At 42.1% G+C, this 64,875-nt stretch overlaps 1 protein-coding gene across 1 annotated transcript; it reads left to right on the top strand.

Moving 5' to 3' along the window:
- Positions 1–7,642: 7,642 nt before the first annotated feature.
- LOC115459546 (phosphatidylinositol 4-phosphate 5-kinase type-1 gamma-like) lies at positions 7,643–60,919 on the top strand (the record flags this gene model as incomplete). Its single annotated transcript, XM_030189360.1, is given in 14 exon segments — positions 7,643–7,783; positions 11,116–11,268; positions 14,661–14,960; positions 16,120–16,325; positions 17,874–17,957; positions 18,101–18,149; positions 19,150–19,234; positions 20,301–20,459; positions 21,393–21,531; positions 21,702–21,731; positions 21,978–22,079; positions 23,527–23,613; positions 23,615–23,639; positions 60,833–60,919. Coding segments are annotated over 14 exon segments (1,647 nt in total), but the record flags the coding sequence as incomplete, so codon positions are not given.
- Between the last annotated feature and the right edge of the window lie 3,956 nt (positions 60,920–64,875).

The following is a 64,875-nucleotide window of genomic DNA, read 5'->3' as shown; positions in this document are numbered from 1 at the left end:
AGCTCCTGCTGCTTCCCAGGAGGAGCAAGGAACATACCCACAGTAAAAGTGTCCATCCTGGACAACTTGCCAGTCGGGGGGGGGGGGGGGATTAAAGTTTTTCACAAAAGGTGGTCTCTTATCTCCGACTGGTGGGTTCTTCAAATAGTCCGTCTTGGATGTGCCCTCAATTGATATCTCAAACCTCCAAATTTCCCACCGAGGGCTCATTCATTCAGCTCTCAGCACAGGCAGGTACTTGCAGAGGAACTCTCAGCCCTTCTGAAAGCCCATGCAGTCCCATTCCACCAGGGGAAGAAGGGCGGGGATTCTATTCTAGGTACTTACATAAGTACATAAGTATTGCCATACTGGGAAAGACCAAAGGTCCATTGAGCCCAGCATCCTGTTTCCAACAGTGGCCAATCCAGGTCACAGATACCCAGCAAGATCCCAAAAAAGTACAAAACATTTTACTGCTTATCCCAGAAATAGTGGATTTTCCCAAGTCCATTTAATAATGGTCTATGGACTTTTCCTTTAGGAAGCCGTCCAAACCTTTTTTTAAACTCCGCTAAGCTAACCGCCTTTACCACATTCTCTGACAACGAATTCCAGAGTTTAATTACACGTTGAGTGAAGAAAAATTTTTCTCTGATTCGTTTTAAATTTACTACATTGTAGCTTCATCGCATGCCCCCTCTAGGATTTTTGGAAAGCGTGAACAAACGCTTCACATCTACCCGTTCAACTCCACTCATTATTTTATAGACCTCTATCATATCTCCCCTCAGCCGCCTTTTCTCCAAGGAAGAGCCCTAGCCGCTTTAGCCTTTCTTCATAGGGAAGTCGTCCCCTCCCCTTTATCATTTTCGTGGCCCTTCTCTGCACCTTTTCTAATTCCACTATATATTTTTTGAGATGTGGCGACCAGAATTGAACACAATATTCGAGGTGCGGTCGCACCATGGAGCGATACAAAGGCATTATAACATCCTAATTTTTGTTTTCCATTCCTTTCCTAATAATACCTAACATTCTATTTGCTTTCTTAGCCGCAGCAGCACAGTGAGCAGAAGGTTTCAACGTATCATCAACGACAACACCTAGATCCCTTTCTTGGTCTGTGACTCCTAACGTGGAACCTTGCATAACATAGCTATAATTCAGGTTCCTCTTTCCCACATGCATCACTTTGCACTTGCTCACATTAAACGTCACCTGCCATTTAGACGCCCAGTCTCGTAAGGTCCTCTTGTAATTTTTTCCAGTCCTCCCGCGATTAAACGACTTTGAATAACTTTGTGTCATCAGCAAATTTAATTACCTCACTAGTTACTCCCAGGTCATTTATAAATATGTTAAAAAGCAGCGGTCTCAGCACAGAGCCCAGGGGAACCCCACTAACTACCCTTCTCCATTGAGAATAATGACCATTTAACCCTACTCTGTTTTCTATCTTTTAACCAGTTTTTAATCCACAATAGAACAGTACCTCCTATCCCATGACTCTCCAATTTCCTCTGGAGTCTTTCATGAGGTACTTTACACAATATCAACCGGCTCCCCTTTATCCACATGTTTGTTCACCCCTTCAAAGAAATGTAGTAGATTGGTGAGGCGAGATTTCCCTTCACTAAATCCATGTTGACTTTGTCTCATTAATCCATGCTTTTAAATATGCTCTCTAATTTTGTTCTTAATAATAGTCTCTACCATTTTGCTCGGCACCAATGTCAAGACTCACCAGTCTATAATTTCCCGGATCTCCTCTGGAACCTTTTTAAAAAATCGGCGTTACATTGGCTACCCTCCAATCTTCCAGTACCACGCTCAATTTTAAGGATAAATTACATATTTCTAACAATAGCTCCGCAAGCTCATTTTTCAGTTCTATCAGTACTCTGGGATGAATACCATCTGGTCCAGGAGATTTGCTACTCTTCAGTTTGTAGAACTTCCTTGTGCAAAAGAAATCAGGAGGGATGCGTCCTATCCTAGATCTAAGGGCCATGAACAAATTCCTAGTCTGAAAAAAGTTCAGGATAATTTCCCTGGGTACCCTTCTCCCAATGATTCAGAAAGACAATTGACTATGCTTTCTGGACTTAAAGGATGTGTGAAGAAACAGTGTGTTTTAAGCCTGTAAAATGTATTAGATATTTTCCTGTTTTAATTATGTGCTGAAGTGTATTTCTCTTATTTGACCAGCAGGTGGTGTTTCTTTGCTATAAAGCTGTTCTAGGGAGCTGAATGTTCTTTTTCATTAACACAAGCAGGAAGCAAGCAGCAGTATACTTTTACAACTTGTTGACTGGGCTCTGATTAGCCTGGAGTTTGAAAAATTAACCAGAAGTACTGGCTTTGCTTCAGTCTTAGCCCAGGAGAAGATACAGACAGATCTCTTTACTAAGGCTCTGTGAACAGTTTTATATCCTGATCTTCTCAGGTACTGTTGAGACAGTATACAAATGTCTAGTTAATGTTATAATTGATCCATATTTCAGTTACCTGTTATTGTTCTGCTGATTACACAGTGTTTGTTCATTGTTCAATTTTTAAGTCAATAAATTTGCTCTCTGTCTGGACTGATAAAGAATCCTGGTGGTTTGTGTGGGGGGGTCTGTGATCGCTTCCTGGGAATTGTGGGTCCACTGGAAGTGTGGCCCCTAGTAACTTAGAAATCACGGGATAATTTGAGAGCAGGAGACTCACCCAGAGGCGGTTGTGACCCAGTCGGTGGGTGGAGGGTGCTAGTATAGAGTACAAGCAGCAGGTGCAGGCAGACCTGAGCTGTGCTGGGGATAGGCCCTCTAAGTGGCCGCGGAGTAACTCCAGGTGGGTGACTAGGCTTTTCGTGACAGGATGCATATACTCACATCCTGATACATCCAGCCCACCGGAAGTATCTTCGATTTCAGCTGGGAACACATCACTTTCAGTACCGCGTGTTGTCTTTTGGCCACATGTCAGCTCCTAGGGTTTTCACCAAATGTCTAGCGGTAGTTGCAGCATCACTATGCAGACTGGGATTCCATGTGTTCCTGTATCTTGACGATTGGCTGGTGAAGAGCACCTCGGAGGAGGGTGCTCAGGAGTCCATGCGGATGACTATCCGGTGCTCGAGCTACTAAGGTTTGTTTTAAATTACCCCATTTCCGCCCTGTCCAGCAATTGGAGTTCATAGGAACCTGCTTGATACTTAGATGATTTGAAACTACCTCCCGGAGATGAGAGCACACAATCTGTCACACTCTCGTCCAAGGTTCATACCTCTCAGCAAGTCACAGCTCGGCAGATGTTGATTGTTGGGCCACATGGCTTCCACAGTGTACGTGACACCCATGACATGTCTTCACATGAGATTAGCTCAATGGACTCTAGCTTCTCAGTGGTATCAAGCCACGGGGAGTCTAGAAGATGTCATCCAAGTATCGCCAGAGCTTGTACACTCCCTTCATTGGTGGACCATTCGATCCAGTTTGACTCTGGGATTTCCATTCCGAAATTCCTCAGCCACAAAAAGTTCTGACGACGAATGCATCTCTCTGGGGATGGGGAGCTCATGTAGATGGGCTTCACATTCAAGGAGTTTGATCCTCCCAGGAAACAAATCTTCAGATCAATCTCCTGGGCTCTGGGCGATCTGGAAAGCTCTAAAGGCTTTCAGAGATTGGCTATCTCACCAAATTGTTCTCATCCAAACAGAGAATCAGGTTGCAATGTATTACACCAACGAGCAGGGGGGGCATCGGATCATGCCCTCTGTGTCCGGAGGCCATCTGGATGTGGCATTGGGCTTGCCAACATGACATATTCCTTTGAGCCACTTATCTGGCGGGCAAGAACAACACCCTGGTAGACTGAGCAGAATAATGCAACCTCACAAGTGGTCTCTCAATATGAGCATAGTCCGCAAGATCTTCCGAGCATCTCCCCCCCACCCTCGGGTGAATCTTTTTGCCACTCAGCTCAACCATAATGTCTCTAAGTTCTGTTCAGGCTTCAGGCTCACAACAGACTAGCATCAGATGCCTTCCTCCTCAGTTGGGGGACAGGTCTTCTGTATGCGTCTCCTCCCATACCTCTAGTGGGAAAGACTGTTGAAACTCAAGCAAGACCATCTGCATCCCAACCTCCAGTCTCTGGCTCTCACAGCTTGGATGTTGAGAGCCTAGAATTTGCTTCCTTGAATATTTTGGAGGGTGTCTACCGGGTGTTGCTGGCTTCCAGGAAAGACTTCACTAAGAGGTGCTGTTCTTTCAAATGGAGGAGATTTGCCATCTGGTGTGAGAGCAAGGCCCTAGAATCTCCTTGCTTGCCCTACGCAGACCCTGCTTGAATACCTTCTACATCAGAGTCTGGTCTCAAGACCAACTCCATAAGGGTTCGCCTCGGTGCAATTAGTGCTTATCATCAACATGTAGAGGGTAAGCCCATCTCTGGACAGCCTCTAGTTTTTTGCTTGATTAGAGATTTGCTTTTGTCAAAGCCCACTGTCAAACATCCACCAGTGTCATGGGATCTCAGCATCATTCTCACCCAGTTGATGACAGCTCCTTTCGAGCCACTGAATTTGTGCCATCAGAAGTACTTGTAGGGTCAGTGAGCTTCAGGCCTTAGTAGTGGTTGCACCTTATACTAAGTTTTATCATAAGAGAGTAGTCCTCCGCAAGCACTCCAAGTTCCTGCCTAAGGTGGTGTCGGAGTTCTATCTGAACCAGTCGATTGTCTTTCCAACAATCTTTCCCTGACCTCACGCCCATCCTGGGGAAAGCAGCTTGCACACCTTGGGTTGCAAGAGAGCGTTGGCTTACTACATGGAGCAGAGAAGGCCCACATACAGTCTGCCCAGCTGTTTGTTTCTTTTGATCCCAACAGGATGGGTAGGGTTACCATTCGTCCGGATTTCCCCGGACATGTCCTCTTTTTGAGGGCGCCGTGGGGAGTCCGGGCGGATTTCCTGATTTGTTGGCTTTGTCCGGGTTTCTCCTCCTCCTGACTCGACTCCTCCCGTCATCCGACGCCGACGTGCAGCGTCCGTGCGTGTGCGCTAGCCAGCCCCGCCCGCCCGCCCCAGTCAGCTGATTAAAATGATCCGCCCTCCGTCCGTCCTCCTGCACGAGCACACAGGCAGGCGCGCAGTGCAGCACTTCAGTTCTAGTGCCTGCCGCCTGCACAGCCGCTGCCATATCGACGACGATGAGGTCAATTTTTTTTATCCTGATTCCGACTTGTCTCTCCTCCAAGGGCGGCCTCCCTGTCTGAGTCCGGGGTCAGAGCCACTTTCTTTCGGATGGTACTGGTCTGGAGCTGGTAGGTAACTTGGTAGGCTGCCATGTGGCCCATGCATGCTGCCTTGTGCAACACACGGATGTACACAGATGGAAGTATAAATAACGGAATAACTTTTCATAGGTATTGTAGGAATTTGTTATAAATCATAAACGGTGTGTTATTTGGAGGGGCTGGTTATAAGGACACCTTAGCATGTGTTATATTCATGCACTGCAGAGATTTTTGTTTCTCCTGGTAAAGACATCAAGGTATAAAAATCAGGTGGTCAACATTCAGAGTTTCTTTCTAATTATTTATTTACATATTTATGGCAGTTATATCCCACATTAAACAAGAATTAGGGTTGGGTTTTTTTTGTTGTGCCTAGATCTAATGCAAACTCATAGTAAAGCATCACAAATACATGCATTTGTGATTATATACTTATTAAAAGTCTCCTGTCCTAATAACAGCATCAAACGGGGTTCAAAATGAAAATTTCCTTACATCGACAGTTTTAAAAACACTCAATACATTTTTATATGGACAGCAAAGGCTGTACTGGAGATTTGTAAACTAGTCTAGGTGGGGGAAGGAAGGGGGGAGAAGTAGAAGAAAACTGGGGCCGGCCTGGGGGAAGGGAAGGGAACCTAGAAGCGTGTAAGGGGGGCGGGGGGGGGGGGAGAGAGCTGGCAAAAGGTGGATGGTGAATGTACGCTAATACGATTGAAGCGGCAGCTTCCCGAGACTTCCATTGAAGTCTTGTATAGGGGGGGGGGAAGGGGGGGGGGCAGGGGGGGGACAGGGGCGGAGAAGAGGTGTGTCAGGGGGCGGGGCACGTGTCCTCTTTTTTCTTAGGGCAAATATGGTAACCCTAAGGATGGGGGTCGCCAAAGGGAAATGCACCATTTCTAATTGGCTTGCAGATTGCATTTCCTTCACTTATGCCCAGGCTAATCTGGCCCTAGAGGGTCATGTCCCAGCTCATAATGTCAGAGCCATGGCTGCATCAGTAGCCCACTTGAGGTCAGCCTCCACTGAAGAAATTTGCAAGGCTGCGGCATGGTCTTCAGTCCGCACATTCACATCACACTACTGCCTTGAGCAGGATACCCGACGCAACAGTTGGTTTGGACAGACAGTATTGCAGAATCTGTTTGGCGTGTAGAATCTAACTCCACCCTCCTAGGCCCTTTTTATTCTGTTCCAGGCTGCGCACTTACTCAGACTATATATAGTTTCAGGTTAATCTGTGTTATGTCCTCGCCGTTGTGAGGCCCACTTGGCCAATATTTGTTGTTTTTGGTGAGCCTGGATGTTAGGGATTCCCCTTGTGAGAATTAATACTTGCTTGTCCTCGGAGAAAGCAAAGGTACTGTGTTCTCCAAGGACAGCAGGCTTTATATTCTCACAGTCCCATCTTCCTTGGAGTTGTCTCCTTTGTTATTTTTACTGTAGTATAACACTGAGGTGATCACATTCGCACGGTGGGCGGGAAGGCACTCGCGCATTCGCAGTGGAGCTTCTCATCTCCACAAAGCTTCATTAGACTTTAAATTCTGGACCAGGGTCGGCATCACCTACTTGTGAGAATATAAAGCCTGCTGTCCTCGGAGAACACCTGCTACAGGTTGCTACACGTCTAAATCCTGGTTTTGGAAAGCTGGGATATACATGTCTAAAACTCAGATGTTCATCTGGGGTTGGTCTGGGAGTGTTTTGGTTGGGACCAGGGCAAGGCAAAAAATAAACAAGTATTCCCCATTTCAGAATGGGAATGCATGTCTCTGACTAAACAGATCAACACTGGGGTTTGTTTGCTACACGGGACATCTAAGTTCCAGAAATGTGTTTTTTTGAACAGCACTCCACTGGAGGTATTGGGTCTGGTCACCCCCTTAATCCCCTAGTGGTTTCCTCCCCCCCCCTTCCCGAGAAAGCAAAACTTTCAAGGGATATATGGTTCTGTTGACAGCATTGGGAATGACAATGTGTTCGTTTCTAAAATGGCTGTCATATACACATGTATGTTGCTGTTTCAGAATATACATGTGTATGTGAAGATAGGTACATACCTATATACGTGTTTCGACCCCATTGATATTTTATATGTTTATGGTTCTAAAACAGATGCCCCCCCATGCATAACCCTGCACAAACGTCCATTCCTCAATACTAGCGGAACTTGTGATGTCCCAACCTGGATGTCTTTTTGATTTGTAAATTGTTTCTAAATGCTATTCTAGGTGTATGAATTATATAGGAGAAATTACCTGCAGAGTGGGAGGATGAATACACTCCAGTATTTGGGGGGGGGGGGGGGTATCAAGAGATCCTTTATTTTGGGTGAGTTAAGCAGGAAATTCTTTTGTACTTTGGCACTAAGACTTATGTATCCTTTCTGTACAGTGAAGGAAGTAACCTTACACCAGCCCATCATTACCCAGACTTCAGATTCAAAACCTATGCACCTGTGGCTTTCCGGTACTTTCGAGAGCTCTTTGGTATTCGTCCAGATGACTATTTGGTATGTTTCTGCCCTCTAAGATCTAGAAATATTGCAGGGTGCATAATTTAAATCTGTGAAGGAAAAGGAGCTCCAGACTTCATGGTGTGGATTATTATTGTAAGAAATGTAGCAGCCAAGAAGTACTGGGTAGAATTATTAAAATATATGCTTGCATTATAGCTGATGTCCAAGGAGACTTATGTGAATAAAGTCAACCTTTTGCAAGTGTTTTTGTTCATCAGATTTTTGTGATAGTGCTAGGAAAAGATCATGTTCAGGGAGGTCTAGAATAGGACAATACATTGTGAAAGGTCAATTAAGTTGGGGGATAAACACATAGCTAATGTAGCCATTCCATCCTCAAAGAGAAATCTGTGCATTTGAGAGGAAGAATACACCTGCCATTTTGATGATGGTCTAGGGAAGGGGGGGTAAAAAGCATTGCCTGAATCCAGTTTGGGAAAGGGTTGGTGATGCATTTGTACACGAGATGTTTGAATGGTTAATACTGAGATTTGAGTAATTGCTCGATTTTAGTTCTTGGTATATCCCAATCCTGTTCTTCACCTCGTTCTGCCCAGTACACACTACGATCACTTGCACTTGCCCTTTTAGGTGACACTAATTTTAGGGAGGGAAACAAGCCATCAAGGACAGCCCTTATGATGCATTGTGTATCGGGAAGAGATATGGGGAGAAAATGCTTTAATTACATTTTCCTGTGCTGATGCAATATCAATACAATGCTACCAGTCTGGCACAATTGTTGAATTGTGTGCTTCCTGTCATTTGGAAGGGGAAATGTAAAAAGAACTAGGAAACCAAGAACCTTTGATTTTTTTTGTAAACTTGTTACATTTCAGTGATTTAATGGGTGGAAAATAATATTTTGGAAGCTGCCCATCAGTCAGATGACTAGAATGCCTTCAGTTTTCCAGTATTCCTTCATCCCCTCCAACCCACACACTTGAGGTTTGGCTGTAATCTTATCTTGTGCAGTCTGCATAAATTAAAATCATGTCAACAGCTGCACATCTTTAATCATCTTTTATTTTTATCACATGTTATTCACCAGTAATTTAACTATGTTGCTACTATGCCAGCAGGCTAGTGTTAAATGTTGTCACGTAATTAGCATCTTGCACTGCTGGCCTCAAGCATTCCTAAGATTTTTCATAGGCAGTAGCCCTGTTAACTCACCATTATGCTTGATTCTTGCACATGTTTTGCATGATTGGAAAGCTGATCTTATTACTTTTCTCAGTGAAGTTACAGCAGTTGCTTGTGAGGCACAGCAGATCTGGAAATGTGTATTGAGATTGTGATTTTATAAACAAAATTGTTGTGCATGCTGAAGTCTCCTGCTAAGGAAAATAAGTGCAGAAGAATGGAGAGCTCTGGGAGGTGACATAGATAAGTAGACTGGAAGTAGATATGTGCACAGGCAAAAAGAAAATGTCAGTTTGTTAGGAAAATGTGGATTTTTTTCCTTGATTTTCTTAGAATTTTTGGTTCACTTTACACATTCATGTTCAAAATGAACACATGCAAGAGGGTGGGAGGAATTTGTTGTATGTGTGCCAGCTGTCTAGTCCTCTGGGTCATCGTGAAGGAATAACATGGTTGACTTGGAGTGGGATGGTATTTGCTCTTGTTCAGATATTGTTGTAGCTTTAGGTTTGGGTGGGTGTAGGGGTGGGAGGGTAATGTGTTCTTCAGATGTGCAGATTTGTTTTTTTTTTGTGACTTTAGTAAACTATAATTTAAAAAAAATGAACACATGCAAACTGTACAAGTGTTAATTCATAAGTTAAGACCTGTTAATTTTATATGCACTAATTTTTTTAAAGCTTGCTAACAAATCAAATGCAGTTCAATAAATGCACTTCATAACAGGAAAGCAATATTTAATGATGCCAGCTTTTGAAAGAATCCTTCCAAGACTGTGAACATTTTATTAGAGATTAAATGTGAAGGTATGGGAAACTTGAACAAATCCAACCTGCAAGTCTTCTGCTAAACTCACATACAGAACCTGCAGATTTCATTTTAAATTTATAGCCAGAGGCCCATTTTTATAGAAGCAAACTATAAAGCATGTCCTGTGAAAACAAAATCAATTGATTCTCCTCTTGACCACAGGTGTTACCATTTTTTAGACATTCTAAAATATTAGTACTTGGAAAAGTATTCTTCATCTCACCAGGATATGGTAGCACCACGTGGCCACGTTTCGCCCTCAGGCTGCGTCAGGGGTACAAACTATAAAAACAAAACACAAATGTGAAAACATATATAACCATTTAACAATGTCATAAGCATGATTCAACTAATAAAAGCAATTATTTAAAACGCAATTATTTAAAAAAGATTCAACATATATAAAACAATCCTTCAAAAGTTCTAAAAAGCATGTATGGGCCTACATGATATCATCTATAAAACAAATATTTATAATTATTAAAACAATTCAATGAAGAGGGGAAGAAATTTCTTATACATATGTATAAAGAAATTTTTCCCTTCAGTGAATTGTTTTGATTCTAACTGTATGATCTTAACATTTTTTTATCGAGAAGTATAAATGTGATGTGAGTAATTGTAGATTAAAAATTTTACATGATGTATGATTTTAATGATAATTATAAATATTTGTTTTTAGATGATATCATGTAGGTCCATACATGTTTTTTAGAACTTTTGAAGGATTGTTTTATATATGTTGAATCTTTTTAAATAATTGCGTTTTAAATAATTGCTTTTTATAGTTGAATCATGCTTATGACATTGTTAAATGGTTATATATGTTTTTACATTTGTGTTTTGTTTTTATAGTTTGTACCCCTGACGCAGCCTGAGGGCGAAACGTGGCCTCTGGTATTATTCCAAATAAATGCATTTGATTCCACTGCTTTGTTGTTTTTATCTACTGTTTTGTAAGCAGTTGTGTGCCTTTTTGTTTTTTTTATGGTAGCACCACTACAGAGCGTATGACTGAAAATAAGAGAGAGGAAAGAACAGTTATATAGGACCACACAAAAGGAAGTCCCTATCTTTGTCGTCTTAGCTATGCAGATACCAACAGTGAAAGCCAGCACCCACATAATTTCAGGTCAGGAGATGACCCAGATACTCAGTGCCGTTGCCTGGACATGGCCCAATATTGAATATCTGGACTTAATTCCTCCTATGGCTGTTGGCAGTTTAAAAAACCATTGACCATCACAGACTGAATTTCAGTCCCATTGCTTCTTACTAACTGATTCTTCCAATTGCTTTCCTTTAAGATTGTCCTTCACAATAATCTTACTTTTTGTGTTTTTCCCCCTCCTCCCTTGTCTCCCCTTTAGTATTCATTGTGCAATGAGCCCCTGATTGAACTCTCCAACCCTGGTGCCAGCGGCTCCCTCTTCTATGTAACCAGTGATGATGAGTTTATCATTAAAACAGTGATGCACAAAGAGGCAGAATTCCTGCAAAAACTGCTCCCAGGTTATTACATGGTACGTATGAGATAAAGCATATGCGGACCAGCTGGTCCCAGCTTATCATGGATTCTGGGACAATCTAGGAATATAACATTCCAACTCTCTGTGCTCTGATACTTGTGGTCTTATCTTTTCAACGGAGACCTTCAAGTAGCAGAATGTACTGCAGTGACAGTTTATAAGGACTGGGTCAGTCTGCCCCTGCAAACCTTACTGTTGCTTCAAACTCTTTTGAAATTGAAACATTTTTACAAAGGCTGATCGTCTCTCCATAAATGTATGGCAGCATGTTTAATAATGTGCCTCTGTGATAATTTATATTGAATTTACCTGTAATATTCAAATTGTGGTGGTTCCACCATGAGCCTGAATGTCCTCATATGGCACAGTGGCTTATAAGTTGCATTGGCTCCTCCACCTTCTGACCTATTTATCTTTTTGTAATTTGATGGAGAATGAACAATTTGAAGATTTATGGTTTTAAGAAGAAAAAAAAGATTTTTATCAGCCTGAAAGCTGTATTTCCTTTCAGCTGGTTTACAAAGGGGAGACTTGGCCATTGCAGTGTATAGTAAGCAGTAGCAAAAATTGACATTTAAAACAGTGAAATCCTAATGACCAGTTCCCGTGGCCACATGAAAGTCTGTGTTTCTATTAAGTGAATCAAGACTAACTCAAGTGCCCAGTGTTGAGCATAAGAAACCTGGAAAGCATAAGTGGGAGTGTCTCTGTGAATGTGCTAACCTCGTTGCTTTGCATTTTGAGTAAGATATGCTGAAGAGGGGACTAGCCATGAATAAGTTAAAACTGTCCGTTCAGGGCCATTTCTTCCTCTTCTGTTTGGAATTTTCGGACCATGGATCACTTTTTGTTTTTCCAGTGGGAAAACCACAAGACAAATAGAAATTACTTAGCAAACTCCTAAAGGGATTTTCTTTGTACTTCTGTGCTTTCCATGCACATTTAGATGAAAGCAGCTTCCTCAGAAAGCAGTTGCAGGAACCTTCAGACCAGTGGCATAAACAGAATTGATATTTGGCGGAACCCAAGGTTAACTTGGGTGGCCATAAAGCAGTGCAGTTGTTGACACTGACTCTATTCACCTGAGCTGCTGCCGCTGACTGGCTCCTACTTCAAACTAGAAGATGGGCTCCTCCTGAGTGCTGCAGCTTTTCTGTAGCAAGGGAGGATTGTTAAAGTACCTCATTTTATCTGTGATTGTCTTGGCTATGGGCTTTTTGACTCTCAGAGAAACTGGTGTTAGGGGAAGGAGCTGTAGTAAAAGGTGGATTTTTTTTTCTTTGAATCTTATTGATTAATATGCGTTGTGATAACTGTCCACATCATTTAGTTTGTCACAAAGTCCCTCAGGTACTGAAACTGGACAGTTTATGCATGAGAGAAATACAGGAAAATGGTATCTGTTCCTAGAGCTTCAGGGGTGAACTAATATTGCATGACTGAAGAAGTCTATCTTTTTTACTGGTTCAGGTAGAGCAGAACAATCAAAGTACCATTGGCCCCTAGAGAGTTTTATGGGAAGAGGAATTTTCTTCAGTTTCTGGAAAACATTGCTGGCCATTTTCTAGTCTATAACCACTAGCTGTACTACACTGCTTTTCTGTCTGATGTGGACACATGTCAGGAATTTCTAAAAATCATGAGCCAGTCCTTTCTTTCTTTGCATGTCCTGAGACTCCATAAGTTTTGCTTGTGACTCTTAAAACCACATGCATATTGTTTTCAGTTTCCTGTTAGCTATTGGTAATTCATATTGTACCAACTGGGGGCTTTTCGTGACTTCCTTAGTGAGGGAGGGAAGATTCTCAGTATGTTAAGCCTGAGGAGTCCTTTAACTTGGCTTAGTTACATCTGTCTGCTAACAATGCCAAAAGCTTTTTTGTGAGTGTGTGTGTGTGTCTGTGTCTGTGTTTTGCTGTCTGTTCTTAGTTGGCAAGACATATTTGGTACTAAATCTGGGACTGGAAAGGAAATCTGCTTGAAGGGATTGATCTAACTGGCTGTAATGGGGTGGCTTTTTGGAGCTGGAAATTCTTTTGGTTTCTGCTTTCTATTACATTCTGTATTGCCATGTGTCTTTTAGCATTCAAACACTACCTCATAATCTCCTTAAGGTTGGTGTCCAGGGTTTCACCTTTATGGTTTAAACAATTTTTATTGAGCAATATGAATAACATATAAATCTACTAATACAGGGTTATACATCTCAATGTGTTCGTATAATTTACTAATCTCACCAAATCTTTGTTGTTTGAAGGGCTTGAACTATGTTTTGTTTTTTTGTTTGGGGGGGGGGTGCTATAAGAATCAAACCAAATAACCACCCTTTCCCTTTAAATTCTCCCTTCCTTTCCCTTGCACCCATAAGAGCTTAAGGATAATAAGATACCTGCATAGAAAATCTCCCAAACTATTAAGTACAAAGCTCCGAGCTCTGGGTGCAAGCACTTGATTATAAGGGTCTTATATGGATACAAACTGTGTTTGACATTTAAATGAATGTCTCGCAGTTTGCAGTTCCAAAAGGAATAATATGTGGTTTGTTTTGCCAGTGCCAAATAGGAAGGTGACTGCCTGTGTCCAATACTGTAAAATACCTTTTGTCCCCACTATACAGTCTTTGGCAAACACAGTCCTTGCCTCTTTCCCTCTTATATTGACTATTTTATTTTTATTTATTTATTTATTTTAACCACTTTTACTCCTTATATCCTAAGCGGTTTCCATAAAAACATACATATTAAAATTTTCAAATATATACATAACAAATAATACTGCTGTCACAAAATCCCAACCACATGTTATAACTATCAAAAGCCTTCATAAAAAGCTGTGTTTTCAACATAGTCTTAAATTGCTGTATACTAGAGATAATACCGATAGTTTTCCCAATAAAATTCCCACCGGGTTAAGTGAATATTTTAACCCAGGATACGTGTCATAAAACTCAGTATAGATCTCCGGTAAGATTGAATACAGTGACATTCCCACAATGCATGGCAATAAGTGTAATTTAACAGACAATACTTAAGATATACTGGAGTATGATCACAGCTCGACTTAAATGCTTGAACCTGGAAAAACAAGGTTTAATATGTTTGAAAAAGTAAGGCAGAAAGTTCAGGTTCTTCTATACTTATGCCTTATCACTCTTATCCCTCAGTTCCTGAACATATATTGGAGTTTGAGAATCAAACTTGTATTGTGCTTCTCCATCACGGAGTCTGAATATTTTCCCTTGCACCTTACTCCCCTTCCCTCTCCTTTCTCCCCCCTGCTATTTTACATGCAGCTTAACCTTCATCTTTTTTGGGGGGGGGGAGGGGGGGCGGCGGCGGCGATGAGCGAGTGCATAAAATATTTTAAATCCTCCTCTTGCTCCATAGAACCTGAACCAAAACCCACGGACCTTATTACCCAAGTTTTACGGCTTGTACTGTGTGCAGTCAGGCGGTAAGAACATCCGGGTGGTCGTGATGAACAACATTTTGCCCAGAGTAGTTAAGATGCACCTTAAGTACGATATGAAAGGTTCAACCTACAAACGACGGGCATCCAAGAAAGAGCGGGAGAAGTCCAGCCCCACGTTCAAGGACTTAGATTTCATGCAGGACATGCCAGAGGGTTTAATGCTGGATGCAGACACCTTCAGTGCCCTGGTGAAAACTCTGCAGAGAGACTGTCTGGTGAGTTAGAAGCAGATGATGCCATTGGCGAGGTTCTCCTTATTTTATAGAAAACTCAATGTGCTTTTTGTATTTTTAAAGAATATGCAGAATTATTCCAGTGTAAAAATGAAAGAAGGTATTTTAAAATGTTCAACTGGCATTCCTTTGGGAGCATCCCCCATGTTAGTGAGTCATGGACACATTGCAGCCAGCACATCAGATGTGTACCATAGAGAGTATTATGAGCAATTGGGTTAAAGTCTGAAGGATTTAGTTGTATACAGGAAAGGGAATTGCTCCCTTGTCACAGTCCTTGGGGGTGGGATAGAGGAAGAGTTTAAACAAGAATGTTACCAATTTGATTTCCAGGATTCATGGCTAGTGATGAAAATTGCCTGTAGTACTGCAGACATACTGGGCCAGACCAAAGGTCCATCAGGCCCAGTACCCTGTTCCAACAATGGTCAGTCCAGCCTACAATTATTTGTGCAGCTTGAAATTTTTCATTTTATATTGTCTCCTGTGTCTTTTATGGGAATTTTTGTTTTGTTTGAGGATTTTTTTTCTCTTTTTTTTTGTTTTGTTTTTGTTACAGGAGGATTATTTCTTGCGGTAAGAGGGCACATGTGCATGCATTGTCAAAGAAAGGGTATGCCCTCTTTTTGTAAAGAGTGCACTATTAAAGATGCACAACCCCCCCCCCCCCCACCACCACCACAAATTTTCTTTTTTGGAGGGGGGGGGAGGGGATCACAGAATGACATGAGAAATGTTATTTCAAGTGAATGCACATCCCTAGTCACAAGCACCTGGCATTATTCCAAATAGTAGATACATGGTCATAAACTCTCATTAGTCCAATCTGTTATCTGCAAGATTACCACGTACTTTACACATAGTGGAATACCAGTAAATATGGTGATGTCGTCTCCCTGACCATTCTTTTGGCTCATCGGAGCTACATATACCATTCCTGAAGCAACAAGTCCAGATTCTACTTTCTGACTGATAAATGTTCATAGTCACCAGGAGTTTTGTAAGTGTCTATATTTCTTCTGTTCTTGCTATAACTGCTATGTGAAATGGAGACAGAATAATTTGGTCACTTTTTCCTGGAACACTCCATTCAGTGAAGCAGCATCGTTTCCAATTGCTTTTTCCACCCTGACCTTTGTAGGTATTAGAAAGTTTTAAAATCATGGACTACAGCCTGCTGCTTGGGGTGCATAACCTGGACCTGCTGGAGCGAGAGCGACAGAATGATGGCAACCAAAGCATGTCGGATGAGAAGCGACCCATCGGTCAAAAGGCCCTGTATTCTACTGCCATGGAATCCATCCAGGGAGGTGCTGCTCGAGGGGAATCTATAGATACTGATGACACGTAGGTCACAACAGTCAAAGATGTTAATTTGTTAAAGGGAATTATATGATTTAAGGACATGTTAAATGGGACAGATGTCTAGTAGTTTTGGAGGATGAAACTTGAAATATTGATGTTGATGTGATGTTACTTTTTTAAATGTTATTTTTAAGTTGTTACCCCTTCAGATGCCTTGTTAGATAACATGTAAGAAAGAAATAGGAATGTAGTTGGAAAAATTAGCAGTTTTTGTACTGCCACCAGTTTTTTCAGAATATGTGCCAGGGTCAGACTTGTTAAATTGGTGAAATCTGTTTACACCTACCCAAATACCATCCATGGATCCTTCAGTTCTCAGTATCTGAGTGAGAGGCATTAGATCATGCATTATGAAACATATAAACGGCGAGTGACCGACTCACTCGCAAATGCGCAGTAGAGACTTTCCTCTCTGTCCCTCCCCCGCGTCAATATGTGATGACGGGGGCAGGACAGAGAGGGAAACTGCGCAAAGCCGCCGAGGTCGCCACTACCGCTCCCCCCACACGGTGTTGCTGCCGCCAGCCCTCCACCCGGCCCAGGCCCTCTCTCCGCTACTGATTACTTACATCCATTCGCCGGAACGCAGCACGCACATCAGCTGAGCTGCCGTCCGCCTTCCTTTCCTGCCTGTGCCCCGCCCTCGCTGATGTTACGTCACACGAGGGCGGGACACAAGCAGAGAAGGAAGGCCGACGGCAGCTCAGCTGATCTGCCCTGCGTTCCGGCGAATGGATGTAAATTCAGTAGCGGAAAGAGGGCCTGGGCCGGGTGGAGGGCTGGCGGCGGTAGTGGCGACCACGCGTGGGGGGGCCAGCGTCGACCTCCGAAAACCCCAATACCAGCCCGTTTTAACGGGCTCAATGGCTAGTTTGACTATAACATGGTACCTTACTGCCATAACTTAGGAGTTCTGCTTAGACTGGGGGAGGGGGATTTTACACAAACTTTATTCTTTGCTTTCCTCCTATCCTTCACTGAATATACCTTATTTCTTTTCTCAACAGCCCCTATCCTTTTCAGGTAACCTGCTAGCCAGTTATGTTCCCTCCCACCTTGCTTCACAGTGTCTCCCAGTGCTGTTTACAGATCAGTTGCTACTTACTGGTACTGCACCAACTCTAAGTGAGTTTGAGATGCAAAGAGCTGCACTTGACATTGGTCTCTTGTCTTGCAAGACCAGCGTGGGGATTTGGATACTGTGTAGCTTAATTTCACCAAGATGTAAAAGATGTGGGAAATCCTCAGCTCTCCTGTGGTGGTGCTATACAAGACTGCAGAGTTGTGGGAGAAAATAGGACTAGGCTGTGGGGATGAGCTTAGGAAAAGATGCAGGATAGAGGATGCTTGTTCCTGGATTGTACTGGGAGGATTAGGGAGAGACTAGAATTAATAATACTGATTTGCTCTGGCACCTAGACATCTGTTTTGTTTCCTTCCTCTCAGTAATGAGTTTCCACCTCTGTTTACTCCATAATCTATCAAAATTGAAATCCTGTTGAATCTTACCTTCCCCCCCTTTCCCCCTAGAATGGGTGGCATCCCAGCAGTGAATGGTCGGGGAGAACGCCTCCTACTTTATATCGGAATCATTGATATCCTGCAGTCCTACAGGTAGATGATTTCTTTGGTTTTAATACCTGCTCACCTGTTTGAAGTTGGTTGAACATTTTCAGTTCACAGCACAGTTGGATGTGAAGAGTAAGTGGGTGTCTTAAGAATAAAATTAGTGTTTTTTGTTTGTTTTTTTTTGTTAGATTAATCAAGAAGTTGGAACACACGTGGAAGGCCTTGGTCCATGATGGGGTTAGTGCTGCTCTTTTGTAATGTGATTTTTTTTTTCCCTGTTAGTATTGCATTGGACTAAAGAAACAGTGAACAAAGTCCACTTGAGGAGTCTTTTCAAAATAGCGGTTATTAACTAGGTTACCCAGCTCATCACTACCAGGCATCCTTTTATTTTTTTTAGGAGGGGGGGGTTTTCACCTGACAATCTGGCTATGAAAATTTGCTTCTAAAAGAGACATACAGTGTTAGGTTTTTTAAATCCGTGAATTACCAGACTCCAAAATTATGATGATGATGATGATGTTACAAGAAAATTCCAAAACCCTATATAGTAGGTAGAAGTATTGGAAAGAATTAGTAATAACCAGCCTACATTTACATTTTTAAGGCTGAACTGTCCTCCCATGTCAAAGCAAGCTCTTTCATAACTGCTAACAATGCTGTCCTCCCCCTATCTGGTTCTCATCTTAGACAAGTTCAGGGTCTTAATATTCTTGTAGATCATGAAACTGCAGCTAGAGAGGAGGCAGATCTCACCAATTAATCACCCAGCTCTTTCCCATAGCATATATAAATCCAATTTTTTATTTAAATGTTGGTTCCCAGGCTCAATCAGCTGCTGCCACACTTCTTTCAGCACCTTACTGCTCTGTTGATTAGGAGCGTATGAAGATAGTCATGCCTTTATTTCAGCTTTCATTTTTTAAAAATAAGTTATATGGGTTTCTAATCAAATTTCAGATTCAAAGATACTTATTCAACTCCACTGGGTTTTGTTTTGTAGTGATAGAACCTCTTTGTTTTAAAGCTAGTGCCTGCAGTCAACTGCAGTGTAATCAGCCCTGCAACAGTGTGCTCCATTATCTTACTTCAAATTTTTCCAAGAATAGCTTTGATTCTGCTCCATTCTGAAATGGATAAAAAAAGCACCTAAAGAATGATATAAACCTGTTCATTGAAGGTTTTACTGTCATACCACAGCATAATAAATCATGGCTCGCTTTCTTGGTGTTTTTAGGACACGGTGTCTGTGCACAGGCCCAGCTTCTATGCTGAGCGATTCTTTAAATTCATGAGCAACACCGTATTCCGAAAAAATTCCTGTGAGTATGCAGTGTTTTTTGCAATTGGACAGAGATTTGAATTCTGTCTGTATCCTCTTCTTCCCCAGGTCCTTGAGCGTATCTGACACATCTTTTACCTTATGTTCTCTATGTAGTTGGTGTTACCTCACTTGGTGCTCAGATGCTGAAGTCTAGCATATCTTTTGATAGCGTAATTTTGATATCATAATAAAGCCCTGCCCTTCTTACCCCCCCCCCTTTTTTTTTTTCGCTTTAGACTGAATTGTAGCTATAAATGTTTACACCTACTGGCTAGCTCTGGTCTGTTCTCTTCCATGCACCCTTTGATGTCCCTGTCACGTTGCCTGCAATATTTTCTCATTAAATATTAAAGTTAGAGCTGTACCAAATAGCATATTCTACTATTCAGCCAAATACGAATAATGAAAAATATTTGGCTGAATACTAATAATGGGCATTGAGTTTTAACAGAACAAATAATAAAAGAAACAGTGTGAAAATCAGAGATCTTTCAGTAGGATTTATCACAGTTGAGCCCTAGATTATTCATATTTGAATTTAAATCGCTATTCAGCCAAATACAAATAATGTATTTGGGGCTGAATCGAATACGAATATTCGGTACAGCCCTAAATAGCAGCACTTTGCTTGTCTAATAACTTCTTTCTCAGGGTCAGATGTGGAAGAAACACTTTTTAAATGTTTTTTTTTTCTTATTTGTGGTTCATCAAATTACAGTGACTATTTAAAAAAAGATACATTTAACAAAAAATAAAAAAGTATTGAAAACCTCTGTCCTCTAGTCTTAACAAACGAGTATGTTTACAAGGGTGCGTTAGCGTTTCTAACGCGCTTATAAAATTAAGGCACGTTAAATGCTAACGCGCCTATACATTTCTACGGGCGCGTTAACAGTTTACGCACATTAAAACCATTAATGCACCTATAGCGCCCCTTAGTAAACATAGGCGTTATAGTGGCTGTTATGCAAATCAAGCAGTCTATAGTGTTAGAAAATCAGTGTCAAAGGAATCTACTAATTAAAAAAAAAATAAAAGGTATTGTCTCTGGCTTTCCATGGTAGCACTGAAATCATCACCATCTAAGAAAGGACGCAGTGCCCTGTTGGGTCCAAAGCATGCTGGACCGATGGCCGCATTTTCAGCAAGCCAGATTCCCAGTGAGGCAGAGGAGAAATATGACCTGCGTGGAGCTCGCAGTTATCCTACACTTGAGGATGAGGGTAAGAATACCCCAAATTATTAAACACTTGAGAAAAGTGTTATATGCGCTACAAGGAAAGTGTTTGGGGGGAGGGGGGAGTGAAGGAGAGATGTAATTTTTCCACAACTCAAGAGATGATGAGGAAGGAAAACCCTATTGATTATGGAATCATTTACTGTTTTCAGTACCAGAAACAAATTTATAACAGGAGTTAGCTTTTGTCTTTTAGTCCCCTTTGTGTTTCCTTCTACGGGAAATGAAGGGACTCTTCCTGCCATTGACTTTCTATTAACAGTTCTCACTGTTGTCCCAATAACACCTTCTGCACAGTTACTGCAAACCCCCCTTCCCCCTAAAATTTAAACACTGCGGTGAGCATTGGATATTTAAATGCTGACCGAGACATTTAAATTTATACCCGAATATCTAGCACCAGTCACTGCCTGGATAATTGGCACTAAATATCCAGCTATAGACTGAGTGCAAAAGCTTTCTGGGTATTGTAGATATTCAGCACCAGTAACTGGATAACTATCTAAATAAGTTAGGATTGCTGTTCTGCTGTGTAGTTAATCTGGTTGCCAGTGCTGAATCCTTGAAATGCACTACCCAAATACTGCTGGGGTGAAAATTAGGGTATGGCCCAGTGAGTGGCACTTATCCTGGTGAGAGCTGCTGAATATCAGGCCCACAGTCTATAAACCAGTTACTCTGTTCATTGCATGGCTTGAAACTGACCACAGGGGCCAAAAGTAATGAAAGCAACTTTTGAAAATGGACATACACAATATGCTTGTAATGTGGCATATCTTTGCGAGTTTTCTTTTAGTTGGAATTCTAATAGTGTTTTCAGTGCATTGGTGATTTGGTCCTGGCAGTGTATTAGCCCAATGTGGTAGAACTTTGATCTTCATAGAGGTGCTTATCTTTTTTCTCCTCGTGTATTGAGCAGGCAGGCTCGACCTTCTTCCCTGTACTCCTCCTTCTTTTGAGGAAGCCACCACCGCCTCCATAGCGACTACACTCTCATCAACCTCACTTTCTATTCCAGAGCGCTCTCCTTCTGAGAGCTCGGAGCAGCCGAGATACAGGTAAGATCTCACTCTTCCAGATCCTTTTAGGGAAGAAAACAAGAATGCATGGAAATGTTAGTAATGGGTTTGAATTAATGCTTCTCAGGCACAGCCTTGAAGGAATTCATTGTTGCTAAAGTACAGGATGAGCCCACTGAGATTAATCTGTTATTTTGTGATTTTTGTAGGAGACGCACCTATTCCTCTGGACATGTCAGGTATGACAGATACACTTTATTCTTTCTTAGGTTGTATCCTGGTGGAGGTAGTGGGCGAGGGTGGAGAGACACGTGAACTCTCCACCATGGTATATAGAATCTAGCAGGGGTGTAGCAGGCAGGGTGGCTTTAATATGCTGACCTTTTATTACATCTGGAGTTCTGGGTTTGAAACTCAGGTCAGGTAAATATAGTGTGTTAAAACAGATCTTAGGTTTGCATTGTTCATTTGTTTTGGCATCACAGGTCTCATGAGGAGATTCGGATCGAGGATGGACTTCAACAAATCACAGTGGAGCTGGAGACAAAATGCGAGGCTGAGCCCAGTATTTCTAAGGATGAGCAAGGGTATGCTTCCTTTAGATAGATCTGTGGCAGTCATCAATTGTAGCAGTGCTGCTAAAGGAATTCTCCATGGATAGCATGGATCTTGAGTCACGTCATGGTGATGGAGTTGAATAGCTGGATTTCTAGCATAGACATATCTAGAAGGGATTTCTGTGCTTGTGCTGGTATTCTCACCTACTGAACCCTTACTGAACATACTGTTATTTGTCAGTTTTATTGTTTCTTCGGTAGCAACAAGACCTTGTTCTGGACTCCTCAAGAAAACAAAGGAATCCAATATAGGCAATGCTTATAAAGCAGGCAAAATGAGCCATGGCAGGTGTAGTGAGGAAAATAAATTGTTTCTGCATTCCGATGAACATGTGAAGCTCATTCTTACATTGGATTGCAAGAGCCCTCCAGTGCTACTTGGATAGAACTAAATCATTGAATATACCAACCTGGCTTTTTGTTCCTAAGCGGCATCAATACCTAGTAACAAAAATATTAGCCAACTAGATAGCTGGTAGTATATTCTTTTGTTATTGCAATATGGACAGCTAACAAAGTGCTGATACCGAAGAGTCAGAGGCACACACAAGCAGATGCAGAGAGCAAAGTAGCCACCTGGTCCACCGTTCACACCTTTGAAAAATGCTGCTGTCTGGACTATTCATCAAATACAGATTCAGTATTTGGTGTTCAATTCTATTCTAAATGGTTCAGCTTTCCACTGCCACCAACATTGTGGGTTGCAGACCAACAAACTAGCTAAAATAGGAACACTATTTTCTGCAACCATCAGCTTGAGAGTCATTATTTATGTGGCTCAAAGGTCTACACTGCCCATGGAGAAAAATGAGTTGCATATCTATAACAGGTATTCTCTTTGGACAGATGAATCTTTCAGTCACACAGACTTGCCCTCCCAGCTCGCATTTGAAACAAGCTAGATGATGAACTGACAAGTTATGGTAAGTATAGTAAGGGCATAGTAGGCAGGAATACCCGCGCATGTGCAGAAATATGTTCTAGAGATTTCTGTGCTAGTAATCCAGCTGGTCAGCTCTGTCACAGTGACATCACCACTTGTTTAGCTAAAAGATCCATCTGTCCACAGAGAACTGTTACGCAACTCTGTTTTGTCCTTCCTTTTTACTTTCCTCTAGTTGCTGGCTGTGATTCAATCACAAGAGAATCCACAGTCCTGGAGCATTTCGTAAGGTGTAAAAGTCCTTCTATGACCACAGCTACCTTGACATTTTCCAACACCCCTACATGTATATGGAGTGTTCGGTTTGTGCACCTTGTTGATTTCCAGAAATAGCCATCTTCTTCCATAGACTTACTGAAGGATGGGGTTGCTTTCCCACTATAAACTGTACATGTGTGTGCTAGATACTCCTCTGTCTATTCTAAAACCTCTATTATTTTTAACATCACCCAATTTCATTTGATTGCTTTCTAGGGAAGCTTTGTTAAGCTGCACCATAACGTCGCCTGTCCTAGTTGTGCAGGAGACAGAAACAGCCAGCCAGGTCTCTGAAGAGGAGGAGTGTGCCAGTCACAGACATTTACTTTGTAAGCACTCAATGGATTTTTCTTTTCTTTTAGCTCATGATTGTGGCTTTATTAGGTCAGCAGGCTCTCAAGCCCTATCAATTCCACTTCCTTGCAGGCGGTCATATGAGAATTGCTGAGGAGGAGATAGTGTGTAAGCCAGGGCCCTTCTTTCAGGTCTTGCAGTGTCACCCGCAGAACACTGTAAAATGAGTCTAATGATTTTCAGAGATTTATAGTTACAAAGTACTAGTGAAGGTGACAACTTGCCTGTGGAATTTTGGCATTGCACAGGTTACTCCCTGTGCCTCACCAGGACCCTTGATATTTGGTTTTCTGTGTGGCACCTATATTGGCTTTTTTTCTTTTTTTTTTACCTTTTTGTTAGTGTTGTTCTAAAAGAACCAAACCAATCATGCAGCTCAGTGTTTATTGTAGATAAGAACAAAAGGAGTCTTGTTTTTAAACAAGAAAAAAATAAGTAGAACCCCCCCCCCCCCCCCTAAAGCTGTAGAGACGTTTTTCAGCATTTATTGATTACTGCACCACCGTTCTGATCACTACATAGTTACAGATGTAATAATGGCATATGTTGATGTTTGATTTTCGGGGTCTGGATGGACAGAGTCTGGGCAAAAAGATTTCTTGGCGTGCTCGTCCCTGTGTGAGAGGGAAGATTTTGGTAAAGGACGTGCATTCAAAATGAAGCTCATGTCCTCTTATTGAACACGCAGGGTAATTCTATAAAGGGAAAATACATGTGTATATTATACGCAAGATCACACAAAATGCTTGTACCTAGATTGCTTAAAAAAAAAGGCACATAAATTATAGTATTCTATAATTTACATATGTAATCGTGTTGTTCCCTGCCCATGTATATACTGAGATTCAAACTACATACTATCACTTTTAGGCACTGTTTTATAGAATAGTGGGTAGCCTGAATATTTGGTGGTTTGTCTGTATGTTCACACATACATACATTTATGCCAGTATTCTAGTCATTTACATGCATTTCTGGTGCCTAAATGTTGGTGCCCTATTTAATTACCTCCATTGTGTCAGCTGAGATAACCGAGGCACAGGGATATTTAATTATACAAGCCCACCAAAAGGAGCGGAAATGGCGGAGGAGTAGAAGAGAAAATGGAACAGGATCAGTGCAGTAAACAAGTAGACCTTTATGAAAATGACCCGACACAGCCATGTTTCGGCTAATGCCTTTGTTGGGGATCTTATCAGAACATAGATAAAAATATATATATGAGCAGCATGACTTGATAAACAAACATAAATTTTTATGCATCTTTTGCTTACTCATTATTTTATGTTTATTTACATAACATATCCACACTTGTCTGTGTGCAGCAGTTCCTGTGCTAAGCCCTAAAGTGGGCTTAAAATACTAAAAAAAGGCTTACCATGGGATGCGCTAAAGCGTCTTGCAGTAATATTTCCTTTACTATACACTAACTGTCCAGTATTTTATTTTTGGAGGGGTGTGTCAGGGCAGAAAACGGGCATGGAAGCGCTATTCAGGTAGCACGCTCATATTAGTGGATGCTAACTGAATAATACAGGGTTGATAGAGGAGCCCTTAGCTCCTTAAAAGTAGAAAGCAGTAAGTGTTCCCACTTTAATTATTTTCATTTGCCACATGCTAATGACAACATTAGTGCATGTCCTGAAAATAATAAAGTAGAAAAATCCCTTTATTAGGGATTTGCTCAGAAATAAACTTTAGCGCATTTAAAAGTCACACATTAGGACACGCTAAGCCCATTTCCTAGTGCATCTTAGTAAAAGGGCCCCTTTATCCCTTGTATGTTTGTAATTTTATTCACCTTCTTTTAAATATTTGTTGCTTTGATACATATGTTTTGCATGTTCAACCATGTACATATTAAATCACTTTATTTTATGTGATTTTTATTTAATTTTGTGTAATTATTATACATGCATTAAGATTTTTTAATTCTATGTTTTAATAAGATCCCTCTGACAAGGTATTAGCTGAAATACGACCATGTCAGAGATTGTTTTCAATAAAGCTCTGCTTGTTTATTCAATCCTGTTCCATTTTATCATATTCCCCTTGGTTGTCTCTGCATCTTTTGGTTGGTTCTGCTTTTGCAGAGTTTGTTTTTTCTTTCTTTTTCCTTTCTTTTTCTTTTTTTTTGGCCCATCTAATTCAGTAGTACCCAAACCTGTCCATGGGGGAACCCCTGCCAATCAGGTTTTCAGGATATCTACAGTGAATATTCATGGTTAGATTTGCATGCACTGTCTTCAGTACATGCAGATCTAAGTCATGAATATTCATTGTGGATATCCTGAAAATCTAACTGGCTGGGGTTCCCCCATGGACAGGTTTGGAAACCACTGATCTAATTATACAAGCCCTTCATTGCTTTATGTTGAAGTCTTTTTTTAATTGAAGATCAGAGAAAACAACAAACAACTATACAACGAAATGATAAATTCAATGTTAATTCAGTTCCTGACAACATAGAACACATTGCACTGTATTTCGATTAGCATCAGTGCCAACTGTACATTATCTTAGATTACCAAATCATATACTACCATATATACTCAACTATGTCGGGCCAATGGACAGAGGATCTTGCAGTCACACAAGTGGTGATATCATGGTCACAGAATCGATGTGGCCGTTCAGAGCTCAGAAAACTCTAAAACTCTTTTGTGTACATGAGTGGGTATTCCCGTTCTAATGTATGTACTGCACATTCCATCTAGCATTGGTTCTTATTTTTGCACAGTAGTGGCATGACCTGTCAGTTATTCTTTCACCATTGCCTCGGTTCATCACATTGAATTTGATATAGCTGACATCTTTTTCAAATTAGATATAAAGCCAGTTTAAGCACTGTGAATGCAGTAACCAGAAGATGTCATCAGATGTTTGGGCCAAGAACATGATGTTCAGAAATGTTTGGACTGTAAAAAAAAAATGCTGACAAGCCCTTGAAACTAAGGATTTAACTCCAGTTTTCACAGCAGCCTTCTGCTAGCACTACTACCAACCCTTAGAGAAGAACGAGTTTGAAGACTTCTAAGCGGGTGATAGGTTCTCAGGCTAACCTTAATCCCGCCTCTGTTACCAGACCACCTACCTGGCACACAGAGCAGCCTACCTCACGCTCCACTGCATCAAAGCATGGAGTCCAGGCTAGGCACACTGAATCTCGCTGTGCCTCCGTTAATTGCTTGTCCCGAGGCCATCAATGTCTGCATCCCATTGTGTGCATTATGATGCAGAAGCTCCGCCTACCAATGCACTGGGCCTGAGTTATAGAGGCATTCCCTGACACCAAGAGGCAGTGTTGGGATTCTCCTTTGTGGAGTGTGTCACCTCAAAGCTAGCACTGGATTTCGATGTCGCGAGCAGGGCAACAGCCTTCTGCACCGGCATCATCTAGACTAGGGGACACTCAAGGAAGTTGCATGGTGTACTAGCTGCATTTGATTGCTATTATAAAAAAAGCTCAGGCTAAGTTAGAAGAAGAAAAGGAATCATTATTTCTCACTAGCAACAGCACAAGAAATATTGTTGACTCTTGGCATTAGTAGTTTTACAGAACAGAGTCTAACAATAGAAAGAGAGAAAGAAAGGAAGGAAGATGAATGAATGAAAAAGATTCTTAGCTGTAAAGAGTTCTTACAAGGGGCGGAGAAGGACACCTCCCCTGGAAATAGGCTGTGGCAAGGATATGAAACTTCTCTTGCCATCCGGACTATTTCAGAGTCTCTTTAGATGAGCAGTTACTTATATACCCTTCTCATCACAAAGGACTAGGACTAAGGGGCACGCGATGAAACTACAGTGTAGTAAATTAAAACAAATCGGAGAAACTTTTTCTTCACCCAACGCATAATTAAACTCTGGAATTCATTGCCGGAGAACGTGGTGAAGGCGGTTAGCTTAGCAGAGTTTAAAAAGGGGTTAGACGGTTTCCTAAAGGACAAGTCCATAAACCACTACTAAATGGACTTGGGAAAAATCCCAATTCCAGGAATAACATGTATAGAATGTTTGTACGCTTGGGAAGCTCGCCAGGTGCCCTTGCCTGGATTGGCCGCTGTTGTGGACAGGATGCTGGGCTCGATGGACCCTTGGTCTTTTCCCAGTGTGGCATTACTTATGTGCTTATGTATCACCCATCACAACTGACAGCATGGACAGTTTAATAGAAACCTATACCCAAAAACGAGATCTCACAAATAACAAGCAAGATTGTTACACCCCACAAATACTTTAAATGGAGGAAAAGGATCTCGGAGACCCACACAAACATATTTAATGCATTTAATTGTTTGTGATTTACTGCTCCAGTTCTCATTCATCAATCCTAAAAAAACTTCTGATGTTTTGTAGTGTGGTGCTCAGTGTCATATATCAATATTCTATTAATATGTTCCACTTCGAAATGAAAAAATTCTTTATCACATTATGAACAATTCAAAGAACAGCCAAAAAATGCCTGCACTTAGCGTCACATCACCCAATGGACCCGTTTCACTAGCAACCCAGCTTCATCAGGGTCAATTGTGCGGGCTGAAACAATTTTCCACTCTATCTGCAGTTGAAAACATATAATTGACTGTCTTTAATACACACTAAATCATATTTAAGCTCTCTGCAGCTATAATTCAGCAATTTCTGCAACAACAGAAGAGTAATGAACCATTCTCGCCTCAAATTCAGCAAGAATCTTCTTCCCGGGAAGAATATTACCATTCCTTTCTCCCTCATCAAGGAAGCAAATATGGTCCATCTCAACATCAGAATCGATGGAGGTTGAGGCTATTTCTGACTGTACTACTACTACTACTAATCATTTCTATAGTGCTGCTAGATGTACGCAGCGCTGTACACATTATATGCAGGTACTTTCTCTGCCCCTAGTAGACTCTCACTGTACCTGGGGCAGTGGAGGGTTAATTGACTTGCTCAGGGTCACAAGAAGCTGAAACGAGAATCAAGCCCAGGTCGCCAGGATCAAAGCCCACTGCGCTAATCATTAGGCTACTCCTCCCTGTCACCAAGATCAGACCAGGGACGCCGAGAGACAGAGCTGGGCCTGGGGCAGGACCACCCCGCTACCTTACTTCCTGCGTCTGCGCCTCCCCTCAGTCTGTCACTCTTCTGCTCCTGTGTGCTGGGACCCAGGTTATGGCGTTAGTGCAATCACTCGGATCCCAAACAGGAGCAGGAGAGAGAGACAGACCAAGGGAGCAGAAACTTCTAGGACCAGGCCCTTGGAGGCCAAGCCTGGAGAATCTTGTCCCGTTCCCCGCTCCCCCCCCCCCCCCCCCGACGGCCTGGATCAGACTGCTACTCGTTCTCCTGCTCCTACCCCTGATGAGCAGTCGGGCAGAGGAACACCAGGACTTTCGTCAGATCCATGCCCACCAGCACCTATAAAAAAAGCCACTCACCCAGAAGACAATATTATCGTAAGTTTCTTCTGAAATAAGGCTTTGGAAATTCCCCTCTCCAATTGGTTCAAAACTCTGCTGCCCTCTCGTCTTCCGCCAGGGTCGCTTTACTCATACTACTCCTCTCCTCAAGTCGCTTCACTGGCTCCCTATCCGTTTTCGCATCCCGTTCAAACTTCTTCTACTAACCTATAAGTGTACTCACTCTGCTGCTCCCCAATATCTCTCCACACTCGTCCTTCCCTACACCCCTTCCGTGCACTCCGCTCCATGGATAAATCCTTCTTATCTGTTCCCTTCTCCACTACTGCCAACTCCAGACTTTGCGCCTTCTGTCTCGCTGCACCCTACGCCTGGAATAAACTTCCTGAGCCCCTATGTCTTGCCCCATCCTTGGCCACCTTTAAATCTAGACTGAAAGCCCACCTCTTAACATTGCTTTTGACTCATAACCACTTGTAACCACTCGCCTCCACCTACCCTCCTCTCCTCCTTCCTGTACACATTAATTGATTTGATTTGATTTGCTTACTTTATTTTTTTTCTATTAGATTGTAAGCTCTTTGAGCAGGGACTGTCTTTCTTCTATGTTTGTGCAGTGCTGCGTATGCCTTGTAGCGCTATAGAAATGCTAAATAGTAGTAGTAGTAGAAATTCCTTCCTGTTGAAAACCAGATCCTAGGGCTTATTGCCTTAATGTACTTTGCTATCTACCGTATGTGTATCAAAAGAAATAATTGCCCTTCCAGTTCATGAAGTCTTTCTAGAGCACCATAAGACAATTTGGTCTACTCCATACACATCATGACCTACCAAGAAAAGCTAGGAGACTAAATGCAAAGGACAGGAATTAATAACAGCAGTTCTCCCATCAATCTATTGTAGTCATCCCAGTAATGAGGAGGTGCAAAAGCTCTCGTGAACTTTCAAATTTTCCTCCCACCAAAGACCAGATGTTACTGGACATCATGGGTAAGCGTTTGTTCCAGAATCAATGCTGAATGCATGCATAATGGTGCACTTATCGCACTATACACAGGATCTTTATAAAGTCATGGATGGGTTGTTGCATTCCACGATTGACACTGTCTCTATATCTACACAATCTACATTTGCTCCACTGATGGCAGATCTTGAAGATTGCTCCAAAAGTATAATCTGTGTATCATGATGTCTGTGACATGGCCATCTGGTTGGCTGCAGCTGCTAAATTGACATGTAAATTGGCATGGCTTAAGGCCTCTGCATTTGAGAGATGTCAACGATAAAGCTGCAGACGCGTCATGTCTAGGAGATGCACTGTGGCGACAAGGTTAAAGAAATTATTGATTTCATTAAAGATGATTGTACCACATTAGATACATGAGAGGAGTATAATATGGAACAGTACAAATGTTCTACAAGAGATCATACTATAACTCCAACAAAAAGAAATGTGCGCTAAGGAAATAGTACCCTTACAGTAAGTCTTATTCTTCAGCACTCTAATCACCAGCAGAGGCAAAACAATCAGTGCACCTCTAGAGACAAAAAAAAAAAAAACTAGGATTCAAGATGGCGTCCAAGCAGGACGTGTGACATAGACGCTTCTGAAAACTCTTTCACTTTAAGCCTTATCTTCGTTGAATTAATGCCGAAAAGGAAAGGAAAGCCAAGGGGACTACCCTCCCGAAGCCGATTCCTCCCTTACCTGGACAGCAGTCTATGGATACATTTCTGGTTTCAACTCCAAATGCGGACGTTTCTGCTAGTGGGGAAAGGAAGAGCCCTGCTCAGGAGAGCGAATTATCGCTCAGTCCACTGGGACCTTTGACCCCGACGCCGCGAGCACCTGGAACTGCAGCACTGAAACCCGATAGCGAGGTGGTTTCGAAGGAGTGGTGCGCTCCGGAGGTAGCAGCAACGCCCGATGTGAACTAGGGGCTGGCGCAGGGAACCCAGAGATTACCAGGAACAGCAACTGGGGAAACCAGTGTGGAACCGCCGATAGCAGCTGAGCAGGAAGCTATTTCCTGCGTTCTAGCGATCCAACCTCTGGTGAAACCCGAAGAAGTATCTCTGGAGTCGATTTGGATGGCGTTAGAATCTCTTCACAAGGTCTGTATTTCATTTGTTACTGTCTCCTTGAATAATGCTTCACAGATAAACTCTTTGAAAAACCAGACTGAGGGGTTAAAGATAAGGCAAGCAGACTTGGAAGTACAAATTGGAAAAGTATCCCAACAACAAGCTCAAATTTCAGGAGACCGTATACTAATCCACAGGAAACTGGAAAATATGGAAAATCAATCAAGGAACCTGAATTTAAGGTTATTAAACTTTCCAAAATCCAAATTTGTTGCCCCCAAGGATATGTTTGCCAAATATTTAAAAGAGGTATATAAATATCCTGAACAATCATTTCCCCCACTGCAGAAAAGTATTACTTGGAAACAAAAGCTCCCCTGCTACAAGATATTCCTAAACAGGCTACTTTACATGAATCATTGGATCTAACAAACCTTCTTGAACAGTCTATAGACAACACAGAGACTAAAGCAACCTTAATTGTAACGTTATCTTTTTACAAGATAAAGAATCTTTGATGAGACTTTATTTTAAAAATGTTCATCCATTTTTTAAAGGAAGCAAAGTCTCAGTGTTTCCAGATATTGCCCGTTGGACCCAACAGAGGCGGAAGAAATTCCTTGATATGAAACAGGAATCTGTTAGCATAGGGGCTGTTTTCCAATTACTTTTCCTTTGTAAATGTATTTTGATATTCAAGGAGAAGAAATATATTTTTTGAACCCGAACAATTGAGATCATTCCTTGATATGAAGAGAAACTAGACTTTAATTCAAATAGTCCCGTAAATGTATTAAAGGGAACCACTGCTTGATTTTTGTTATATATTATTTCTTATTATACCAACTTCCTTTGGTTATAACTGTCTTGAATTCACTTTTCTAGAGGACTATAAACCCAATTTAGAAAAGTTTTTCCATGTAGTATATTTCCTTAATTTCTATGTATCTAAAATGGGTGTATCTATTCAAAGAATGTATCTTTGTATTAACTTTAAAATGATAAGTAAAGAATTTTAAAAATAATAAAATCCCAAAAGCCAGCACCACCTCAATCGGCTAAACTGAGCACAAGTTTTTGACTATGTACCCAGTCCCAAAATCCCGATGGGGGGCCATTTACAGTCATCTCATCATACCTGTACTTCAGGTGTGTGGGTGTTAAGCATTAACAAGTATGACTACCATCTCAATTTTCTGGAAAAGCCACTATTCACAAAATTTAGTTGCAGCAAGTTACCTCTTGCTCAGACTTATCAATTATAGGAGGAGGTTCAGCAGCCAGAGTAATAGAAGTGGTACCATCACACCAGCACAACATGGGATACTTCCTCATCCCAAAAAAGAAAGGAGGTCTGTGTCCTATCCTAGACCTCAGAGCGTTGAACAAGTATTTAAGTACATCAAAAAGGAGAAATTCAAGATGAATTCCTCACACACAATTCTACCGCTGCTAGACAGACAGTTGGTTGACTTCTCTGGATTTGAAGGATGCGTATATGCACTTCTCGATACATCAAGGAGATACTTGCGTTTCACATTGGGAGGAAATCATCATCAATATCAAGTGCTGCTGTTTTGGCCTTGCGTCAGCAACAAGGGTTTTCACTTGAGAGGAAATGTTGACACAAAAAGGTTTGGGAACTACTGCTGTAGCGGGTACCTTAAGCTGCCAACTGCAGCCACATGAATGGTCTTTGAAGACAAGACCACAGTTACTCAAAACCTGTTTAGCAAGTGGTGAACTCCAGAGATAGATCTATTTACATCCCCACTGAACAAGTGGCACAGATTGATTTATTATTTATTTTATTTATTTATTTATTGCACTTGTATCCCACATTTTCCCACCTATTTGCAGGCTCAATATGGCTTACAATACCTGTAATGGCAACGCCATTCCAGGTTACAGAAATACATTTGGTGTTAAAAAGATGACGAGTAGTAAACTTAACATATCGATCTGATCAGACAGTTGAAGATTTTAAAAAAAAGACATTCATAATCAGGGACACGTAGTGCTGTGTTGTAGTTATGGATTTTCGTGGTAAGCTTTTGTGAAGAGAGAGGTTTTCAACGATTTGCGGAAGTTGGTTATTTCATTGATTGTTCTTAGGTGTTTTGGAAGTGCATTCTACAATGCGTGCTCATGTAGGAAAAGCTGGACACGTGTGTCAGTTCCCCTTTGCAGCTGGGGAAGTGCAGATGAGATAGTACGACGCAGATCTTTTGGCATTTCTGGATGGGAGGTCCACTAGGCGTCTCCGTAAATGATTTTATGGACTAACATGCAGATTTTGAAAGTTATACGTTCTTTAAGAGGGAGTGTAATTACTTTCTTAGGGGTTTTGCACTTTCATATTTTGTTTTTCCAAATATGAGTCTAGCTGCAGTGTTTTGGGCTGTTTGAAGCTTCTTGATAAGCTGTTCTTTACATCCAACGTAGAGTGCATTGCAGTAGTCCAAGTGACTTAGTACCATCGATTGTACCAGGTTTCGAAAAATGGCTCTTGGGAAGAAATTTTTTACTCTTTTGAGTTTCTACATGGAGTGGAACATTTTCTTGGTTGTATTCTTCAAGTGGTTTTCAAGAGTGACATGTCGATCTATGGTAACTCCTAGAATTTTCAACGAGTTAGAAACAGGGAGGGAAAAGTTTGATGTGGTTATGGTGGGGAAGCTGTTTGTGTTATGTTGTGAGGTAAGTATAAGGCATTGTGTTTTTCTCTGCGTTGAGCTTCAGCTGAAATGCATCCGCCCAGGAGTTCATGGTGTGGAAGCTTTGGTTGATCTCGTTAGTGACTTCCTTTAGATCGTGTTTGAACGGGATGTAGATTGTAACATCATCTGCATATATGTATGGGTTGAAGTTCTGATTATCTTGCAGCTTGGCTAGAGGAGTCATCATTAGGTTAAAGATTTTACTCCAGGTATCCAGCTCCAAACAGAGAAACAGAGGGTGACTTTCAAATTTCATGGTAGAACCACTTGCTGTACATGTACCCTCCCATTCCAGTCTGTCAAAGATACTACAAAAAACACAAGCAAACAAAGCCTGCTTAATTCTCATTGCTCCTTATTGGTACAGGCAACCATGGTTTCCTTTTCTTAACAAAGTGACTTCTCAACTACCGATTTTTCTTCCCCAGCATGTCGATCTAATCACTCAACAGTAGGATCCGTTATGGCCTGGCTGATTCAACCAACCGAGGCAAAGTGGATGGCTTCTCCCAAGGTGTTCTAACAGTACTAATGACCTCAAGAAAGGACTCGACAAAGAAGTCTTATACTTCTAAGTGGAGGAATTTTCAGCACTGGTGCAATCCAAGACACTTGGACTCCTGCTTTTGTTTGTTGCTTTTGGATTTCCTCCATCTGTCACATTGAGGATTATCCTACACTTCCATAAAAGTTGATGTAGCGATATCGTCTGTTTTTCATAACTATATTTGTAATACCCCCATCATCCGTCACCCAGTCATGCAACGTTTTTTACGAGGATTGCTTAATATCCACCCTCTGGTACGACCTTCAAGCCTGACAAGGGATCGTAATCTGGTTTTGGAAACTTTGATGAGCTCTGCTTTTGAGTCCCTATTTGACAACTCATCCAGAATTTTTGCCTACAGTTTTGTCAGAGTTTCACCTTAATCAAGTAATTACATTGCTTAGTTTCTAACCACCTCCACATAGCAATGAGCAGGAGAAACGTTTCCACACATTAGACTGCATCAGAGTCTGAATTTGCAAAGAATGCATCACCACACAGACCTTCTCAGTTGTTTATTTCCTTCCAGTCAGATACTGGTCAGCATCTTGTAACGAAAAGGGCACTCTCAGCGTGGATTGCAGACTGTATACAGTTTTGTTACACTACATCCACAAATGCATTGACTTCTGATATTCCAAGAGTAACAGCACACTCATGCAAAGTGATGCACTTAGGGAGTAGAAATCCAGAGAGGAGTATGTGTTAGGCGTTGAGAGTCTGCTAGGTACGGATGGGGAGAGAGATCTTGGGGTGATAGTATCTGAGGATCTGAAGCGATGAAACAGTGTGACAAGGCGGTGGCCGTAGCTAGAAGGTTACTAGGCCTGTATAGAGAGAGTGTGTGACCAGCAGAAGAAAAGAGGTGTTGATGCCCCCTGTACAAGTCGTTGGTGAGGCCCCACCTGGAGTATTGTGTTCAGTTTTGGAGGCGTATCTTGCTAAGGATGTAAAAAGAATTGAAGCGGTGCAAAGAAAAGCTACGAGGATGGTATAGGATTTGCGTTACAAGACTATGAGGAGAGACTTGCGGACCTGAACATGTATACCCTGGAGGAAAGGAGAAACAGGGGTGATATGATACAGACGTTCAAATATTTGAAGGTATTAATCCGCAAAACAAACCTTTCCAGAGATGGGAAGATGTGGAACCGAGAGGGGCATGAAATAAGATTGAAGGGGGGCAGACTCAAGAAGAATGTCAGGAAGTATTTTTTCACAGAGAGGGTGGTGGATACTTGGAATGCCCTCCCGCGGGAGATGGTGGAGATAAAACGGTAACGGAATTCAAACATGTGTGGGATAAACATAAAGGAATCCTGTGCAGAAGGAATGGATCCTCAGGAGCTTAGCCTAGAATGGGTGGCAGAGCTGGTGGTTGGGAGGCGGGGCTAGTGCTGGGCAGACTTATACGGTCTGTGCCGGGGCTGATGTTGGGCGGCGGGGATAGTGCTGGGCAGACTTATACGGTCTGTGCCAGAGCCGGTGGTGGAGGCAGGGATAGTGCTGGGCAGACTTATACGGTCTGTGCCAGAGCTGGTGGTGGGAGGCGGGACTGGTAGTTGGGAGGCAAGGATAGTGCTGGGCAGACTTATACGGTCTGTGCCAGAGCTGGTGGTTTGGAGGCGGGGTTGGTGGTTGGGAGGCGGGGATAGGGCTGGACAGACTTATACGGTCTGTGCACTGAAGAGGACAGTACAAATAAAAAAGTAGCACATATGAATTTATCTTCTTGGGCAGACGGATGGATCCGTGCAGGTCTTTTTCTGCCGTCATCTATTATGTTTACTATTATGTTCTGTAGTGGCAACTAGAGCGCATTTACAGAGAGCCTCACCACAAGACATTTTGTAAAGCTGTAACCTGGTCTACAACACACATGTTCACAAAACATCACTGCCTAGACCAGGCTTCTTCCATGGATTCTTCTTTGGACAACGGTCCTTCCCTCTGGAATTTGAGGCTTCCCTTCTCCTCCTCCACCTCAGGGAGCAGGTAGCAGTCATATAGAAAAATGTTTTAATGTATATTCATCTGCTACTTTTAGCTTTGAAAACACCACATGTAGCTGCAAGATCCTCTGTCCATGGAGAAAGTAGAGTTGCTTACCTGTAATGGTGGTTCTCCATGGATTAGAGGATCTTCCAATCACACAAACCCACCCCACCACCTCCCTCCCAGAGTTGAAGTTAGCTTCTGGATTAACTGATTCTAGATGGAATGTATAGTAGCTACGTTAGTGTGGGAATACCCGTTCATGCGCAGAAAACTCTTCTAGAGTTTTCCGAACTTTGAACCTGCTGGGTCAGTTGCATGACCATGATGTCACCACTTGTGTGGCTGGAAGATCTGTCCACGGAGAACCACCATTACAGGTAAACAACTCAACTTTTCCACATGGTCTCAGCTAAACTTCCTCTTTGAAAAAAATATTTGAACCATCAGCCAATCAAATGATGCTTAGCTGTATCCAGGACTCCTGTAATAGTCATGCGATTTCCTGTAGGCATTCCCTCCTCTCTGTGTACATACTCAGCACAAACTTGCAACCAGCCAGAACATTACAGTTTTTAAACTATTACTACTACTGGTGTTTATTTTTATCACTCCCCAGTCTTGCTTGCACATGTCCTCCAAACTTCTCTTTAATTTGAATACTGTACAAGCTCACACTTAAGAGTTCTTCCCACACCAGGGACATATATAGCACTGGCTCTATCCTGTAAAACAAGTTCAGCAGAGCCAGAGTCTGTGTACTTCCATGAAGCTAACAATAGCAAGAGTGCTATGGCACTGATGAGAAAGACTCATAAGATGACTCTGGTTTATTGATGGGATTTTGAAGTTAAAATCAGTATATATGGTAATACAACATTTCAACTGCTTTAATACCCCCTTCCCTCCCTTAAGCTGCCCAACATTAGAGTCCAACAAGGCTATGAGCTACTTTACAGTACTACGGGAAGCTCAAAATTCTACTGTGTGCTATAGGTGTGAGTATTGTCCAAAATGGTTCCCAAATCCTCTGAAATAGTTCACCTCTCCCAGAAGTCATACCTTGAGGCATATTTTCAAAGCACTTAGCCTTCCAAAGTTCCATAGGTTTCTATGGAACTTTGGAAGGCTAAGTGCTTTGAAAATATGCCTACTTGTATCCCAATTTGCTCCATGGTAAACAAAGAAATAATTTGGGATCTCCCCAACAATATTGTGGGAGCTCCTGCTCTAATCTATGTAATCATTATAGTCTTTTTCAATAATCTTACATGGCCCAAAAATCCCTTCAGTGCTTTTGGAATCAGAAACACAATCTCATAATCAACAAAGAGCAAATTTGGTTTAACAGTGATCCTCTTTGTCCAGCGTATTGAGACAAAGCTCAAACGTTGTTGCCAAAAATCTGTTACTCTAGGGCAGTTCTAAAACATGTGACCCAAAGTAGCGTTTAGTGTCTGACATTTTGGGCAATGATCCGTCAGTTGTTATTTCGCTTGCATGCTCTCTTTGGTAACACACTTGGCCTCATCACAAATTTATATCATATTTCCCACAAGTTCCTTTATTGCTTTATAAGAAAGAAAACTAATGTCTGAACAGAATAACCAGAGCTCTTAAAAAAAAGAAATAGAACCCAGATGAGATCCCTGCAATAAGTCCTGCATTTTGAGCTGCATAGGAGAAAATAACCTGAGGTTTATGGGTTACATTCTGCCCCTTTCCACCAAGTTCAGGAACATTGCTGCTCATAGGGGTTGGAGAGGGCAGCTTTTCAATGTTTTTCTTAAAGCATACAGTTTTGACTTCTGAAGATTTTGCCATTATCTCTTTTGCTGCTTTTTCTTTGCATCTTATTAAATTAGTTCTAGCAAGAATACTCTTGCCACATTCTGCCACATTCATATTAATTGTAGATGGGACAAGACATGGTATTTAGTATCTCCCCCCCCCCCCCCCCCCCCCCCCCCCGTGTTGAAAATTTTAGAGGGTCATTATCCAACTAATTTGACATTACTAATAACTTTGTTGGGTAACTTTAATGATTAACGAACTTGTACGTATCTTATGCTACAATTTCCCTCCTTTAGAGTTGTTTAATTGAAAAGTTTTTATGAGAAGGGTTTTATATTTTTCAAATAGCAAAACTTTGGAATATTTTGCCAGTAGAAGTTAGGTCATATTCTTCTTATATAGAATGGGCTATAACTACTCATCATCATCATCATAGTGATGGGCATACTGCTGCTTTTGCCTCAGCCCTGGTCTGCTAGGATAAATCATAGTGGGTTTAACTTCCCTAATGTTCAAGAGATGGAAGGACAAATCTGCAGTATTATCGTTTAAAAGCAAGAGATACTACAGTACAAAATCACCCTTTCTTAGCATCTATACCAGACCATTCCAGAACCTGTGGGTTATGTCCATCAATCAGCAGATAGACAGAGAAACAAAGTAGTTCTATATGATTCTTCCCCTAAGGGTACAGTGCAGTCTTAGAATGCTCAGTATTCTCTGTCTCTCGTGGATGGAACAGATGGACTATACAGTAGAGCAGAGGAATTTCTCATTTGAGGGTTATGCTCCATTTAAAATATACAATAAGACAGAAGAGGTAAAAGTGATCTTTGAGCTGGTTTTGTTCCTCCTGCTCCTGGGTCATCTGAAGAGCTTACACCAGTTGAGCAGGGGGTGACTTTAATTAGTTTTCAGCTCTAAATTTATGTATTTTTGGATAAACATTTGGTTGTTTTTTTTAAATGAAAGTTGAGGGGATAAGTCAGGAGGAGGGAGGGAACTACGTGGAGATACTGTTTATTTGCAGCCTTGGTCACGAGAAAAAACCCCCAAAACAAAACAATAACAAAAAAAGACAAGTGGTAGAACAGCTCTACCTGGAAAGTTGCTGCTTCTAAGCCCGAGGTTATAGATTCAAGTTAGTTTCAGCATCCCCTTATAAAAGAGAGAATTTGGAGATGCTTGGAGGAGTCCAGGTCCCTTCCTTCCTTGGTGGGGATCCTTTGTGGTTGAGGTACCAGGAAGCTTATAAATATAAAGCAGCCTTGTCTTCAGTCTGGGCAGCACTGCAAGGAACAGCACCTGAAATGCAGCATTTTTATGCACGGAGGTGCCAAGACACTTGCTGGCAGAGTTGCCATAATTTGAGAGATCTGATAAGCCAGAGGATCAGGAAAACTTCTTTGTTCTTACTCTGGTTCCTTACACTAATTTTTTTTCTACCAATCTATTGGTTTTTGGAGGCACGTTGCAAGGGCAGCTTCCATTTTTATCTCCGCGCCCCCCCCCCCCCCCCAAATAAAAACTAGGCGCAATCCCTCTGTCTTCCCCTGCTCTCAAGACATCTCTTGAGAGTGCACATATTGGTTTGCTTAACTTTTGCTCGCTACGTTCTAAGTTGTCTTTAGTCCATGATTTTATTATTACGAACTCTCTTGATATCTTTTGTCTCACTGAAACATGGGTCAAAAAAAAGGTGAAGTGTTATCTTTATGACTGCCTTCCCAATGGTTTTGATGTCCTTTCTTTATCTAGGCCCTTTAGACTTGGGGGGGTGGATGGCTTAGCAATTATTTTTTTCTTCTAAACTACAGGTTGTTGAACTCTCCCTTGTTTTCCTGTTCTGAAGTTTTAGCCGTTGGAATATGCGGTCCTTCCCTCCTGGTCCTCCTCTTCTTTTGTCCCCCCTTACCCAAGCATAGTGGGTTTTGTGTTACCAAACTCTCACTGATGCCACTACTTGTTTTCCTAACATGATTATCTTGGGCAATTTCAATACTCATATTGACACTCCTGAATGACCCCATTCTAAGAACTTTGTCCCTGTTGACTGATCTTAGTCTTTCCCAGTGGGTCCCCACTCATCAAGCTGGACATACCTCTACCTTGTCCTCTCCCCTCAGGACTCTTGTTTGCTTTGTTTTCCTTTTCTTTTAACCAGATTCCTTAGTCTGACCACTTTGCTATTTTCTTTTCACTGTCTCTGGTCATTTGCTGTGCCACCTGCTTAGAAATAGACCAGACAACTGTCCCAAATTAAGCCCCTCAATCTTTCCTCTTCCTCCTCCTCTTTCCCTCCTGATTTTGCTGTTAAATCATTAGATGACCAAGCAAAGTGCTTATACTCTGGTTTAATGGAGCAATCTGGTTTAGTGCACCAGAAAGAATATTTTCCTCTTCTTCATCTTGCCAAAGTAAACCCTGATTTCATAGTGGGCTGCAATTGCTAAAATGGCATCTTTTGCAAAGCAGAGCAAGTCTGGAGAAATCTAGATGGAGATCAACTTGATTCCTAAAAATTGCTACTTTAAACTTTTCATTTATGGAAAGCCAAGAGCATCATTTCTCAAATCGTCTCAAAAAAGGCTCCAAATTTAATTAAGGAAATTTACTACATTTTTCATACTTTTTAACTGCTCCTTCAACCAGTGCCCATTCCAAACTGGCCTCTCCTGCTGAGACCCACTCACAGTTCTTTGCTTCAAAATATTGAATCTTCTCCACCCCTTATTCCCCCGTAGCTCGATTGCATTGGCCCCTCAGCTTCAGGTTTCCTGTTCACCTTACCCCCTCCCCCTCTTGAATTTGTCACTCCTGGCATGCCGTGTTCTTCCTACTTGTCTTTCCATCTGTAGGACAACCTTTTCCCTCTCTAAATTATTCTGTCAATGACGAAACTTTCTACTCTTGATCCCTCTCCTCCCAGTGGTTAAAAATACCAGAGTTGTATCTCCTGCCCAAATTCTTTTGCTTATAAATCATAGTTTAGCTTCTGGTCAGGTTCCTACCCTTAAAAAATTATCCTTTGATCCTCTAGTCCCAGGGTATTATCGCCCTGTATCCAATTCACATTTTCTCTCTAATGTCCTTGAAAAAATGTCTATTTGCAGGTCTCTCCCTACATGGAGAAGTCCTTTTATCCTCACCCAAAATAATCAGGCATTAAGGCCCATTACAGTACAGTGTTAGCAGTATTACTTAGTGAAATCCACTCCCATCTTGACAAACACCAAATGTTCTCGCTATCTCACTTGACCTTTCTGCAGCTTTTGACATGGTTAACATTCCATTTTGCTTCTCTTGGTTTGTCTGGTACTGTCCTCGCTGGTTTTTATCCCTTAGCGAATCGTTTCCTACCAGGTTATTACCTCTTCCTTTTCATCTGCCCTATATCCACTGGACTGTGGGGTTTCCTCAAGGGTCTATCCTTTCTCCTCTTCTGTTCAATCTCTTTCTCAGCCCCTCTGGCAACTCTCATTTAAACCACTGGTGTTATTTTCACTTTGATGTAGATGATATCCTTTTACTTTTTCCCACAAATCCATTTGCCCCTTCTATTGGTCCTCTTCAAGACTGCCTCTCTCATCTCAAAGTGGCTCAGTGAACACAGTTTAGTTTTCAATAGAGAAAAAATGGTCACCTGCTGGTTTACCGGCGTCTGTCCACCGTTACCTTTAAATTTCTTTGGAAGCACTCTCACACCAGTTGATTCTTTCCACTATCTAGAAATCACCCTTAACTCACAGCTCACCTTTTCTCCTCAGATTTCTTCCCTATGGAAAGCTGGATTCTATATTCTTCGTCAGCTCCATTCTGTTAGAAGGTATTTCGATCAAGACATCTTCCACTCCCCCATCCTCTTCCTTATTCATCACTAGGAATGGATTATTGTAGCATAGCCTATTTAGGTTGTTCTTGGTCTAATCTCAAGAAACTACAATCCCTCCAGAACAATACCATTAAAGTGTTGTGTCACGCCCGGAAATACGATCACGCTTTCACCTCTGTTATCAAGTATCACTGGCTCCCAGTTGACAAACGACTAAGTTTAAAAACTCTCACACTTTCCTTTAAAGCCCTCAGACTGATCCTTCCTCTCTGTTTATCTTGTCTTACCATCTCTTACACCCTGGCATGTCTCCTCCTGTATCCATTAATGACCACAGTTTGTCTTCCTGGCCCTAGGTCTGCTCAGCTTGAGTCTACTAGACTTTTTTGCAGCCCCTTTCTTTGGAACTCTATGCCTCTCTCTATTCATACTGAACATTCTTTCAAAAATTTTAAATTTGCCTTAAAGCCTGGTTGTTTACCAAACCTTCAACACTACGTAAGATCGTTCTTCTCTTTCACCGTTGTCTCCTACAACCTACCCTCCAAGATTTACTGCCCTTCTCCTTTTTCTTTTCCCATCCCCTATCTCTCCTGTGCATTTGTATGGACTTAGAATGTGTTGTTTTTGCTTTCTTATCCAATCTCCGTTATTGTTTTTAGATTGTGAATCTGCCTTGATCTACTAGTTAGCTAATGACAATATAACAAAACCTAATAAACTGTAAACTGTTTTTACTGCTAATATGTGCCCAGTCTGCTAATTGCTGCAGACTACAGAATAGTTCATCACCCAGTTATTACGCTGCATGCCAAACATAGGAAAGTTACCCCTGTGTGATAACTCGGAATGACTGGAGCTTGTATGCCATGCTAAAAGTCACAAAGAGCCATCCTCTCAACATATAAGTGTGAGAGCAGAAGAAACTTGCATCTGAATAGAACAGCACCGATCTACCCTGCACGTTGGGCTTTTTCTGCTAGAGTGATGTGAAATTTGAAAGGTTGTTATGAATAGAATAAACCATGTATTAGTGTAGTACCTTATCACTGTGAACACTGTTTCACTCAGTGTGCTGAGAGTGCATTGCTGGAGGCAGTCTAAGTCACGTGCTGTGGTGAATAGGTTAAAATAAGTTCCCTAGAATAGAAAATGATCTACTGGATAATTTTTTTTGGTTGGTGCTGTAGAATTTGTGTCTTCATAATCACGGTACAGATATTGCAGGTAACTGACATTTTCAACCCTTTCTATCTGAGCCATGTTTAAAACAAAGTCAGAAAAGAAACACTGTCTGTGACAGCCGGCACCTCAGTGCATGGAATTGGAGAGCCTGCACGAGAATGGGGTTAGTGGGAATCCTTCAGTCCCTGCAGGAATCCCATGTGGATCCCCTCCAGGTCCATGGGACTCTTGTGGGGATGGACGCAGGCCCTGCGGGGTTCCCGTGGAAGTGTTGTTAGGCCAACCTACCTATCCTTTCCTTGTGTTTTTAAGCTAGCTTAGCAATTATAGCACTAAAAAATTAATGGATGTAATTAATAGCATTGAAATCCCCATACGCACTGAGAGGGAAAGTTACCAACATGGGCTACTGTTAAGTTGGGTTCTTTTACCACAAGTCGAGTTACTGTTGTACAGAGGACAGGCAGGGATGGAAAAGATTCCAGTGGGGCCGGGTGAAATTTTTGTCCCCGTGCAACTCTTGAATGATTCCATGTAAAGAAGCAGGGAAGGAAGCATATTGTGCATTCCTTATCATCCCAATAGACTAGCCCAAATGCTTGGGTTTGTGCTGTCCTGCCAGTAGGTAGAGACTAAACTGCTGAGCTGTGATGTCATCACTTAAGAATCCTGTGCAACCCCCTGGCCAGTTATCATTTCTCAGTGTTCAGCAGGTGGTAAGCTTCATCTGGTAGTCTGGTAGGACTTTTTCTGTTTCCTTGGTCAGCCATATGTTTAAAAAAATTTAGATATGTATCACCTGGGGTATCAGGTTCCCCCAGAGCCTTTTGTATGATCAGAGATTTAACTCTACTTCTTTTTCTTTACCTTTAATGCCTTTGCTGCGTCTCCTAATGTAGCTGTTAGTGGCCCAAGTTGGGAAGGTAGAAGTTCAAGATGATAGGCCTCTGGAGCGAAGGAAGAACTAGATTTAGTTTGGGCTAGAGGAAGACATCCTCTAGGAGAAGAATGAAGTTTCACTGGGAGAGGATACGCCTCTCCCCCCCCCCCCTTACCTTTTCCTCTTGAGAGATTGAGTTTTTCCCCCTTTTTAACTTCATGTTCTCTATCATAATTTGTATTGTAAACCCCCTAGATGGTTTGCCTCTCAGATGGTATATCAAAGTTGACTTTGACCATGACCTTGTTAGGAGGAATGATTACTTTAGTTTCCCACATTTTGTCCACTCTTAAGATTTTGGTAGCTAAGCCCTGTTTTGGTTGGTATCAGAAAGCCTTCCAAAGTATTCCCTATACTTCAGTTGATAAATGTTATTTTTGTAGAATGGAAGGTTCCAGATGCCAGTTTTGTGTTAAGCAGTCTATGGCTTGGCTTTACCCAGGATGGAGTATCTTTTGAAGTCTCTGGTCAGATCAATGGATAGAAAAAGCTACACGTTTGTCAGCAGGGGTGATCCAGATTCTACCTTTTTTAATTTGGGCACAACCTACTTGGTGGATGCTTCATATGATCTGAGCTTGGGTAAAAAATACAGCTCTCCTTGTAATTGCTCAGCGAAATCTCTGGCTTGGAAAGTGGTCTGCAGATGTTACTTCTAAAACACATCTCAGAAAATGTGCCTCAGTAAACCTTTTATACTTAAACAGTTTTTATTGACAATAAAACATAGAAATTATAAAGGAAAATGAGTAATAAGATTTTTTTTCTCTTTTACAACATATAACCTCTCCACTCCCCTCCCATCCCATCCAGTCTATCTTCCCTCCACCCCCGTCCCCTCAGAGTGCTACAGCCAAAACAGAACAGAGCCTGGCAGGGCCTTCCACAATATATAAACTATGCAGAGAACCTGTGGTTTTGTGCCCTCCATAAGTCAATCATAGCGAGGGTGACAAAGAAGGAGCAGAAGATGATGTCCAAGAAATAGGTTTATTATGGCATCCAAGATGCGACATGAGCCGTGTTTTGGCCTGAAAAGGACTTCTTCAGGAGTTTTTTGTTGGATGTGAGGTGGTGCTTAGCTTATCTTTATGAAATGCACGTGGTGTCTAATGCCTTACTGCTTCCTATTAGTAATAAAATGTTGAAACGCTTGAACTCTACGGAGTGCAAATGAAGAAGCAGTAAGGCATTAGACACCACGTGCTTTTCATAAAGGTCAGCTAAGCACCACCTCACATCCAACAGACTCCTGAGGCCAAAACACGGCTCATGTCTTGAATTGTAAAGTGTTCAATACCAAACTGCGTCCACAAGGATGTAGAGTCTGCAAATAGTGGGACCTCTTAAGGATTTATTTAATAGATCTTTAGAGATGGAAGATACTCCTCTGGATTGGAGACTAGCTGATGTGGTCCCTCTTCACAAAAGTGGGGACAGGGAAGAAGTGGGAAACTACAGGCCTGTAAACTTCGCATCGGTGGTAGGAAAAATAATGGAGTCACTGCTGAAGGAAAGGATAATTAACTTTCTAGAAGCCAGTGGATTGCAGGATCCAGAACTGGATAAAGGACGTGTGCTAGATGTAATCTACTTGGATTTCAGCAAAGCCTTTGATAGGTTCTCTCACAGAAGACTTGTGAATAAGCTGAGAGGGCTGAACTTTGGACCAAAAGTGGTGAAATGGATTGGAAACTGGTTGGCCGACAGGCAACAGAGGGTGATGGTAAATGGAATTCACTCAGAAGAAAGGAAAGTGAGCAGTGAAGTACCTCGGGTCGGTACTGGGGCTGATTCTGTTTAATATATTTGTGAGAGACATTGCTGGTAAATTAGAAAAACTTCGCCTTTTTGTAGATGACACGAAGATAGCCAATAGGGTGGATACACTGGAGGGTGTAGAAACCATGAGAAGGGAGCTCCAAACGTTGGAAGAATGGTCAGGGGTCTAGCAGTTAACATTTAATGCTAAGATGTGCAGAGTGATGCACTTGGGGTGCAAAAATCCAAAAGTGATGTACCAGATAGGAGGGGAGAGATTGGTAAACTCGGCTCAGGAGAGGAACCTTGGGGTGATGGTGTCTGGAGTATTGTGTTTAGTTTTGGAGGCTGTATCTTGCTAAACACGTAAAAGGCTGGAAACAGTTCAGAGAAAAACAACAAAATGGTATGCGGTTTGCGTAGCAAGACATATGAGGTGAGACTTGATGACCTAAACATATGTATACCCTGGAGGAAAGGAGAACCAGAGTAATATGATACAGACGTTCAAATATTTGAAAGGTATTAATCTGCAAACCAACCACTTCCAGAAACGGGGAAGGTGGTAAAACTAGAGGACATGAGGTTGAAGGGGGGCCAACTCAGGAATAATGTCAGGAAGTATTTTTTCACCGAGAGGGTGGTGGATACTTGGAATGCTCTTCCGCGGCAGGTGGTGGAGATGAAAACTATAACGGAATTTTAAAAATACATGGGATAAACATGCAGGAATCCTGTTTAGAAGGAATTTATCCAAAGAAACTTAGTGGAAACTAGGTGGCAACACTGGTAATTGGGAAACAAAACCAGCGCTAGGCAGACTTCTACAGTATGTGCCCTGAAAATATCATGATCAAATCAAGATCAGATATACATATGTTGTATCACCTCATACCTTTATGTAATGAGTTTATCTACTCAGGCAGAGTAGATGGACCATGCAGGTCTTTATCTGCAGTCATCTACTATGTTACTGTGTAGAAGAGAGAACAGGATGATGTTCAATTTATTTTGCAGTTCCAAGAAAGAAGGTACCTTTCGTCTGATTCTCAGTTTCAAAGCAGTCAATTTATCAAGGTTCCAATTTTTCAAATGGAAACTAAGATCGATGATTGATTGTGGCATTGCAGCAAGAAGAGATTTTTTTAGATTTAACAGAAGCTTATTTATTTTATGTATTTCCAGAACTTTCAAATCGCTCTGACTAGCAGAGCAGAGCTGTGTACAGGCTAAAATAAAGAAACAAAAGGTTCGTAATTAAATGTAGGAAAGTAACACACTCGCACAAAGAAAAACTAGCTAGGAGAGAAAAGGTAAAGGTGGACAAGAAAAGATCGAATAAGGGTAGGGTAAAAAGGATAGTGTAGTAGGTGCGTATCAATTAGACAATCTCACCAAATGCCTGTTGAAAGATCCAGGTTTTTAAGTCTGTTTTAAAACTTTTAAAAGAGCTATTACTGCTTAAGGTGAGGGATAAGTTGTTCCAAGTATGTGGGGGGGGGGGGGGGGGGGGGAGAAAGAAAATGCTCTGTTGTGTGTAGATTCTAGGTAAGCTAACTTTGAAATGGGCCATATTTATGTATTTACTTACAGTAATTTGATATACCACCTTAACTAACATGTAGACGTAGGTAGTTTACAATTCTAATCTAATATAATAAAACGCACCGTGAACGTTCTAATGAGGACAACGTTCTGTGAAGCCATCTGACGTCACTGAAGCTGTAGGGTTCGTGGATTCGTGGTGTGAAGCCTCCCTTCAAGCCAGCCAGCCAGCCGTCTCTGCCCCGCCCTCGCGACAAAACAAACAAATCCGGAAGCGAAACGTCAGGGAAGGAGGCGGCGCTCCCGACGTCTAGCCTTCCCTTCGCTGTGTTCCGCCTTCAAAATAAGGCGGAACACAGCGAAGGGAAAGCTACACGTCGGGAGCGCCGCCTCCTTCCCTGACGCTTCGCTGCCGGAAACGCCACGGAGGTAAATTGAAAAAGAAGGAAAAAAAAAACAAAACGATGCATGGATGCGAAGGGGGGGGGGGGGGACAAGGATGCGAAGGGGGGGAGGAGAAGAGGGCGGGCCAGGCTGGGACATGGGATAGAGAGGAGCATGGATGCGAGGGGGGGGGGGTCATGGAAGGGAGAGAGGGGACTTGCTGGAAAAGGATGAATGGAGGCGGCAGGGGACAGAGGAGCATGGATGGGCATGGATTGGGAGGGCAGGGCTCAGGGAGAGAGGGGAATTGCTGGAAAGGGATGAATGGAGGGGGCAGGGGACAGAGGAGCATGGATGGGCATGGATTGGAAGGGCAGGACTCAGGGAGAGGGGAATTGCTGGATAGGGATGAATGGAGGGGACAGATGGGCATGGATGGATATGGATTGCAGGGCAGGCCTCAGGCAGAGAGGGGAATTACTGGAAAGGGATGAATGGAGGGGGCAGGGGACAGAGGAGCATGGATGGGCATGGATTGGAAGGGCAGGACTCAGGGAGAGGGGAATTGCTGGATAGGGATGAATAGAGGAGACAGATGGGCATGGATGGATATGGATTGCAGGGCAGGCCTCAGGGAGAGAGGGCAATTGCTGGATAGGGATGAATGGAGGGCCAGGTGACAAAGGAGCATGGATGGGCATGGATTGGAAGGGCAGGACTCAGGGAGAGGGGAAATGCTGGATAGGGCTGAATGGAGGGAACAGATGGGCATGGATGGATATGGATTGCAGGGCAGGCCTCAGGCAGAGAGGGAAAATGCTGGATAGGGATGAATGGAGGGGGCAGGTGACAGAGAAACATGGATGGCCATGGATTGGGAGGGCAGGGCTCAGGGAGAGAGGGGAATTGCTGGAAAGGGATGAATGGAGGGGGCAGGGGACAGAGGAGCATGGATGGGCATTGATTGGGAGGGCAGGGCTCAGGGAGAGAGGGGAATTGCTGGAAAAGGATGAATGGAGGGGCCAGGGGACAGATGGCCATGGATTGGGAGGGCACGGCTCACACTCTCTCTCTGATATACAATGTCTTTCTGACTCTCACTCTCACACACTCTGTCTCACACTGTATCACATTCACTCTCTATGTGCCACACAGTCACTCACACACTCGCTTGGTCTCATACACTCACTCAAACAGAGAATCTGTGTCTCACACACACTCTCTCTCTCGCCCACACACACACACTCTCTCTCACACTGTGTCTCACATACACACTTGCACACACTCTCATTCTCACACACACACTCTCTCACAAACACACTCACACCCAGACTCACTCTCTCTCACACACACTCACACTTTCACTCTGACTCTCAAACAGTCACTCTCACATACACTCTCCCAAACATACACACTCCGAGGAAAACCTTGCTAGCGCCCGTTTCATTTGTGTCAGAAACGGGCCTTTTTTACTAGTACAATAATAAAAATAAGAACATGGCATTCTTTCGCCCGGGGTCCTGACTCCGAAACTGTCCAACGTCGTTTGCCTCAAGATTGGAGTCGACGTCGGCACCATGAAGGTAGGGGCCTGCGTTTTCCCCTTTCCCATTTTTAAAATCGGAAAGAGAACTTCTGCCTACTTCGACGGGTTTGACTCCTTCGGGAACCGAGCGCAGCGCTGAGGGAGTGACGTTGAGTCCTCCCGATTCCACACACCCCCCCCCCCCCTCCACAACCCGGAAGTGTGATGGTGCCGGCAGGACCACAGCAGCTGGGGAATGCAGCCTTGCTGTTTGCGGAAGGAGGATCTTTCGGCGCACAGACTCCTGTGAAGGAAACAACGAGTCGGGGGACAGACGCTGGTCGCTGCCCCTGGAATCCAGGATCTACCTTCCGAGGATATTGGAGGTATGGAGAGACCAATGAGGGTGACAATGGAGACATTGTGGGAAGCAATCCAGGGGGTGAACAAGACATTACTTCAGATGAATGTCTATCTTACTGGCGAAATTAAGGACTTAAAACAATCTTGCCAAACACTGACTAAAGATGTTCAAGAACATAGAGGGCAAATTGAGGTGATTGAAAATGAAGTCAAACAATTAAAGAATTTAACAACTACTTTGATTAAAGATAAAGAAACCCAAGAGAGAAAAATAGAATATTTGGAGAATAATGGGAGGAGAAAACAACCTGCGGTTCTTGAATTTTCCCAAGTCACCTTTAATTTCAGCGGTGGATATGCTCAAGAAGTACTTTAGTGAAATATTGGGGATTCCTATGGAGGGATATCCCCCTATAACGAGGACCCAATATATTTCAGGGATAGTGAAACAATTGAATGAACAACCACAGGTAACCCCAAGTTTAAATTTGACTGAGTTTCTTGAAAACTCTCTGGAGCTTGTAACAGAGAGAACCACGCTGATTGCATCATTTGCTCTTGAACTTGATAGAAATAATATTTTAAGACTCTACTTTCGCCATTTAAACGAAATGTTTTGGGGACAAAAAGTTCAAATTTTTCCTGATATGGCAAGAAGTACACAGAAAAGGAGGAAAGAATTTCTCTCTTATAGATCTAGAGTTGTTAAATTGGGTGCTACTTTCTTGCTAAAGTTTCCCTGTAAATGCTTTGTAACTTTTGAAATGAATAATTACATATTTTTTCCCCTTTGAAATTGTTAGAATTTATCTCATCTAAAGAAAATGTTAAGTCGCCAACTGTTTTGCCTCCCTAATTACAGTGCTGTAACGTCGGCTGTAGACATCCGTAGCCCCTCCCGTTTTAATTTTTGATTTACTATATAGATTTAAATTTCCTAGTGTCTTGATCCACCTACTGGGGACAAATGTAAATTCTTTTTTCCTTTATAATTTAACTTGTTTAGGTTATAGTAATTTGATTGCCTTTACTTGATTGCTGATATTTCATGTTTATATTATTGGATGTAAACAAAAAATTTATAAATAAAGAAATTTAAAAAAAAATAAGAACAAGAAAGGAACTACAATGTTCTGATAGGAAAGTAGTCAACACCCAGAATACCGCAGCTAGGCTTATTTTTGGAAAAACAAAATATGAAAGTGCAAAACCACTAAGAAACTACATTGGCTTCCACTTAAAGAACGTACTACATTCAAGATCTGCACGATTGTTCATAAAATCATACACGGAGGTGCCCCATCGTACATGATGGACCTCATTGACATGCCACCCAGAAATGCTAAAAGATCTGCCCGAAGATTTCTTAATCTACACTTCCCCAGCTGTGAAGGAGTAAAATACAAACTAACACACGCGACCAGCTTTTCCTACATAAGTACGCAGTTGTGGAATGCACTCCCAACTCACTTGAAATCAATCAACGAATTAAGCAACTTCCGCAAATCTCTGAAAACCTACCTCTTTAACAAGGCTTACCAGGAGAACCCATAACTAACTATGACACAACTCCTATCTACCTTTATTCAGAAAGTATATTTCTATAACTGCTTGACCAGATCCTCTTGTTTTCCTTGACTTCTGTTTAACATTCTGTACCCTAGTATGGTGATGCCATAACAGGTCTCTGTAAGCCACATTGAGCCTGCAAATAGGTGGGAAATGGTGGGATACAAGTGCAATAAATAAATAAATAAACACACATACAAATAGAGCCAATATATATCCATACAGGGATAAAGAAAGGGGAGATGGTAGCGCTATAGAAATGATTTGTAGTAGTAAGGTAAGGAAAGAGAGGGGGTGGGTTTGAACCAACAGCAATAATCTACAAGTGACTAACTTGGAAGATTAAAAGCCTGATGGAATAACCAGGCCTTTAACACAGACTTAAACCTTTTGAAAGACAGTTCTGCACGGATGTCCTGAGGAAGAGAATTCCATAGGCAGGGGCTGTGAAGAAGAAGGCACAGTGTCTAGTGGATTCTAAACTGGCTTGTTTGGGATGCGGCAAAACTAAACAATAGTCATTGAGTGATCATAACAGACGAATGGGTGAATATGGGATGGTAAGATTAGCCAGGTAATGTGGAAATCCCAACCAGAAAGCCTTAAATTAAGGGTAAGAAGTTTATGAACGATTTGTTGCTCTATTGGAAGCCATTGATATTTTTGAAGTAAATGTGAAACATTTTCCGTTCTTTTAGCATGGCAAAGTTTAATTTCGGTATTTTGCAATGTTTGGAGACACTTTAAAGACGATCCTAAGTGTATTATGTTACAGGAGTTGTTGGAGAATAAAGAAACCTGACTTGCATGATTGAGAAATTTGCGCATAGAATGTGAATACCAAGATTAAAGTAACACTTGTATATCTAAAGGATACTGGAGTGATAGAGTTGCCAAAGAGACTTAAAGGGGTGTTTGGGGTTGAACAACCCCCGGAGAACCAGCACGTGACTGTCTTTTCTTTATTTATATGACCTGAGAGCCATTTATTAACTGCCTCTAGGCAGTCCTGAAGTGGACGTATTGAGGGTGAAAACAGATTAGTTGGGAAGAGTAAAAGAATAGCATTGGCGTAAAAGTAGAAGCAAATTTCAAATGACTGTATAAGAGTTGTTGGTGAACTAATGAACAGGTTAAAAAGAAGAGGACAAAGGACACAACCCTGAGAGACTCAATAGGTCAAAGGCCGAGGAGAAGCAGAAAGGGAAGGGGTAACTACCTGGTAAGAACATCTAGTAAGAAATTAAGACAGAGCCTGATAATCCAAGTGAAGCAAGATGAGAAAGTAAGAGAGAGTGGTTCAGTAAGTCAAATGTGGATGATAGGTCAAGAGAAATTACTAAGACGTGTTAAGTTTGTCAGACAGTGAATTTCACTGATGAGTGCCATGAGGACAGTCTCAGTACTACAATGAGCAGTGAAACCCGATTGTTTAGGGTGTAGGGCCAGGGACTTATCAATAAAGAGAAGAGTTGGACATAATTTTTTCTAGTACTTTAGAAAGGAAACACAGGACGATAATGAGCTGAGGACTGAGAATCAAGGGTAGGTTTCTTTAAGAATAGGTCGAACAACCGCTTCTTTCAAGGAAAGAGGAACTTGGCCCCAAGAGAGGCTGTTATTAATAAAAGCATCTTAGGAAGTAGTTGCAAATCAGGGAGTTTAAGCCAAGCTGAAGGAACAGTGTCAAGGGCAAAAGTGGTACTAGGCATTGTGGAGAGCGTCTTGGTGAGTAAAACCGGGGTTTGCAATTGAAATTAGGACCATGAGGAGGAACCAGATAATGGAGCCATGGGAAATGATGGTAATGGGGAAAAGGCATCATGGGGAGACTGAGAAACTAAACTGTTTCTCTCAGAGGGACTGGGCAGAATAGTCAAGTCAGTGGTGGGTAGTGAACTATCTGTACCTGGTTGAGGGACACCTCGCTAGTGCTGGAATTTTCCCACAGATCTCTGGGCGGTCATCGGTGCTTCCCCGATTGATGTTGCAGCTCAGATGAAGGCTACAATCCTGTGGTAATGTATGTATACTGCTGGAATTTTCCCACAGATCTCTGGGCGGTCATCGGTGCTTCCCCGATTGACGTTGCAGCTCAGATGAAGGCTACAATCCTGTGGTGATGTATGTATACTGCATAAGAGTGTTATGTAATATGTGGGTGCCTATTGATGTGTGAACTGCATAAGAGTGTTATGTAATATGTGGGTGCCTATTGATATGTGAATAAACAATCTTTAAAGCAATATCCGAACCCTTGATTTGCTACACTTTGGCAGTAAAGTATTGTGATAATTACTTCACAGTGGGGGAACAAGTCCTATTAGCAGTAGGAGGAGTAGCCTAGTGGTTAGTGCAGTGGACTTTGATTCTGGGGAACTGAGTTTGATTCCCACTGCAGCTCCTTGTGACTCTGGGCAAGTCACTTAACCCTCCATTGCCCTTGGTAAAAAATAAGTACCTGAATATATGTAAACTGCTTTGAATGTAGTTGCAAAAACCTCAGAAAGGCGGTATATCAAGTCCCATTTCCCTAGTTGTGGAAAGGATGTCAGATCTTGAAAGACAGAGAAGCTCTCCCTAGTAGGATTTAGTGATCTCTTAATGCAAGCAGAAAAGAAGAAAGTTTTAGATTTCTTCAACTAGTTATTATAGGTTTTAAGCTCACTCTTAAAGGCCAAAATATTAGCAAGGGAGCTAGACTTAAGCCATTTCTCTCAGCCTGATGCATACATCTTTTTTGTTCTTAGTCCAGGATGGAACCAGGGTTTCTATTAGAAGAAGGAAGTTTAGTAAGGGTCAAAGGAGCAATTGGTCCAGAGCAGAAGAGAGTGTAGCAGGAAAAGTGGAAGCCTGATTGTTCAAGGTTAAAGATTCAAAATCTGAAGGGAAGGAAAACATGATGGGAGAAAGGGTAGCTGGATCAACCCGAGACAGATGTCTAGACCATTTTTTTGTTGAGGAAGGAGTAAGGGAAGGTAACGAAAACGGCAGAGAAAATCAAATTAGTGAGTGGTCAAACCAAGGGACTACTAGAGAAGACAGTGAACTAGGTCTGAACACGGAATCCAATGGGGAGATAATGGGGTCTAAGGTGTGCTTGCCTTGGAGTGATGGAAAAGTAATCCACTGTGTGAGGTTAAGATCAAAGAGGAGAGTCTGAAAAGTTCTTGAACGGGGATGTGAAGGGGCATACAAATGAATATTAAAATCTCCCAGGAAGATCACATGAGGATAGCGGACAGTAGCCTCAGAAATTGTTTGGAAACATAAGTCCCATTGCAACCAACCAATGGTCATTTATTTATTGTCCTAGTAGGGCAATACGGAATAATTAAGCAAGAAAAATAAACAGGAGCACCAGTTCGAAGAACCTTGAAAGTGAGTAATGTGGAGAAATATGGTCAGTGATGAGCCTTCCATAGTAACCTAATTGCTATGTTTTGTAACGTTTATAATTTCCACAGTGTAGCATATGGTAGACCAGCATAGATAATATTGCAGTAGTCGAGGCGTGAAGTAACAAAAGCAAGAATTAATGCATGGAAACTGGAAGTATCAAAGAGATGGCTCTAAGTTGATAGAATACCAAACACTGCTCTTTGTTAGATGTGAAATTTGTGGAAGAAAAGAAAGAGAGGACTTCCCTGTAAGGAATTCTCATTACCTGAGGTTCACAATACTTACGGTGTTTTCAGTTTTATGCTGTACTTTTTGGACGGGCCATGGCATCACATATATTTATAAAGCTGGTGGTGGTGGTGGCATCTGCCTCAGACAAAGAGGAAATTATGATTCACTCTTATTGAGACAACTAATAACAAAAATCTGTTCCAAGAAAGTACTTACGGTGTTTTCAGTTTTATGCTGTACTTTTTGGACTGGCCATGGCATCACATATATTTATAAAGCTGGTGGTGGTGGTGGCAGCTGCCTTAGACAAAGAGGAAATTATGATTCACTCTTATTGAGACAACTAATAACAAAAATCTGTTCCAAAAAAGTGAAACAGTTGCATGGCGAGTGGTGCACTCATTACAAGAGTTGGGATGGGTTATCAAGAACAACCTTACCCTGTCCCGAAGGGTGGATTATTTAGGAGCAAAGTTCAGTACTCTCCTAAGCAACCCCCACCCCACCCCCCCCCCCCCCCCCCCCCACCCCCATCAGAAACTTCCTCACTTTTCACACTTCAAGTTTTGGTATCAAGAATGCAACTTTAAGAGTTAGTGCCGTGGGCCAGGATGCACATAAGACCTTTAGAAAGGTCTCTACTCTCTCGATGGTCTCCACAGAGTCGAGAGTTCCAACTTAGTACCGGAGATCAGACAGAGTCTTGATTGGTGACTATACACCAACAATCTGTCCAAAAGAAAGGGTTTAGAAAACCTCTACTCGGATTCTTGAAATGATGGATGTAAGTCTCACAAGTCGGGTCACATTGTCTCGACAAATGGGCACAAGGTTGATGGTCCTTGGTGGAAGCTCAGTGATGGATTAATCATCTGGAAGCACAGGCAATCCACTTAGCTGTCCTGGAGTTTCATCAGCTACTTCAAACAAAGTAGTAAGAATTCTCTTTGACAACTTGGCAGTAGCCTGTGTCAACGAGCAAGAAATCTGCAAGTGGCAGAAGAGGTACAGATGTTGATGGATTGGGCGGAGGAGAATCTAAAAGACATTTTGGTTGAACATGTGGCTGAAACCCAAAATATCTGGGCAGATTCCTTCAGCCAGAATTCTATGGGTCCAGAAGAATGGAGTCTAGTGGAGAATGCTTTCTTGGGAGAGGTACACCTTTGGGCTTATCTGATCATGGACGATGGCCAAGCCCAGAATGCAAAGGTTCCAGCATTTTTCAGTCAGAGAAAGGCCTGGAAGTCAAAAGGAATAAATACCTTAATTCAACCATGGTTTTGGTTGAGTCTTTATGTATTTTCGCTGCTCATTGGCAAAGAATTCAAAAGATAGAGGAGCTCCAAGGCCCAGTAGAATTAATTGCTCTGGATTGACCAAGAAGATTCTGGTAAGGGGACTTGATGCATCTGAAAGTAGAGGATCCTCTGTCTCTAGCAAGGAGGTAGTGTCTGTTGGTTCAAGGCCCAATCAGCATTCTGGTTGCGTCTCAGTTTTGCCTTGTGGCTCAGTGGCATAGCTACGGGTAGGCCTCAGTGGACATAGGCCCACCCATTCTTGCCTCAGGCCCACCCAGACTTTATACTCTCTTTTGTCCACTGACAGGACAGCATCTGCCTGTCTCTCTCTGAACCCCGCCCCCCCAGTCTACCTTTAAGTCATCACCAGCAGCAATTCCTGTAGGCAATCTGTGCTGTCCCTGCAGGCTTCCCTCTACTATAGCCCGCCCTCGATGACATCACTTCCTGTTTCTTCACTGGTGAGAACGCGGTAGAGGGAAGCCTGCAGGGCCTGAGCAGGTTGCCTACAGGAATCACTGCCAGCATTAGCTCAGAGGTAGACCAAGGGGAGGGGTTTATGAGAGAGTTGGGTCAATGGTGAGGGTGAAAGAGGATCAGATTGCAGGTGGAGGGGAAGAAAGATGACTATATAGGAGTAGGGGCAGAAGGGATGGATGGAAAAAACGAGGGAGAGATGGCAGGGGCCAGAGGGAAAGGTTTTTAAAAAAAACTGTATGTATGTACGGTGGTGGGAAGGGCCCACCTGAAATGACAGGTCTGGCTACGCTCCTATTATGGCTTGGCTCTTGAGAAGGTGAAGTTAAAGAAGAAAAGCTATTCAAGTAAAGTTTATCTTATCGTCATATATAAGGGTTTGGAAGATTTTGGAGAATTGGTGTCAAGATAAGTGTATTTTTCCACTGCACTCTTCTATGCTAGATATTTATATTTCTTGCAAGATGATTTGGACAAGGGACTGGCATTCACATCATTGAAGATACAGCTGGCCGCTTTGTCCTCATTTAGAGGTTTACTAAGGAGAGAGAACTTGGCTTCGCATCCGGACATGGCATGTTTTGTTCTGCGGTGTTAAACTTGTCAGTCTGCTGTCGTTGATTCCCCCTGGGATTTAAACTTGTCTACCTTAGTTCAGCCTCCTTTTGAACATATGGATTCAACAACTTTAATAGATAACATCCTTAAGAACCTTTTTTGGACTTCAGGAATGAAGAGGTTGTGCTTGGACTGGTTCCATCCTTCCGCAAGTGGTGTCATGCTTCCATCTGAATCAAATTCTTTACCTGTTTTTCAGGATCTTAAGTTTTAGGGTAGTGTAGTTTGCCCTGCACAAATTGGTTGTGGGGGTGAAGTACTGAAGAATATAGATGCAATTAGGCAATCAGGTCATTCGTTTTGGAGGAGCCCATAAAGGGGGGAGCAGCATCAAAAATGACAAATCACATGATGGGTTAAAGAGGCTTTTACTTCTGTGTATATTTCCTATGGTCATTTAGTTCTACAAATTTTGAAAACTCATTCAACAATGGGTCAATCTGCTTCTTGGTCAGAACACTCCTTAGTTCCTTCTCATTAAATTTGCAAAGCAACAACTTTGAAATCTATGCATTCTTTTTGTCCATAATGATAGATTGGATATTCAAGTTTGAAGTGATATGGCCCTTGAGGCACCCTATTGGCATCAGGGATTACCCTGGTACGTATTGCTGTGGTGCATCTTGAGCATCTGGACTGGTCTAGTGGGACAATAAGGAAGGGTAAATTAATTCTTACCTGCTAATTGTCTTTCCTTGAGTCTTTCCAGACCAATCCAGAGCCACCCGTGATTCTTAGCATCAGTTTGTTTTTATTTCCTGAAGCATGAAGATTTTGATTTTGGCTAGTTCATTATTCCTGTTGTTTAGTCTGGAGGGCTTTATCCTTCATTAGTGGTTCTCTGATAGTGGTTCATTAGGGAAGATTTTGTCCTTGTATTACCTTTGTTCTTCTTTGTTATGATAAGGGTGATGACAGCATAGCTCAGTAGCTCCCAGTCTGCACCTGCTGGCAGGACAGCACAAACCTAAATGTCTGGACTGGTCTGGAGGGACATGACGAAAAAGATTAGCAGGTAACCGGCACAGGTGAGGCTGGCTCAGGGGAGTGTTCAGAGTCTGGGAGCTGTGGGAGGAGCTTCCTTGGCATTGGGGCATCAAAGGACTGGCAAATAATTAGATCTGGGGGGGGGGGGGTCTATCAGAATCCAAGCCCTGGGGCTCTTTAGCATCGAGGACGTTCTGATGCCCAAAGGTCTATTAACAGGGGGGATTTTGGAGGTTTAAGATAGAATGGATTATCTAAAATGATGATGATAGATGTGTACAGATAATTGTGAGGGGATCTAATTGTTATAACTGTTGCAAAAAATCTAAGATTGTTTGTTACCATGGATGTCATCAATAAAATTGTTGAAACAAAAAAAAAAAAAAATGTGGCAGGGCCATCCACGGCACAGAAAAGTGGAGAGCACCGGAGCCAGACAAGCAGCAGCGGACAGGAGTGGGATTCTTTCCTGCCCCCGCAGAGACCACTACACCACCAGGGCGGGTGGCAAGGTAGTAGTTCGCGGGAGAGGGATGGCGGCATTGCTGTGACAGAGGGTGGGGGGGGGGGGAGGTAAGCATGGCAGTCTCTGGCACCCCCTGAATATTGGCACTTCCCTGCCATGCATACCCTGTTTACCACGTTCTGCTGGCCCTGTGTAAAAGTACTGCGAGTTATGTAAGCTTATACTGTATGTCTGGAATGTTCAATAAAGATGGAATAAATGGATTAAAAAAAAAAAAAAAGCACCAGTGCTATATAAACCCTGGCTTTTCCTAGTTCTTGGCCTTAACAGTTTACTGGATCAAAAGTCCTACCTCCAGAATTCAATGAATAGTTAAGCTCTGGAACTCATTGCTGGAGGATGTGGTAATAGTGTTATCTGCATTTAAAATGCATTTGGACAAATTCCTGGAAGTCCATAATCTGATATTAAAATAAGAAGTTGAATCCAAAAAAAAATTAGCAGGTAAGAATTAATTTACCCTTTATACCCCCTCCCTAACAAAAAGTAGATGGTAAGCTGTTGCTGCTGGACACAAGGCCGCATTTTGCAATCTCTGCACCTTGCTTCCTGTAGCTTACTTTCAGCTTTACCTTCCCTCCATCCTTCTCTCTGGCTCCTCCTACCTCAGCAATCTGGCACGTCCTGGGAGGAGAGATAATGGGTGTTCTGTCTGCCAGTGTAGTCTTAGATTAGCTTTTGTTTTTCATGAACACCATAAGTGACTACAGTAATGGCTGTAGAGAATTGTGGGCCCCCAAAGTACACATTGCATAGAGAACTCATGGCACCAGCATGTTCTGGCTACAGTGAGATAGAAAACCTATAGCAAATGTGACCCTTGTTACTTTTTACTCAAGCTATGTATGGTGTGCAGGTTGGACTTCATGCTTCAAGAAAAAAGCATCACAGAGTGGACAAAAATCCAAGCAATAGTCTTAAATGAGACTGATAAACCTGCAGCTGTGCTTTAGAAAGAGGAGTATGTCAGGGTTGTTGAATGATGTCATCTATTTGCATGGCTAACATTATACTGCCTGTAGAAAAGAGCACAATGGTCTGAATCAGACCTTGGAGATTCTCTGTTCCTATCACTAAAACTGCTGTCAGTATCAATACGCTATTGAATTCGACACCCTACATTTGTTAGAAAAATTGTGAATGTTTGTGTGGCATGGAAGCTGCGCTGCAGCCTACTGTGAAGGGATAACCTTTGGTGATGAGGGGAGAGGCAGTCTGAGGATCAACTCACCCTGCCACTTCTTCAGACCTGCTTTGCAAGTGGGTAGAGGACTTTAGTTCCAGTACTCTCATCTGGCATCTTTCATTCTCTTGAATTTTAGTTCAGAAACAGGTGCTTCCTTTTGCAACATTACTTTCAGTTTGGTTTTCACTCCATCCTCCTGCACCCTCAGGGATGAATGAGGTCCTGTAAAACGCATGACACACAATAGCTGATGGACTGATGAGTTTAGTGTTTGAACAGCTGCTGAAAGTTTTACATAGAATTCTATTGGGCGGATGATGTCTGTCGCCCTTTCATACCTCTCCGCATTTCATTGTATTTCTGCGTTCACTGGGTATGCAAGAAGCAGCCGCTGGACCACATAAAGGTCTTGTGTTGAGAGAATTGTAATGTAACTTATGGATGATGATTTTGGTAACACAGTCCCAGACTGCTTTGTGTGATAGGCAGGTCTGGCAGCTGAGCAAGAGATAAATGGCCTTTGCAGGGTTCTGAAATCTAAAGCCAGAAGAACTTAACACATTAAAGAGGGAAACTAAGGTTTTGTTTTCCATTTATTGCCCCTTACAAAAAAAAAGAGGGGGAACCCCTCCCCCGCACACACAAAAGCCCTAAATTGGTTTTAGGTGTACAACTGCTTGTACTGTATGAAGTTTCCTTTTTTCTTTTCTTTCCTGTCTTCCTTGCTCACTGCTCTGCTCTCCTGTTGCTGCCTCTCTTCCTACTCCCCTGCACTGCCTCTAACCTCGCTTAGCAGCCTCCAGACGATCGGAGCTGGGTATACTCTCCCCTCCACTATAGCACTCAAGTCCGCCCCGTCTCTGACGAGGAGAATGACACAGTAAGTGTAAGGTCAAAACATTTGCTTGATGTGCACAGAGCTTAGACCCTTCCTTCCCCCTGTCCAAAGACACCAGGCACTAAGCACTATGAGAGAAAGGAAAAGGACCTTCCTATCTGCATGCACCCTTTAGTTTTAGGATTGTGTCCTTGCAGTATGGTTTTCAAAATTATATTGGTGGGTTGCATGCCGCTCTCAGGCTTAGGCTTTGTGCAGATTGGAAACCTGTCACTTCCATTTCATATGTTCCACTGCACTAATTTCTTCCTGGCTTTGTAGAGAAAGCAGCGTCCACCTGCTTTCCCCTTTACTTTCAAACCATTGCACTGCTCAGTTACTGCTAAAACACTGTGAGTGAAAATGAACAATGGATAACCAAGAGCTGATGCAAATAAGATTCATAAGGGAATATTCAAGCCACTGTGAAGACCCTCTCTTCACAACGATGTCACTCAAATGCAGTGTGACAGGGAATGTGGTTTATGAACTGCATTAAATGCTCCTTTCAACGTTTTGTTTTTCGATTAGTTCTAAATGTATTCAAGCTAATTTTCTATCCCATAGGCTATTGGCTTCTGATATGCTTTTCTGTGTATATTAACTTTTCCTCTGCTTCCTCCCTCAGTAATCCCTATGCAGAGCTTGGAGGTACATGAGGTGTGTTGGAAAGTCAATACGTTCCATTTCCTCGACGATGGCTGCCATTCCAGTTTTTTGTTCGTTTCCTAAAACATGCAAGCAACTTGCTGACAAATTGGTATCCTGGCACACTGCAGGACATCAAGCAATCCTTTTCTGAAAAGAGCCAGATGCCTTCCAATATAAAGGCGAAGAAAAGTGTACCGCAAGAGAAATTAAGGACAGCTGAGATGTGTCCCAGCCACCCCTCCTTGTGTGGTTCTGGTTCTTGCACATGTTATACTGTGAACCTTTTTACATTTTGGACCATTTTATTTATTTTTCTCCTGTATCTTTGCACATAGCACAGTTGTGCTTCTGGTTTTGTTTGTTTTTAGTTTTTAATGTCACTGCACTTTTTGGGGTTTCCTGATTAACTATACTTTGTATGCTTGTGTTTTCCTGTAGGTACTTTAAAGACTTAGGCCCTCGTGTGTAAATGGTAGGGGAACGAGAGCTCGGGGCTGTGGTGATGCCTGGTGCAGTATCCAACAAAAACAGACAAATCCATCTACTCAGTGCTCAGATTGCTGTACAAAGAAACTGTCACTTGTCTGTTGGACCTGAGCTGTCAGATGTTGAATGTCATCACCACCATTAAATATGTTTAGCCAGTCCCCCTATTCCAGGACAAGTCGATTTGGCAATAATTCACTGAATAGTTTTACGTTGAAAAGACAAGGCACTATCTAGCTTGTTTTAGAAACGCAGATTGCATTCCATCCAGGATTAGCAAATCCACCAAGGAATTCATACACAAGGTTAATCATCTTGGTGAAGATCAGGAAAAGGTTTTACCCGCATTGTTGGTGTGGATTCATGTTCTGGTTGAAGCGTTACCAATTGGCTATTGCGTATGAGTATGTTCCATTCCTTTGCCTATGCCAAACTGATATGTGATACTGCAAACTCATACTAACATGAGTGCAAAGACTGATTTAGCTTGCTGACCCCTCACAGCTTCTTTTCAAAGGCCAGCCCTCTTCTACATTTCATAATGAGTAGCTTGGGTTCCTATATTGTCACCTTTCCAGCTCAAGCAGTTCGTCACACAATTTGAGGCCTTTTTTTTTTCTTTTCTTTACTTTTTTTAGAGCTCAGTGTAATAATACTTGATGGGAAAGAGAAGGTACTGTGGAGACATGTTGTGGGGAGTCAGCAAAGGACCGTTTTATATGTCATACAACATCTTGCACTGTTGGTACAGCTGTTCCTGAGCATCAAAGAGTTTAATCTGAGTTTAAAAGCTACATTTGAGTAAATCTTATGTTGAAATCATTGTAATGGCAAAATATTCATCATTTAGAAGACCAAATAGTTGGTCTGAAATGGTCCTGCCAGGCTGAACAGAGCAGTCTATTTTCCTGGATTTTCAACAAGTCAAACAGCAGCGCAGAGAGCATGAACTCTGTGTCTGAACTCTGATGTAACATGTTTATTAGTGTTCAATATGAGCAGCACCATGTTGTGAATAAGTATTACTTCTATATGTATGCATCTAATCTAAACTTAGCAGTATGGAGCATTTTAAGTTCATTTGGCTGACAGCGAGATCAGGAAGACTTATATTCTGACTGCTCAGCAGTGCATGCCTTTGCCAATCCAAATGGGAACCACACATGTTCCCCAAAAGATGAGGAAAACGGTGCTCCTTCCTTGCCAAGGGACCATATGGGGGTTTCACAATTACACTCCTTTAGTTTCAAACATTTCATGTACTTTTTATGCTTTAGAATCAAATATTTTATTTGTAAATATATTTTTTTAATTTAATAGTCTTATCTATTACTATGTAATGGGGACTGGATAGTTTTTCCATAGGCAGAGAATGGTAGAAAGAGCTGTTGTCTGTTTCTTCAATTAATCTTCATAAAAAGTAATTTTTCTATTCTGTGCCTATGGAGGAAAGTATATTAAGGCTGCCTGTTCAGATATGCTGAGGCCTGCTAAATCTCAAAAGTTCATGTACTACATTTTTTTATGTCAGTGATGCTTTAAAGGGTCTCGTGACATATAAAGACATTAGCACTTAGTTCTGAAAGCAGTGGGTTCAGTTGCTTGAGGAAGGTTGTCGTAAACATCATTCAGCTGTGGTAGTTTAACATATTCTGAAATCTGTATCTTAAACAGAATGTGAGGCATAGTGTCTAGAAATGGAATTCAGTGGGACTCCATGTGAATACAGGAAATGGGCCTCAGTAGGTGTTAAGTTTAGTCCTTCATTCAGATTAACAGATGGTTTGTATTTTAAGAAATCAGAGATGGTGCAAACCTAGCTTTTATCCATTGTGAAACCTAGGTTTACAGTGCTTCATTTTTTTTTTAATGATCGCACTGTACCTCCATCCCCTCCTTTCAAATGATTCTGGCTCAAGCTACTTCTGGTGGTCCTTCTCAATGTCTGTTTCAGCGTTCAGAACTGGAAGCAGGTAGGATATGGATAAATGAAGCAGCTCACAGAACCACAAAACTGAAACTTCAGTGATTGTTTTGGGGGTGGGGGGAGGGTTGTAAAGAGACAGATGCTTGCTGTAGGTGCAATTTTTCTGAAAAGAAATAATGTGTATAGATTTACTTGGGCATTTCTGTGAAATATTAATGATGGTATTGCAGCTGCTTTTAGAAACCAGGATTTCATGCTTGCTGATAGGGCTGTGGCTCTTAATCTTCCTTACTTGACCTGCTGAATTTGCTCTGTTGTTGAGTTGGGAGAGGAGAGACTTTCTGTTACAGCTTCCATGCAACATACAATAATGGTTGTTAGCGATGTATAACTTCTTAAATGCTGTGTTAAGTGGACAATTGCAAGATTTCTTCTTTAGGAAATTGGCAGTAAAACTGATTTGCAATCGGCCTTTGGTTTGCTGCTGTATTTGAGATATATCATTGGGGGGGGGGGGGGGGGTGCTGGAGTTTTCAGTTCTATTAAAACACTAACCAGAAATCTAATGATGTCAGTACTGATGGTCTGTCTGTAAGATCATTAATGCAACTGGTGGGAAGAGCAGATGTTGAGTGTCTGTTTCCATTTTTTTTCCTTTCTTGCTTAATGTTCTACTTGAATTTCATGCACAAATTGCTAAAGGGCATTTTTAAGTTAAGCTTCTTAAGAATAAGTCAAAATAACTGCTTTGCAGAGAGCTGTTCCAGACCCTTTTTGAGAAGTCTGGGAGCTGGCACATTTTCCAGCAGATTTTGGTATTTGCAGGTCCTGCCACTTGGGCAGCAGGCATAGGTTTCAGAAGTCAGCCACCCCAGCTGGTATTGATGCCTTTTGC

This window comes from Microcaecilia unicolor, unplaced genomic scaffold (genome assembly GCF_901765095.1).
Source record: "Microcaecilia unicolor unplaced genomic scaffold, aMicUni1.1, whole genome shotgun sequence".
Classification (NCBI taxonomy): Eukaryota; Metazoa; Chordata; class Amphibia; order Gymnophiona; family Siphonopidae; genus Microcaecilia; species Microcaecilia unicolor.
Note: the sequence above shows the minus strand (reverse complement) of the source record. Positions and strands in the feature narration are given on the sequence as shown.